Source organism: Schistocerca serialis, chromosome 1, assembly GCF_023864345.2.
Source record: "Schistocerca serialis cubense isolate TAMUIC-IGC-003099 chromosome 1, iqSchSeri2.2, whole genome shotgun sequence".
In the NCBI taxonomy this organism is placed as follows: Eukaryota; Metazoa; Arthropoda; class Insecta; order Orthoptera; family Acrididae; genus Schistocerca; species Schistocerca serialis.
The window spans coordinates 930285654-930357742 of record NC_064638.1 but is presented as its reverse complement, the minus strand read 5'-3'; the positions used below and the strand labels follow the sequence as shown (position 1 = coordinate 930357742).

The 72089-nt window shown below is 40.8% G+C and overlaps 2 protein-coding genes across 2 annotated transcripts; one reads left to right on the top strand and one right to left on the bottom strand.

Annotated features, from left to right (window-relative positions):
- Positions 1-49114: 49114 nt before the first annotated feature.
- On the bottom strand, positions 49115-51115 carry LOC126412453 (ferritin subunit). Its single transcript, XM_050082065.1, has 5 exons — positions 50835-51115; positions 50469-50587; positions 50151-50309; positions 49862-50050; positions 49115-49432 (listed from the first exon to the last, which is right to left on the bottom strand). The coding sequence occupies exons 1-5, from the start codon at positions 50917-50919 to the stop codon at positions 49265-49267; spliced, it is 720 nt and encodes a 239-aa protein (XP_049938022.1). The 5' UTR covers positions 50920-51115; the 3' UTR covers positions 49115-49264.
- Positions 51116-51191: 76 nt separating this feature from the next.
- Positions 51192-56668, top strand: LOC126412461 (ferritin heavy chain). The gene is made up of 6 exons (XM_050082075.1): positions 51192-51347; positions 51434-51528; positions 51865-51974; positions 52059-52217; positions 55541-55699; positions 56367-56668. The coding sequence occupies exons 2-6, from the start codon at positions 51441-51443 to the stop codon at positions 56529-56531; spliced, it is 681 nt and encodes a 226-aa protein (XP_049938032.1). The 5' UTR covers positions 51192-51347; positions 51434-51440; the 3' UTR covers positions 56532-56668.
- Positions 56669-72089: the final 15421 nt, after the last annotated feature.

The following is a 72089-nucleotide window of genomic DNA, read 5'->3' as shown; positions in this document are numbered from 1 at the left end:
CAGCATTAAATTAATGCACAGTGTTTCTAAGCTTATTACTCTTAATTCTTTTCCATCAGATCTAGTTTACGAAATCCCGTATAATTCATCACTTCCCTCTGTGAATGGATACAGAAGCTAGTTTCATAATAGCCTCTAAGGTTGTATCAGAAATGATTCAGCTTAAATCGGTACAAAGAAAAAATTTCCTGTTTTTTCAGCACACACCTACAAAATGTACGACCGAAATAGGTGGCGTAGTCTTTCGCACACTGGACTCCCGTTCAGTACTAAGGTGATAGATATATCCGTCTGCTCATCCGTATTTTAATTTTCTCTCTTAAGGCAAATTCCGGACCTGAGAAGGATAAGGCCCATTTCCTTCCCCACCCTTAAACTATCCGATCTTGTGCTCCATCTTATCTGACCTCGTCATCGACCGGACATTAAGCCCGAATCTTCCTTCCTTTAAAAACGAATACACTTCCCATAATTTTTACGTGTTTTTTCATTCTAAAGATTCCACGCTTCTCGCAGAACACAAATCACATATCATCCATGCCAAATGGGTTTTATCAGTTAATTATGCAAGTTAACTGATCCGTGAAGAACGTTGGGTGACGACTTTCACTAGTTTGCACTCTGGTTTGCAACTGGTAACTTGTGTTCGTTGTGACCACACGTGTTCAGTCACGCGTTATTTCTAGAATGTGGGCGTCTCGTCAGTTAGGTGCGTTGTCGCGCCGCTACAGTTACATGTAAACATGATAATTTATCTGTTCTGCGCAATGCGTTTCAGCCTAGTGCAACGTTCTTGGACATTTCTGAACGATAAAAAATTTATAATCTTCTTTTTCAAAACAACCAAATATTGATATAAACGCTTTTTTACGGTGTTTCGGTATTTATTTCTAGATCGGCAAACCACATCTGATATTTGTTTCGGCCCCACCTTCACTTTGTGGAACATATCTCCATCGACAGAGGTTAGGGTACAAGGGTTGGAACTTAAATAGTAGCAACTATTTATTCACAACCGATACAAAAGAGTTACGTGTTTGCACCTGCTACTGTCCTTCAAAGTAGTCAGCAGCGCTGTGTAGAACCCGTCGCCACGATGTGGACTACGTAGTATACCGTTAGCACAGCCTGTTCCGTTGATGGTAAGAATGGAGCAGTCTACTGCCTGTCGAGTCTCTGGAACAGTTCTGCAGCGAATGCCACGAAGTGGTTCCTTCATCTTCGGAAACAAATCAAAGTCACAAGGAATTAAGTCCGAAGAGTATGGTTGATGGTACAGTACTTCCCAGTCCCATCGGCCCAACAGAGCAGCCACAGCTTGCGCTCTATACGCCCGCGCATTGTCGTGCAAAATGATGGGTGGGATGCGCAGAAAGTGTCGCCGCTTCTTTCGCAAAGCTGGTCGCAGGTGATGCTCCAAAAACGAACAGTAATACTGTGCATTGACGGTCTGTCGTGGAGGAACGTAATGCGTTAGGACAACATCATCACAGTCGTACACGAGAATCACCATAACTTTAGATCGTCGCATTTAAACGGAGATTATGTAGAAAAATAGGGTTTCGCTGCCAAAAGAATGAGGAATAATATAGTGTATTGAAATCCTGAATAAGACCACCATGCTTTCAGAAAAAAATGCTTTCCGTTACTTACTGAACGTCCCTCGTAGTACATTGTGAAATTCAAACATCAAATTTCTCTCAGAATATTATACTCCAATATTAGATTGGTATGAATTATAACAACATCTGTAATGAACCAGGAATGGTGGCGGGACGATTCGAATCAGCGAACTTTCGTTTTATTGCTGTAACATTTTTACTAAATTTGCTGTTCATTAGAAGCTGAGCGTCGTGGTCTAGAGGTGCCTGGAAACCAACAGCGCGCGGAATCGCATCTCGCTCAGACAGCCGAAATTTTCGCTCTGCCTTTAATACAGCCATCGTCTTTTAATGGCGTGAAGAGTTGCCAGGAGCGAAACATGGTTCGAATTCCGCGTTAAACTGTAGATCCCATTCCTCTGGTTGGATAACTGGGGTAGATTAAGGACACGGGTCTCCGAAATGGCGTCCAATCGAAAAACGTACAATAGGGCTGTTCTGGCGGAACGAAGATAAAGAACACAAGAGAAGAGAAGGCGGTGAAACGACGTCTGCCAATGGTGCGCTGATTAGGACCGCACCACGACAGGAGCGGCCTCTACAAGAGGAGAATAGAAGCGCCGCTCCTGCGAGCCTCGGCCGGACATTAGCTGAGTATTCGCAGAGTATTAGGACAGTATACGGACAGGCCTAGCAGAGAACGCTACGATAGCATTTATTAGTGATCCACAAACTGTGCCAAACTTGCATGAACAATATATATAGCAAAGAACTCGGATTTATGTTGCAGCCGGCCGGTGTGGCCGAGCGGTTCTAGGCGCTACAGTCAGGAACCGCGCGACCGCTGCGGTCGCAGGGTCGAATCCTGCCTCGGGCATGGATGTGTGTGATGTCCTTAGGTTAGTTAGGTTTAAGTAGTTCTAAGTTCTAGGGGAGTGACGACCTCAGATGTTAAGTCCCATAGTGGTCAAAGCCATTTGAACCATTTTTATGTTGCATGTCGCCCATCGCTTGCGTCACCGTTGTTATTGCAAAGTTAACTATTGTCAATCTGCTTTATTGAAATAAAACTACTAATGTTATTTGCTTGAATTGTTGTATTCCGAGAACGCGGCATCCCTTGGGCACCCTATACGTGGCGAGTGGGCAAGACCCCGCAAGGGCACGGAACCACACGAAATTACTGCTATTATTAAAGCGAGTAGTGCTAGGTACGAGAGGAAACGCCCTCTGAAACACTTACAGCTGCAGTCTTAGTTCAAAAGTTAACCTTGAACGTTAGGTGATAGCTATCGTATGCCATTTCCTATTCCAGTGATTGTGTGAGAAGAAGGGATGACTGAATGACGACACATGCAGGATTATTCAAGAATCGTTCGGTGTCGGTCTTGACCCCGTCTCTTTGAGAGAATAAAACTTATACGGAATCTTTCCAAGTTAATTAAATTTATAAAGTTGGCGGTAGAGAATAAATTTTTTATGGATGTAAATTTTTGAAAAATATATGTTTCAAATATGTATTGTGAACATAAAAGATCGCGAGGGGAACAAGAGCGGGCACTGGATTCCTCCTGGAATGTAGATACAGGCTCTTTGTTCGTTACAGAATTCTCACACTTTTCTAGCAATAATTAACAGCGAATGTACTGAACAGCAGGCCGCTGAGAACAATTAGAAATAGCTAGATTTCAGTAATCTTGAATTTTCTTGTTTGTCACATTTTTCACGCGAAATTATGCCGATACCTAGATGAGGCAGCGATTTCGAAACTGTTCTGAAGTCAAGATTGACTTGAAACCTCTACGAACTGCGTGGAAACAGTGTCCTCAATCTTCCCTCTGTCACTTCCTCATACAGCTCCGTAGATTACGGAGCGATGCCAGTTCCCAGAATCACATAAAGATGGTAGCAGTGTACGTGCCCGTCATCCGCTCCCATTTCGCACAAGAATGTCCCTTCCCGTAGTAGCACAACGGAATGACGACAGATGTACATCGTTTCCTGTCGACAATGAAGACGTCTGATGGATTGCTAAACACACGTTCTACTATACAGGGTGTTACAAAATGGTACGGCCAAACTTTCAGGAAACATTCCTCACACACAAATAAAGAAAAGATGTTATGTGGACATGTGTCCGGAAACGCTTAATTTCCATGTTAGAGCTCATTTTAGTTTCGTTCTTCCACCTACGCTCAGTGGAGCACGTTATCATGATTTCATACGGGATACTCTACCTGTGCTGCTGGAACATGTGCCTTTACAAGTACGACACAACATGTGGTTCATGCACGATGGAGCTCCTGCACATTTCAAATGGTTAAAATGGCTCTGAGCACTATGGGACTTAACATCTGTGGTCATCAGTCCCCTAGAACTTAGAACTACTTAAACCTAACTAACCTAAGGACATCACACACATCCATGCCCGAGGCAGGATTCGAACCTGCGACCGGAGCGGTCACGCGGTTCCACTGCACATTTCAGTCGAAGTGTTCGTACGCTTCTCAACAACAGATTCGGTGACCGATGGATTGGTAGAGGCGGACCAATTCCATGGCCTCCACGCTCTCCTGACCTCCACCCTCTTGACTTTCATTTATGGGGGCATTTGAAAGCTCTTGTCTACGCAACCCCGGTACCAAATGTAGAGACTCTTCGTGCTCGTATTGTGGACGGCTGTGATACAATACACCATTCTCCAGGGCTGCATCAGCGCATCAGGGATTCCATGCGACGGAGGGTGGATGCATGTATCCTCGCTAACGGAGGACATTTTGAACAGTTCCTGTAACAAAGTGTTTGAAGTCACGCTGGTACGTTCTGTTGCTGTGTGTTTCCATTCCATGATTAATGTGATTTCAAGAGAAGTAATAAAAAGAGCTCTAACATGGAAAGTAAGCGTTTCCGGACACATGTCCACAAAAAATATTTTCTTTCTTTGTGTGTGAGGAATGTTTCCTGAAAGTTTGGCCGTACCTTTTTGTAACACCCTGTATACGCAAAGCTACTGCAACGCTCCCTGAAGAACATGGCCCTGCTATACCGTAGGTGTCGGCACCGTGGGTACCAATACACTTAATCTTAGGAACTAGGTAATACCGTTTTCTGCAATAGAAGAGAAGAAATAAAGTGCGAAACTTCAAGGTCTAAAAATATGTCCTCAGAGGGATTGGACCTTCCCAAACTCTGCAGAGTGCAACACAGCACGAAATGTAGTCATAGGGTTATGAATATTGCAGTCTAGTTGGCCTGACTGCTCAACAGCGTGACAAACGGAAGCTATCAGTCCTACTATAGCTGTTAGAAGTCGTTTCTACCGGCCACTTTGAGGGTGGTTTAGAGAGTTTCCCACATTCATCCGGTCTATTGCCAGCCCTGGTTAAGCTTTTTTTCTAACCAACGCAACGTAGGTTTCGAAACACATTTTATTCAACTTTGGTTATCAAGTCAATATAAAAAATAGAAAACATTGAGGTAAAGAAGTAGATCCATTAACGTGATCAGCTGTGAGGTATCGTAAGCAAAGTAAGTGTTATAGAGACCACCAAAGTTGAGTGGTTTTTTTTTTTAGTTTATTCACTGTCTTTGCTTTTCTGTAGAAGATTGAAAAGGCACTTTTAGTGGTTATTTTGTTGATATCCGAACGGAGTTTTCTCCATTGTTTTGAATTTTTATATTCAGGCTAGATAAAAAAAATTACCTATATTTCATAACTCATCGATTACCATGGATGTAATTTTATATCGTTGAACAATGATATCAAAAGAGTGCACACACTAATGAAATACGCATACTGTTTACGTATCAAAGTCATCTATCTAAAAAGACTAAATATATAGTTATCAATCTTTTGAGATACAGTTAGTTCCGTATAGGCCTACTTCCTGTCAAAATTAGTACTGGGGGAACAACACGTTTCCAACTCACAGAACAGTTACGTACAAAAGGAAAATTTAGAATTCTGCCCGCTGTTGGAAAAATTTCTGCAGTTGCCCATGATTGCTTACAAACTATAACTTGTATTAAGTAGCTATCGTCAACTGAGGGGGCCCCCAGCTCGTCAACTGAGAGGGCCCCGACATTTTTTTGTCAAAAACTGTGTTCTCTACACCCTTTATTTTCAGGGCGACATCGTTCTAATAACTGCCATTTAAAATTTCTGGTTCTCGATGAACACAGAGTGTATACCATTGCTGGCAGTAAGGTAGCGGGCGAATGTATGATGCAAAGTCATATAGTACCAGAGAGACAGACAAGTCATTTCACTGAGTACGGTTGATGCACACTCCAAAACCAAAAAAAAGGTACGATAAAAGAATTATCCGTATAGGACGGCAGTCAGCAAATATGCTGTACTTGTACAGACAAATTAATCTTTACAATTTCGGGCAAGCTGGTTGATTTATTCAAGAGAAAGAGCTTCACGAATTGAGCAAGTCAATAATAAGCTGGTCCACCTCTGGCCCTTATGCAAATAGTTATTCGGCATGGAATTGATCGATAGAGTTGTTTGATGTCCTTCTAAGGGACGTCGTACCAAATTCTGCCCACTTAGCGCATTAGATCGTGCAAATACCGCGACGGTTGGACGGTCCTGCCCATAATCCTTCAAAGGTTCTCAATTCGGGAAACACCACCGACTTTGCTGGTCAAGGTAGGTTTTGGCAAGCAAGCAAACAACAGAAACACATCTGTGTGCTGACAAGCATTATCTTGTTGCAATTTAAGCCCAGAATGGCTTGTCATGAAGGGTAACAAAACGGGGCGCAGATAACCGTCGATGTATCACTGTGCTGTAAGGGCGTCGGGGATGACAACCAAATGGGGTCCTGCTACGAAAAGAAATGGCACACGGAAACCATCGTCTTCAGTGATGAGTCCCACTTTGAACTGAGCCACGATGACTAGCGAAGATGTGTCTGGGGACGCCGCAGACAGTGATGGGGTACCAGCCTGACTGTCGCCCACCATACGACCCGACAACCAGGAGTAAATGGGCTGGGGTGCCACTGCTTTTCATAGCAGGACCACTTTGGTTGTCACCCGTGGCACCCTGACAACACAGCGGTACGTCGACAGTATCCCACACCCCATTTTGTTGACCTTCATGGCAATTCATTCTGGGATTGAATTTCAGCAAGACAATGCCCACCCACACACAGGAACATGTCTATTGGTTATCTTCGTCTTTGTCAAAACTCTCTGTGGCAGCATGGTCGCTGAATCTCTCTCCAATTGAGAGCGTTTGGAGCATTATGGGCAGGGCACTCCACCCATCTCGGGATTTTGATGATCTAAGCGCCAATTACACAGAATTTGGCACAATATCCCTCAAGATATGCACAGTTGTAAGGTGGCATGGTCTCCTGACCTTCATTCCTTACATATTCCGTCCTCACAATCGTATTCTGCACATCAAGACGCTTCATTTGAACCCAAACTCGATAAAGTAGAGCCAATTTTGCATGGATTCATGTAAGTGATATGCAAATCTAATACGTAAATCGCAAGTGTGCACCGAGGTCGAAAAAGTCGAGGCTGGCATACACAACATGGCGGCAACAGGAACTTTCGTTCTAGGGAGGCAGCCAGCCTGCTGGGAGGCCTGTCCCTTCAGAGGGGTGGGTTGGCGCAGACCTACTTCGGACGGAACGACCGCCCAGAGAGAGGACAGCTTTTGCCAGAGCGAAGGGATAACGACCCCCGTGTTCAACTTAAAAGCAAATTCCACTTCATTGTGTGGGAGTGCCCAGAAGACGCATTTTTTCACGAACCGACTGCGTTCTCACGGAGTTCTCACAGGAGGACAGTATACACCTAAAAGAGATGCTACATATTTCCGCATTGGTCGACTTAAACGAAACGCCATTAACCCGTTTAAAAGAGCAACACTGATTGGCGGAATATTTCTGATGCAAAGAGCCAGAGGAGTGAGGGAAGACAGCGAACAATATACCCTTGCAACTTTTCCAGTAAAAGGGGCCATTCCGTTGTCGCTCTTGGAGCGCGAACACGTAACAAGAGCGAGTGCGATCGTACTTGTACGCAAAGAGCGAGGAACAAAGTCTCTCCTCAGTACCTCACTGGGAGAGCACCTCTGTCATTAGCGAATCAGAGTGATACTCTAAATTGACTTTCTCGCAATTAAGCATTGTTCACTGTGTTGGCCGCCACATTTATTGTGCGGTGTGAACATGGACAGAGTACTAGTTAAACGCCTGCAAGTGAATATTGAGTGGCATCATTGCGGACTGGTTATCTGACCGATGTACCACGCCATTAGTTAGACTAGGGGCGGATAGGAGCCCTTAACTTCATCAAGGTGTAGGGAGAGTTTGATTGGCGAAGGTCAATCCAGATAGAAAGATATAGTTGTGTTATTTGTCAGCAGCGAACGACGCATGCAGCAGTCGTCGCAGCTCACAGTATTGTGCTCTACAGCGTATGCGAGCCCCATCTGTCCTCCATAACAGTACACTCCATTACATTTCTCATGCAATGGCCTTGACCATACCTAGAAAAGTTATTCAAATTGTGTAGTCGTGGCTCTCAGCCATTCTGACGAGTAAATAACATTCTTAAAGAAAAGGTAGAAAAGAACCTTTCCATAATTTGTAAAATAATAGCATTCCTATCCATAAGAGGCAATCTACTGTTACGAAAAGAACACAGAAATTTATTATTTTATAAGAAGTTTAACTTTATTTCTCAGATTTTTTTGTAATAAATGATATTTTTAGTTCATTTAATGTTTTTCTTACACTAGCTAGCAATACTCCAGTACCCAAGTATTCCACTAGTTACGTAAGAATATAGAATATTTTTGTGTCTTTTCCTTACAGCAGACGACTCCAGAAGATATTTGTTGCTGAATGTTTTTCAAGCAGTTCTTGTTGTTACATTAGGAGCGTCTGTCTGACTTCTGTAGTAGTGTGAGGTGGAAATTGTTTCTTGCAGGAGCCAAAGGGTACTTGTTGGATCAATCCATTGTGCAACTTGACAAAATAAAACCCACACACTCACACAGTGTACATTAACACTGATGGATCTCAAGCAAATTAAGAACCAAATTTATTTTTTTAATTGAGCACAGCAACCATAGAAGTAGCACAAACTATGTAAGTTGACATTAACACGACATTTATGAGCATTCAGGCCCTAATTAATCATTCTACAGTTCTTAATACGTCCCCCTGTCGTGTCTCTACAACAAACGCTGAATGCAGAAAACCGATTTTCAGCTTTGTTGTTCTTATTTGCTTCACCCTTAAGGACACGTGCACATTGCGACGGAGGCAACGCAGCGCAGGCGACAGCTGCGTGTAGGTGTAGGGCAGTGCAGTGCAACGGAAGAAACGCTACGCTACTCACAAACAGTATCAGCGCTTGTGGAGACATTCTCTTAGCTGGGTCGTGTGGTTCAAAAAATGGTTCGATTGGCTCTAAGCACTATGGGACTTAACATCTGAGGTCATCAGTCCCCTAGATCTGAGGGCATCAGTCCCCTAAACTTAGAACTGCTTTTTTTAATCTCATTTTGTTCTTTATTATTTGTTGAATTTGTTTGGGGCGGACGTCCGATGACACCCATTTAGGTTCTCCGTTTATCTGTTGACTCAGGTTTTTTGTTACAGAGGGTAGCTAGCCCTCTGACCGAACACGCTGAGCTACCGTGTCGGCATTTAAACCTAAGGACATCACACACATCCATGCCCGAGACAGGATTCGAACCTGCGACCATAGCAGCCACGTGGTTCTGGACTGAAGCGCCTAGAACCACTCGGCCACCGCGGCCAGCGGTCGTGTGGTATTTGCTTGTGAAGCAATGGATAAATTCTTAGATCTTACAATTAGTTCAGAGTCTGAGTCTGATGGGTAATGGACAAACCGGTGTTATTATATGTCCCTTCAAAACGGAAGAAATCAGCACTTGAACATGGATGCATTAACAAGAGAAAAACTCACATTGAATTCGGTCTGACATCTAACTTTTGTGATAAACAATTCACTAGCAACTTCTGTTTCGATCGGAGTCATTTACACGAGTTTCATATTGACAAAAAGCTTGGCATCATACAAAACCATGTCGACTCGAACTGCTCCAGTCGAAGTAGAATACGCATGTTTCTGTTTGTCATAAACGTCAATATTATACTACCAACCAACCAGTAATTGGAAGCTCCACCAGTTCCTAAAATTTCAGGCCGGTAGGAAGCTGATAATTTCCTTGGTATAATGAGCACCACCCATGATTCAGCTCCTTCCAACTTGCATCTGGTGGCCACCAAGTATAACTGTTCCTGTAATTTTCAGGAGGAAATTTTTTTGAAGCTGATCTATGTAGGGAGAAATGATCATCATACAAAAAAATGAAATTAGAGCTCGCACGGAAAGATATAGGTGTTCGCTTTTTTTTTCGCGCATTGTTGGAGAGTGCAATAATAATGTAGACGTATTTTGAAGGTGGTTCTATGAATCCTCTGCCAGTTAAATGTGATTTGCAGAATATCCATGTACATTTAGGCGTAAATATATATGAAGAAGAAGATGTAAACCTGTGAAACGCATAAACCATGTGTGCTGTCCTGCACTGGGCGTCAATTCGCTTGATTGTAGTACACAAAGAAATATGTGAATCACAAAGAATTCTTGCTACTGTAGGACAACCGGATTGGAAATCGGTGGGCGTGAAAGAACCATTAGGAAGATTTTAAGTAATAAGTCTTTTATTGGTCACTTTTGCCTTCTAAAGGGTCAAATAGTCATGCCTAGGGAGGCGAGAATGAGCCAGAGCGTCAGGGACGAGCCGTAGTATGCATAGTTAAGCAAAAGCATTGTATGGAAAGGCCAAGTCCGCGTGTGCCGCAGCACCGGGAAGGGCAGGAGATGACTGCTACAGGGCGCGCGATCGAGAGCGCGAGGCCTGGTGGCGGGCGGCCGGGTACATCCAACACGGCCACGCGCCTTCTTTTCCAGAGCGTGGCCTGGTCAGCGTCGCATAGACAGCGTTACTTCGTCAGCACACGAGGGAGGTGCGTGATCGAGATGCTTGCTGACTTGCTGTTGCCAGACCGTGGAATGGAAAAATTACAGGTAGCCGACGCTGCCGGCTACGGCTTGAGAAGAAAGTGACTTTTGAAAGTAAATAAAAAGTAAAATAAAACCCCCACTTTCGGGCAACTATCTGGCTCATCCTTACACTGCACTGCCGTATCCTGCTTCACCCGCGCCACAGTGTGCGCCTGGCCTTAGTGTCGTCTTTTCCGTATATCAGCATGAAACCAACTGAGCCACCCAGTCAGGACTCACCGCTCGCCCCCACAGCCTCACTTCCACTAGTACCTCTCTCCTCCAACTTTGTTCCAGCAGTGCTATTACCGCAAGGTACAAGGAACTGTTAAGTTTGGAAGATAGCTGAGGTGTACTGACAAAATTGAAGGCGGCTCGTGTGTTGTGTCTGAATAGTGCAATCAAAGAATGCGTAGAGAAGTGTATACAGGATGGTCAGAAACAGCCTGAAAAGCTTGTAAGGGTCTTGCAGGGTAGGTTATGCTGAGAAATTGTTGTTAAGAAAAAAAATGTTAGATACGTTGTGTTGTTCCGGAGTTAATTTGTACAAAGGTTAGCCAATCAGACCGTTGTATGCGCAAATTCAAGCCAAATACAAATTTTCTTAGGGTTAGCGTCAAAAATGCTTTCATAATGAAATTTTGTTACAATAACATTCATTACTTATTTCACCCCCTTCAGGTGTTGAATTTCCAAAAGCAGTGAAACACGTATTTTTTCTAATCGAGAAATCAGATAATTTTCAGAATGAGATTTTCGCTCTGCAACAGAGTGTGCGCTGATATAAAACTTCCTGGCAGATTAAAACTGTTTGCCAGACCGAGACTCGAACTCGGGACCTATGCAAGTGCTCTACCGACTGAGGAGTGCTAGTTCTGCAAATTTCGCAGAAGAGCTTCTGTGAAGTTTGAGAGGGAGGAGACAAGGTACTGGCAGAATTGAAGCTTAGCCAGTGGAAATTAAAACGTCCTGTCCACTGGCACGGTAGCTCAGCCTTTCGAGACTCGCTGAAAGCTAGATTTTCCCGGCACGGTAGCTCAGCGTGTTCGGTCAGAGGGTTAGCTGTCCTCTGTAATAAAAAAACTGAGTTAATCGAACAACAACGACTTAAACGGATGTCTCACGACGTCCGCCCCGAGCAGATGCAACGAACAAAAGCGAACAAAATGAGATTAAAACAAAACAAAAAAAAGCGTGTTCGGTCAGAGTGGTAGCTACCCTCTGTAATTAAAAAACTGAGTGAACGGATCAGCGAAGAACCTGAACGGGTGTCATCGGACGTCCGCCCCGAACAAATTCGACGAACAATACAGAACAAAATGAGATCAACTAAAAAAAAAGTCCGGCTCACAATTTTAATCTGCTGGAAGTTAAATATAATTTTTCACAGATATACCGTTTAAAAAGCTTTGGTAGTATTTCAGTAAAGATTTATTTTCCATAAGACATTCGCCCATCATTTTACTCCTTAGTTGTTGAATTTTCAAAAACGCTGAAACAAGTATTTTTTTTATTTCCGGCTGGGAAACCAAATATCAGTTGTATTAAATCTAGCTTAAAGCTGCCTTAACAGCGACATATTAAAAAAAAAATCTTTCAGCCCATACTTCACCCTCTTAGGGGCGTAATTTCGAACACTCCGTTACTAAACGATGCCTACAGTATAAGACAAACACCCTCTACAAATTTAAAGTTTCTGTTCTTAGCGGTTTGTCCTAGGCGATAATAAGTCAGTCAGTGAGTCAGCCAGTCAGGACATTTCCTTTTATGTACGGAGATGGAAACAGTGCTTTAAAATATTGGAAAATTGTTTTTCCTATATTATTATTTCTTCTTCTTCTGTAAAATTGCATAGCAAGTTATACAATTTAATGTCTCCTGTCGCTAAAAGAGTCTGAATGTTTCTTGGAAAAGTACTGCCAGAGCATTTCAGCCAGTTTCATAGTTTATTGATTCTGTCGTGTCGAAGAAAATGTGGTCAACATTTTTTTCTCATTGTCCCATTCAAATAAGGAGATGTGATCAAGCTGAGGCGATAGAGATGTTACTGGCAACTCCCGTGATTGAATCGATGCGGTATTTTTGACACTATAAAATTTCTGCTTTATTTCCAATTTTGATGCCAAGGACGTGATGAGAGATTAGGTACCATAGTAGCATAGTGTTTTCCATTAATTTCGTAAATCCGATGGAGGTTTTCGTCCCAGCTGGTCCAGACTGCACTGAGCTGAAAAAAGTCATGGTATAGCGATATGCACATATTACAGATGGGGGCAGTGCATTGGCGAAGCTGCCATTTTTATTCAGGTGAATCATTTGGAAAGGAACTGCAGTTGGAACAAGACGCATGGGACGCTCAATTTCGGAAATCATTACGGAATACAGTACTGTGAGATCCACAGTGTCAAAAGTGAGCCGAGAATACCAAATTTAAGGCAGTGCTAACAAACAAGCAACAGTTTTTGAATAACCGCAGAAATCATTGTGGGGCGTACGACGGACGTATCCGTTGGGACAGTGGGGCGAAATTCGGCGTTAATGGGCTACAGCAGTAGGCGTCCGACGCGAGTGCCTGTGCTAACAGCACGGCATCGCCTGCAGCGCCTTTCCTGAGCTAGTGACCATATCGGTTGGATCCTAGACGACCGGAAAACCGGGGACCAGTCAGATGAGTCCCGATCTCAGTTGGTAAGAGCTGACGGTAGGGTTCGAGGGGACCCCACGAAGCCATGGATCCAAGTTGACACCAAGGCACTGTGCAAACTGGTGGTGGATCCTTCATGGTGTGCGCTGCGTTACATGGAATAGACTGGGCCCTCTGTTCCAATTAAACCAATCGTTTACTGCAAATGGTGGTTTGGTTACACGAAGACCAGCTGCCGTCATTCATGGACTTAATGTTCCCGAATAACGAATGAATTTTTAAGGATGACTATGCGCCATGTCACCGGGCCACAATTGTTCACAATTGGTTTGAAAAACATTCTGGACGATTCGAGCAATTGGTTTGGCCACCCTGATAGTCTGACATGAATTCCATCGAATATTTGCGGGACATAAGCGAGAGGTTAGTTCGTGCGCAAAATCCTGCACCGGCAACACGTTCGCAATTATGGACGGTTGTAGAGGGAGCATGGCTCAATATTTTTGCAGAGAACTCCTCACGACTTGTTGAGTCCATTCCACGTCGAGTTGCTGCACTACGCTGGGCAAAAGCGGGTCCGACAAGATATCAGGAGGTATCCCATGACTTTTGCCACCTCAGTGTATAATCCTTATGGTATGCACGGGATGTCAGGTAGCACTTTATCATATTTCACTGAACCAGTGTACACAGCTTACTTGGCCCGAGAGTCTACTTCTTCATTTACCTTTATTCCGTTGTGCACTTTGGCCCGAAACATGATGGTAGTCTTATTAGGCAGGCAAGCTCCTGAACTAGTTCGTAATTGGTACACTAGATAATTTTTGTGATGCTGAGCTCGTAGCATTTTGACGGCGTAAGTTCTGAGCGTGAATCTGATAAAAAATGAGTGTTTTTTTTCTTGTACTTCTTTTGCGTATTTAAGTCCCTCTAAAATAGCTAAAAGTTCTACAGTGATTATGGACGCTACTTAAGAGAATTTGAATTTGTCCCTCAGTTCTTCTACCATGTACGTATGTACTTCCTGCTCCGTCTTTTTGTTGAGGCCTATCTGTGTAAATCTTTCTAGGTTGTCAGCTAAAAATTTCTGTCATTGTACCTTGAAAGATGCGTCTTAACATTCAGCTTCACTAAGCTGTTAGAGCACGACGTGCTGAAGCGGCTCACAATTGGGGAAGTGGCGACGTGTTAACGCAAAAGCAAAGCATCAAGTAAAAGTCTGCTAAGGATGGTGGTTTTTTGGTAAACCAATACCTGTCTGCATAGCTCTTACTAGGAAGTACTCTGATCTTTGCTAATAAACTGTCGTGTAAGAATTGGAACCACATCAATAGGATTTGACAGTTATTTATGTCCTGCGTCCTTATAATGGTATTTATTTGCTTCCGACAACATATCATTGGAGTTGATTTGAAAGGTCCAGTACAGACTCTGATGACTTTCTACTGACACTTATTTCGTTTCTCTAGGATATTCTGTGCTGCTGAAAGGTAGCAGATGCATTCGCAGTTCATACATGACCTCATTAGAGCGCTATATATGTTAATCCAGATTTTCGGGCCTGTTCCTCAACAAACGCGAAGAATACTTGTGGCACCTCCAAATTTTTGAATTGCTTGCTTAATATGATTTGACCATTTTAGATTACGATCGGTGTAAAGCCCCAAGTACTCGACCACCACGCTTTCGACCGGGAATATAAAGGGTATCAATCTTATGTTTCTTGTTTCGTTAAGCCTTTGTCTGGCATATATACAAACAGCTGATTTATGAGGTGATATGTTGAGGCAGTTTTCGTTCTACCGTTGTCTGAACTCCAACATAGCGTCATAAATCTGCAACTGACACTCAGTAAAACTATATCTAAGAGTATAAATACGTAAATGTAAAACACACGCAGGAAACCCGCCCTGGACGTTGTTGTATGCTGATGGTGTCCTAGTGGCCTCTAAAGATACGACTAACTTGTAATGTCGAGATCAAGCCTGGGACGACTGCACTGCAGACTTCGGTCTTCAACTCCACGTAAAGAGAAATGCAGTATCTCACCGGAGATCTAAATGACTCGGATACCTTCAGAATCAATAATGTTGGTCCCCAAAAACAAGGGCCTTTAAGTACCTAAGCTCGACAGTATTGCTGCTGATAGAAATCTCAGCGCAGAAATCTCTGACCGCCTGAGCAGCACGTGCTTCAATCGGCGTTCTGTGAATGGCGTACTCTGTGACCGGAAGATTCCAGACAGGCTCAGGTCGAAAGTATACCTATCTGTACTCAGTTCTCATGCACTGTATGGTGCTGAATGCTGCCCTTGTTGTGATGGAACAAATATGCTTAGGTGGACATCTAGATTAGTAGTGCACAATCATGTCACAAATGATGAAGTTCGTCCTTTATATGGAGTAACATCAATAATACTCCAGATGAGAGAAAGCCGCCTCCGACAGTGCAGGCATACTCTTGGATCAGATGCCACAATAGTGGCCAAGACTGATTTTGATTTGAAGATAAATGGTAAAGGGCCAGTCGGGCGACTTAGGCAGCGATGGCTTGACATCCGGCACAAAGATCTCAAGCCTAAACTCTGATCTGGCACAATATCTGATAGAAAGGCGACAGATAGTCAAAACAGCGGACCCTGTCAGCATGCGGTCTGGCGCTAAGGAAGAGGATCTGCATAATGCAATACTTGAACACTACGGTGATGTAAGTACACTACTGGCCATTAAAATTGCTACTCCAAGAAGAAATGCAGATGAGAAACGGGTATTCATTGGACAAATATATTATACTAGAACTGACATGTGATTACAGTTTCACGCAATGAGGGTGCATAGATCTTGAGAAATCAGTACCCAGAACAACCACCTCTGGCCGTAGTAACGGCCTTGATACGCCTGGGCATTGAGTCAAACAGAGCTTGGATGGCGTGTACAGGTACAGCTGCCCACGCAGCTTCAACACGATACCACAGTTCATCAAGAGTAGTGACTGGCGTATTGTGACGAGCCAGCTGCTCGGCCACCATCGACCAGACGGTTTCAATTGGTGAGAGATCTGGAGAACGTGCTGGCCAGGGCAGCAGTCGAACATTTTCTGTATCCAGAAAGGCCCGTACAGGACCTGCAACATGCGATCGTGCATTATCCTGCTGAAATGTAGGGTTTCGCAGGGATCGAATGAAGGGTAGAGCCACGGGTCGTAACACATCTGAAATGTAACGTCCACTGTTCAAGATGTCGTCAGTGCGAACAAGAGGTGAACGAGACGTGAAACGAATGGCACCCCCATACCATCACGCCGGATTATACCCCAGTATGGCGATGACGAATACACGCTTCCAATGTGCGTTCACCGCGATGTCGCCAAACACAGATACGACCATCATGATGCTGTAAACAGAACCTGGATTCACCCGAAAAAATAACGTTTTGCCATTCGTGCACCCAGGTTCGTCGTTGAGAACACCATCGCAGGCGCTCCTGTCCGTGATGCAGCGTCAAGGGTAACAGCAGCCATGGTCTCCCAGCTGATAGCCCATGCTGCTGCGAACGTCGTCGAACTGTTCGTGTAGATGGTTGTTGTCTTGCAAACGTCCGCATCTGTTGACTCAGGGATTGAGACGTGGCTGCACGATCCGTTACAGCCACGCGGATAAGATGCCTGTCATCTCGTCTGCTAGAGATACGAGGCTGTTGGGATCCAGCACGGCGTTCCGTATTACCCTCCTGAACCCACGGATTCCATATTCTGCGAACAGTCATTGGATCTCGACCAACGCGAGCAGCAATGTCGCGATACGATAAACCGCAATCGCGATAGGCTACAAGCCGACCTTTATCAAAGTCGGAAACGTGATGGTACACATTTCTCCTCCTTACACGAGGCATCACAACAGCGTTTCACCAGGCAACGCCGGTCAACTGCTGTTTGTGTATGAGAAATCGGTTGGAAACATTCCTCATGTCAGCACGTTGTAGGTGTCGCCACCGGCGCCAACCTTGTGTGAATGCTCTGAAAAGCTAATCATTTGCATATCACAGCATCTTCTTCCTGTCGATTAAATTTCGCGTCTGTAGCACGTCATCTTCGTGGTGTAGCAATTTTAATGGCCAGTAGTGTATATTGAACAGAAATGCTGACAACAATGAGCCTCCTGAATTGTGATAATGCGTTATTAGTCCTCAAATAACAAGTCTAATATTTCTCACGTAACTGACATGCTGCAGTCTGCCCAGACCTCGGGAGTTTTATTTTAAACAAAAGCGAGCCGTCTTTGCTGGAAACTATTTTAAATCAGAAAGTAGTTATTATTAAGATAATAATACACATATCGTAAAGAAACCGGGATCTTAAACTTTAGATTAAAGTCTATGACTGTCTGAAGAAAAACATTCTTTTTTTCGTTTCAAAGCACATTTTACACATTTTTCATGCACATTCAAGACATATTGCACGTCGACACTGTTGACAAGGATATTTAGTCTTCCCTTTCAGCCACGGAGGTCCAAAGTTAGACTTTCTACTTTTTTCATAAGTCTCTTCAAGAGCCTGAAATTGCGGATGTTCTTCATCTGGCATCTGCAGTATGCGTCTGATTGAAACAACAAGTTCCCTTGGAAGACTTTTTGTCTGCAGTCGGCGTGTCATAAGGGGATTTGTTAGCGCCTTTGCTAGCGATTTCATGAAGTGAAGAGGTGTTATATCTGGAGTCTTCTTGAAAGATTAGTATAGCCGATAAGTGCTTACTTCGCAGGCAGTATCTTCTTGTCCTTCAGTTTGCAGTATAAGCTGCACATTTTTGGCCCAGAGAATCCTTACCGCCTTTTCTTACACTATAGAAAGAGATAATAATCTCTGGTTTTCACTTTCTGGATCGAGGCTCTCGGAATGAAGCACACTGGAGACCAAGATTACAGCTTTCCCCTTCTTAGAACAGTGACATCTCTTCCTTGAAGCCTAAAACGCAGTCTTTCCCTTTGAAGAAGAAAGTTACTTGGGATCTCTGGTTTATCCTTCATTAGAGTACACACAAATATCAGTCCCTTCTTAACAAGTTTTTGAACCGGTTCTGTGGATCCAAACCAGTTATTTGCCGTCCTGTTTCTAAGTGTTTCTTCTGTCAGTTCCAACAGTCTCACCATAGCGTGAGTTTGTATTTTCAGTCCTTTATCCTTTTTTTTTCCTATGAATGCTTTCAGTTCGGTGATATCAAGGTCATGAACATAAGTCAATCTCTCATGGTCTTCATAATTTTTTCTCATTATTGTTATTTTTGCATTTGTCCATGTGATTACTTCTGACAGAGCATTTTCAGAAAATAGAAGTTCCCATACGGATTCTTGTTCTGGATTTTCTCTCAAACGTCTAGCCAGTGGTCGAAGACCAGGGACTTGAACAATTATGTTATGGCCCCTTGTGCTTACATTCAGTGGAGGTTGTTCCTTGTTCAACTTGATACACTTGTTTTTTCGTAAATGAGTGATCACTCATGTGTAAGAGTCATCACTCCTGCTAATACAGTATTTTCCTCATTGCTGCCATTACCGCTACCATCAGTAAACCTGTATTCCATCTCTGGCACGTTATGTAACTCTTGCTCAGAATCTGAACTATGTCTGCTACCGATTTCATAAGGCATAGTTCATATCAATTCAGGCAGGCTAGGAAAAAGTCCTACCTTAACAGTCTCAGATGTTATTGAATTTAGCACATGTTAAACTGAAGCACAAGTAAGGAACACGTATTTTTTTGTTTTCTCAAAAAAAAAATTCTGCTCCGAGGTACAGCCCTCCAAAGATGTCACTGCGCACACCATTTTGAAGATGCGAATTTTGGAAAAAATTTTTAAATGCTGCATCTCTGGAACAGATCTAGATATTTTGTTGAGGTTTTTTATTTTAAAGATAATTGCTTTATGGTTACAAAGAAATCCTCTATTTGGACTTAGCTGTCAAAGTTCTTTTACAATAGCGTTCTGAATTTTTTTATAATTTATGGAAAAAATGATTTTTGTTCAAAAATGACAATCCATAAAATTTTGCTTTTTTCTGTTGATTAGTACCATATCATTCTACATTCCCTGAAAAGGAGAGCTTCCACTTTTAGGTTGAACAGGTTTTATAAACAATTTAAATTTATGCCACACATAAAACCTGTTTTATTACCACATTATCACATCACAGGCTCATAAAGATCAAAACCTAGCCTTATTTAACAACATTTTAGTTTTTAAAGATCAGTAAGAAACTCGTTTTTCAAGCATTTTCAGTGGTTCCAAAATGTATTGAAAGGTCCAAAGACTTAAATGTTTCAATTTATACAAATTCTGTGCAGTGTTTTGTACTGAAATTAGATAGCCAATGAACTAAAAATGTGTTCCACTGCTTCAGTATCTTCCTTTGATATAGAGTGATGCCTTCCTGTGGAACCAAAGAAACTGGAGCACCTACAATCTTGAAAACATTGTAAACAGGAAGTGAGCACTGATGGCGTTGTTGCTGTTCTTCAGCTGGAAACCTATATCCAGCAGCTGGTCCATGTGGTAGCATAAAGTTCACTACAGTTTCATTTAACTCACAACTGGTGTCTATAAACTCTGCAACCTACCAGCTACAGTCATACACACATGCCACAAACATCCCCCCCCCCCTTCTCAGGTTGTGATTGTGCTTGCTGTTTCTGACGTGATGGCCGAACGAACGCAATTTCTTCTTTCTTCCTCTTTAAAGTGCGTGCAATATGAGTTCGCCCATCACTTTGAGTCCAAAAATGTGTCACCTAAAATCCTTTCACAGGAGTAGTTCATTTGGACCATTCTTTTTCTGCTCACGGAATTCTTCGATTTCGTCTTTGGACAAAAGAATGAGGGCTGTGGATGTGTAAGATTTCACGACTCTCGTAAAATCCTCATCATTCTAATCGCAGCTGTATTTGGTGTGGAAAGATTATGTTTTATAGCATGGTGTTTCAGCAGGCCTCCTACTACACCATCACAATGCCCCTTCCCATGACCAGTAGCACTGCATACCCAGTCTATTGGTACAAGCGACTTATTCGATTCAAGCAGCTGGCAACGATTTTTAAAATTACAGACCTCACATTTCTTGATTTGTCTACCATGTACTTTGATATTGATAGATCGTGGTTCAAAAACGTTTTCTTTGAAAACGTCTCTGGAATAATAATGAAATCTTGCACCTTTTCACTTTATGATGCGAATTATTCAACAGTTGACTTGATATTTGTTCAAAATTCCTGGCAAGATGTGCAAGAGTGCTATGGTTCATTTTCTTCTGAAGAAGGACTTTCTACTTTCAAGAGTGTGGTCAGTTTTGCTGTAGTGTATTCATCCATAGCTTTAGTAATTTCTCTGCGCTTTCTTGGTGCATAGAGCTTATGACTTGACTTGACTAACCACGGTTTCTTAACAGTTGACTGATTCAGAGTATTTAATTCTTCCTCTATTGATGCAAAATCTGCATCATCTGCACCATGGGAGGCTTCACCTTGTTCGTATATTATCATTGTTGTTATTCTGACAAAACATTTAAGACACAAAAAGTCATCTGTGGAAACATCTTCACTTTGAAACAGAGTCTTGAAATGAGAACACTTATTACCAACCTGAACATAGTCTCCTTTTTTGTTTGTCTTATATATCACTCTTTTAAGGATATGCAAATAGTCAGCACACTTCACTCTTCTATGGCCCCAGTCAGAAGACATTTCAAACAGTCATTTTCACTAAACACACTGCAGCTGTGTGAACTGGCAGATTCTTCAGGAAAACACAGAACTCAATGGATGGTCTCAGATTTCTTAGAACCGTCTTCAGTAAATAAATTACCACTGAACAACTACAATACAGAGACCTGCAATGAACAACGACGACAAAGAAAGTGACAAGAAACTACAATAAAGTGTAAGAAATATCTGCAACAATGAAAATGAAAAGAAATAATTGCAACAAGGAAAGTGATAAGAAATAACTGCAACAAAGACAATAGAACTAAACATTGTAACGAAGAAATTAGTAAAAAACTTCAGTGAAGACATACATTACCCTTGAAAGATAAAAAACAATTCTTAAAAATAAAACCTGTCCAACTTAAAATTGGAAGCTCTCCTTTACAGAGAATATAGTACTACATGGTACTACTCAACAGAAAAAAATCTAACTTTTCTGGATTGGCATTTTTGAAAAAAAAAAAAAATTTCTGTAAATTATAAAAAAAATTTCAAAAGGCGACAGTAATAGAACTTAGAAAGATATGCCCGAATGGAGGATACCATTGTAATCATAAAGCAATTATCTTTCAAATAAAAAAACTTTAACAAAATGTCTAGAACTGTTACAGTTAAAAAAACTTCCGAAAGTCGCATCTTCAAAATGGTGTTCGCAGTGTCGTCTTCGGAGGCCTGTATCTCGGGGCAGGAAATTTTTTGGAGAAAACAAAAAAATACGTGTTTCTTATTTACTCCTGAATTTTATCATATGCTAAATATAATAACATTCGAGTCTATGAAGCTAACCCCCTTGCCTGAAGTGATACGGATTATACCATAAGGTGCTTCCACGTCATTATTACTGTCTAGACACTCGGCAAGCCAAGCCTGACGACAGATCTCAAAATTAGGTCATTTCCCCTTAAAATCCTCGATAGAGATCGTCTTGCTGCCGACTTTTCTGTGAAGAATAAACCTGGAGCTAATTTTCCTTATTACACCAAATTTGATACTAAAAAAATAAAAACAGATTTAAATATGTAGAAAACAAATCACCTAAGAAATGTTGCGTTCCCTACAACAATGAGGAAACTAACAATGGAAGAAACTCAAGCTCTTCACTGCACGACCTCCAGACTGAAACTGAAAGGCAGGTAGACGGTAGAGGTGGTAGCCTGAATACTTCAGCACGTGGAGACGATAACAAAATGATGCCGGTCCACGAGACCGCTGCATGTCAGTTAAGGACTAGTAACAGTCACTTTTGAAAGGTAACGGTTGGCAGCAGCATTGTTATTTCCATAAAGTACATTTAACTATAACTATGGTCTGATCCACGAACGATGGCTGTTCTCGCATGTCGAGGCACGGACGCGTCCCCTGTACGCGATTCCGTATAGATTGGAGAAGCGGACCCATTCACTATGCTGGAATCCGGCTGTTTTATTCTGTAACATACTGCTCTTTAGCTGTGTTTTATTCTGACGGCTAACAAATGTTGGATAAAAAGGTTTCAAGCTTTTGCGCTATAATGTTTTAGTCATATGTTCACCTTAAGATGTGGCTTTTAGTGCCACAAAACCGGTAGTGATTTTACAATAAAGGACTAAATACAGCTGAAGCGGTTATTAATACCCAAGGTAACTGTAAAAGTAGCTGTGATCATACCTGTAACTGATACAGTTACTTTTCATGTAGAATAACTATAACCGCAACTAAGTTACTTTTCATGGGAAGTAACGTAAAATGGGGTGAACAGAAATAAATAAGAAGTTTGGCTTGAAATTTAGTTATTATTTGTCAAGTTAAAACAAAACTTTATCCAAAACTCTGATATGTATTGCCCTTATCAGCTTGTGGTAGCATTATTAAATTATATTATTTCAATAAAATTTTAAAAATATTCATGGTGTTTCTTATCACCCTGCAGATAGAAGTGAATATAACAGTATTATAAAACCATTGTCGTTTCTTTCAAAAGCAAAGAGAGATAGAAACTATGAAATGTATATTTTAATGTTAGGAAATAAATAGATAAACATTCATTTAACGAGACAATAGTTTATTAGTGTAAAAAGTAAATAATCTATACAAAAATATTTATGTCAAAGGGTTAATGTATTAAACTTAAGGTGAACAAACAAAACACAACTCTTTACCACAACCCAGGTATTACATCATTAATAAACTGGTAAATCAGACAGATTATCCCCGAAACATAGCACGTCTTTGACACGAGCACTTGAACTGACAACTGGCGACGACAGTCTTAGGACGACATTGTTTCTCGAGACAAAAGATTCTGCTATAGTTATTGTGAACTTTTTGGTTTGACGAACTCTGTTTAAAAACGTTCCAACAAAATCATCGTCAGTAACGTACCTAACTTTGCAAACATAACATCCAGCAGATATTATTGTTTTTATATACTTTGGCTTATGGAGATACCAGTATTTTCATCTTGATGAGAAGAATCTAAAGAGGACAAAATCAGGTCTTGATTGCTCTCCTGCACTGAGTACGCACCAACGTACTCCGACGAGTCAAGACGTTTTCTGTTCTGCTTGGCAGTTTTGTTTTTTCGCTGGCTTGGCCTGTCTAGATGTACAAGGGCATGGGTCACTGTAAAGTGAAGTGTGAAGGGTTACATCCTCGCCAACGACACCCTCAGTCATCAGCATTAACACTTCTGCCGGGGTGGACATTTACTTTTGTCCTTTTTTATTGGTTTAGGAGTCTGGTCTTGCCTAAGACGTTGAAGGAGATCTTTAAAGCTGTTGTCAACAGCATTAGTGGATTCTTCAAGGTTGTTGATATCCTGGCTCTTGTCGACTGGTATACCAGTACCTGGAAGCACTGAAAAAACATCATTGAGCTTTAGAGGTGTAGTCCTGCATTTCCTAAACCTGCAATAACATTTTCTTCCTCCATCGGGTCACACAACTTTTTCACAACCAGAGGAAATTTGTCCTTAGGAACTGTTGCCTCATTTCTTCCTGAGCTTTTCTTCCATTCCTCAAATGTTTGGCGCCAAGTAGTTTCAAGAGGCCGAAAAAATGTCACGTCCAGCGGTTGTGTCTGGTGCGTTTTGCATTTGCTGGTAGGAATATTAATCTTATGTCGTTATCTTGACACGGCTTAACTGATTTACGAACAGGTGCGAATATAAATTGTCTCCATTAAGAAATTTCTTCCGTCCCAGCTTTTTCAGAAATGGAACAGTAACTGAAAGAATCCAATCGTCAAAGCAGAACGAATCGAACCATGCAATTTTCGTCCGATTGTATATTGCATATTTTTGTCCGTCTTCGGTCTAGCTTTCATATAAATGCAAAGCCTTATACAAAACATAAGGGGATAGTATAGTGCCAACTGCAGCGGCTGCAAACAAGGTTGGTACCTTTGAGGACTCATGAGCCGTTCAGAATATTTGGTTCTCCCCCCTGTGATAACCTTTCGTTTTCCTGGATCATTTCTTACAGTTTGTCTCGTCATAATTTATTACATTAAACGGCGCACACTTTCTTTATTTCTTTTGACTGTTAATCGATGCAACTTTTGACGGTTCCTGGTGGTACACCGGCTCTAGTGTGTTTCGTGTTTTGGCAAATTCACACTGTCCATTGATCTTTGTGTCGTCTCATAAATGATTCCACAAAATGACGGCCGGGGAGATTATCCTTAAGTCTTTTCACTTACTTTCCCCTTCTGTTCAGAAGTATTTTACTAAAAGTCTTAAGGTTGTAGAGTCGATAGGATAGCCCCATTCGCTGCTTATTTTCAATCTACCTACAGTTTCTCTTCTTCAAGAAACAAGGCAGTTTGTCTACCCTGTTGTCTAATGTTGGAGCCTCTGTTTAGGCGTCTGTGCAGTACACTACCAGCACTCCCATGTTTCTCGGGTGCTTTCCGCAGGCTAACGCTACATTCGGTGTCAGAGAGCGCATTTTTTTATATGATCAAAACTGTGTTTTTTGTAACCACCTCCAACGATGGGTTTGTATTTCCGTGGCATATTTGAACAGCAACTCTCAACAGGAAAGATATGTTCGTTATGCGTGTAACATAACTAGAGAATGGATAATAGGTATTTACATAATATTAATGTGGCATACTAGATTTTTTAAAATCTTGCTGTTGTGAAGTGAATAGAAATATCAGAGTTGTTATGTTTCTACACAAACTTTAAAAATGAACCCTAAAAATATGAGAATTCTCAGAGGTGACTTCGTGAAAAGTAACACAAAAACTAACCCTTACTGTTTTCTATTGATATTATATACAGTACTTAGTATGCCATTAACTATCACATATAAAATATATGTTTACTTACCAGAGAAGTTCAAAGTATGTAGGAAAACGTCTTCACTTTTGAGACAGGCACTAGGATAAACGTTAACCTGCAGTGCTGCCAAACAAACAAAACATAATTTCCTTTTTGATCTAAAGTGTTGCCAACCCAAAAACAATAATAGTTAAGAATAATGACTAGTGCAAAACTTATTGTTTTCAAAGTAATTATGTATGTATATGAAGTTTTGTCTCTCTTCAACCAACTGTTTGTATTTACCCCGTTTTAAGATAACTTTAACTGTAGGTTAGTTACTTTCAGAACGTAAGTTTCCCTAATCTAACCTTTATTAATTCTGCTTTGCCCTAGTGTTTGTTCGCTCACAATTTGTTTTCTTCCTAACGAGGATGTTTTAGGCTTAATGACAGTACAGAAGAGGATGCGTATCACGAAATGGAAAGAGAGACGAATATGAAATAATTCCTGGGATTCTCATTCCGGAACACGTTGCGCAAGATTGGAACTGAAGACGACGCCTTGAAAGTGTTGCGTCATGTGGCGCGCGGCAACTGTGACGCGTGTTAGTGACGCAGCTACCCCAGGACTGCCCAGTCACGTCTCGCCACAACTGACGCAACTAGCGCTTTGTCGGCGGTCAGGGAGAGCGAGCGGAAAAGACGCCGACGATGTGGATAGCTGGTTAGCTGCACTGTTCGGCGCTGTGTCGTTGGTGACTTGGTGTGTGTTCAACATTATTATTGTTGCACCATTTCGAACAGTTCTTCAACACGCAGAAGACTGCTGCAACTAGTAACGATTTCAATTATGTGATTTCTTCTGTGGATGACGCATTTCGTTAAATATTTGCAAATTTTCAAGCTTCTTTTTAAGTCATTATGGAATTTTAGAAATAAATGTTGCTTATGTGAGTTACAGCGTCGTTTTCCTGACTCCCCATTAGGTGTTGTGCCTAAAATATATTCTAGTTGCTATTTGTGAGTGACAAATCTCTTAAATTTATCCACGTTGTATTGAAATTGTTAAAGTCAGCGACCGTATTATACATTTATGAAATAATATTTTCTGCTTCAGTCACTTTTTACTAATATTTATTAGCGCGATGCATTTCGACATCGTCATGTGCATTCTGATTACATGTACTTTAATATGAAGTGTGATTACGTTTATTTGCTGGGTGTGCAAGTGAGGCTGAATACTTAAATTTAACCCTGTGAAGAAATATTTATTTAATTCAGTGTATACCTTAAGTGATTTGTATGTTTACACCATCTTAATGATGTCGTTACTTACATTCTTGCCTGACAAACACACATCCAGCAAAAATGTAAGCAAGGACATCAATAATATGATTTAATCATTGGTAGTCAACAGTTTAGGGATAGATACCTTACCGTGTAACTCAACGTCGGCGTGTTCTAAAGCTCTAAAACAAAGTGCTAAATAGAATAGACCACTAGGGTGGATGAACTGGAATAGCGATCTCCCAGACCAAAAGAAAATCAGGGATAAAGCAAGGAATGAAGTTGAAAATAGGGAAGGAAAAATCACGAGATGAAACGAAGTAATTTATTATCACAAGGCGACAGGAAAGTGCAAAAATGAAACAGATAGCAGGACTGTAAAACTGGTAGCAAGAAAGTGTATCGCATAAGTAACGTCTTAATAAGGAGACAAAGAAGAAGGACAATCTATGAAGATTGGAAATAAAGAAGTTACGTATAACAAAATAATACCTGAAGAGTTTAACAAAAATTAACTTATACTCTCAGCAAAAAGCGAAAGAACGATATAGGAATTTTCGACAAGAGAAACTAAAGAGATAGTCGAACTAAATTCTCTTCTTGATGTCAACTTCGGCGAGGAAAAATTAAACGATTCTATAAATAGATTACAAACGAAAAAACAAGCAGGGCAGGACAATTTCCCGGAGTTCTTAAAACATTTAGGAGGTAAATCGAGATCAGTTCTCTTGTCCATTGTTGATGTTGTGATCTTCAGTCCAAAGACTGATATGATGCAACTATCCACGCTACCCTATCCTGTGCAAGCCTCTTCATCTCCTAATAACTAAACTATATCCTTTTGAACCTGCTCACTGTATTCATCTCTTGATACCCTCTGCAAGTTTTACCCCTCACTTCCCTCCCCACATCTCCACACACGTACACACACACACACACAGACTCACACACTTCCTTCCAATACTAAACTGGTGATCGCTTGACGCTTCAGAATGTGCCCCATCAACCGATCCCTTCTTTTAATCACGTTATTTCTTTTCCCTCCAGTTCTACTCACTTGTCTGTCCTCATTGGTTACAAGGTTTAGCCATCCAGTCTTCAGCATTCTTGTGCAGCACCACATTTCAAAAGCTTCTATTCTCTTCTAGTTTGAACTGTTTATTGCCCTCGTTTCAAATCCATGCAAGGCTACACATCAGACAAATCCCTTCAGAAAAGACTCCCTAACATTTAAATCTGGAAGTGTATTCAGTGTTAATAGACGGTTGTCCTTCAGGAACGTTTTCCCCATTGCCAGTCTACATTTTATATCTTTACTACTTCGACCATCGTCAGTTATTTTGCTGTCCAAATAGAAAAACTAATCTATTACTTTAAGTGTCTCATTTCCCAATCTAATTCCCAATCAAATTAACTCGACTACATTCCATTACCTTTGTTTTGCTTTTATTGCTGTTCATCTTATATCCTCCTTTCGGGTTATTGTCCATTCCATTACATTGCTCTTCCAAGTCCTTGGCTGTCTCTTACAGAATTGCAATGAAAAAAGTTTTTATGCCCTCTCCCTGAACTTTAATTCCTTCTCTAATTTTTTCTTGGTTCTCGTTACTGCTTGTTCACCATGCAGTTTGAATAACGTCGGCAATAGGCTACAACGCGGTCTCACAACCGTCTCAACCGCTGTTTCCCTGCCCTTCGACTCGTAACTGCCGTCTGGTTCCTGTACGAGTTGTAATTAGCCTTTCACTCCCTGAATGTTACCCCGGCTACCTTCAGAATATCATAGACAGTACACCAGTGAGCATCGTCAAAAACTTTCTCTAACTCTACAAGTGCTAGATTTACCTTTCCTTACTTAATATATCTTCAGAGAAGTCGTAGATCAGTATTACCTCACGTGTTCCTACATCTCTCCGGAAACCAAAGTGATCTACCCTGAGGTCGGCTTCTACCAGTTCTTTTCATTCTTCTGTAAATAATTCGTATTAATATTTTGCGAACATGACTTATTAAACTGATGTGCCAATCTTACATACGATAACGTGTTCACTGTGCTGTTCATAGCGGCTCAATTGCATTCGTATTTTCTCATTCATTATTAGACCTACTTCTGCATTCCCTTATTTGGTTTTGTATTTATAACGATGTACTTACCTGACCAGAAGTGCTTTTCATCCTGCCATCGAACTTCTCTAACCCTCACTATATCTAACTTCAACCTATCCATTTCTGTTTTTAAGTTTTCTAACCTACCTGCCCGATTATATCTATATTCTGTATATTAAATTACGAAGAGAAAACATAAGCCTACCAACTGAATGGATAACAGCTACACTACACTAATTCTCAAACAAGGGAAAGCAAGTGAAGACACCATGACTTACCGACCAGTCTCACTGACATCAGTAATAGCGAAAATCTTTGGAAACATTGTAGGTCCAAGACTCAATTATTTCCTTGAATCTCAAAAAATCGTAGAAGGAAAACAAGCAAGTTTAGGGGATAACACGTCCACATGCACCTCAGTTCTAAAGATAATAGAAAAGATCAAATCAGTATTCAATAAAAAGGAAACCTTATTAACAATGTCTGGTGATGTCCAAGGAGCGTATCACACGATGTGTAGCAGCATGCTTATAACTAAACTGAAAATGTACGGAATTGAAGAAAGCATGTTAAGCTGGATAAAAACCTTCCTAGCTCTAAGGTGGACAAAACCACGCCGGAAGGAGGTACAATCAAGTTACAGACAAAGCTAAGTTGAACTGCCACAGGGATTAGTCGATAGATGACCTCTTTCCAGCATCCACATAGATGACCTGATGAAAGTGGGAATGTTTGCAGACGACGTCATAATATGGACCACTGGGAAAAACTGTCAAAACTAAAACCACAAACTGTAAGAAACAGTGAACAAGGCATTAGATATACTGTAAACATGGTCTTTAGATAATGACATGTTCATCAATAAATCAAAAACTGTATATTACTTCTTTTCCCTACGGAACAAAAATTAAAACTTCAGTCAAAAGGCCGACAAGAAAATCATTTAAAAGAGCACCTGCACCAAATATCTGCTGTAATCAGATAACAAATTAAGCTTTGACAACCATGTAGCCTTTATTACAGAAAAATACAAAAAGGATACCAATCCTTAAGAGACTAGCTGGAGCAAATGGGGATGCACTCAGAAAACCTTAAACAAAATAATCACTATATATTGGGTGTCCCTCCAAAAAGCCATCAGGCACATTTCCTCTTATGTTTCGGCAGATATTTGCAATTTCGTTTTTGCAATGTGTAGCTGGAGTCAGCCCAGACAAGTACGTTTCATCACATCCTTCATAAGACGCCAATGTTGTTGTTGTGGTCTTCAGTCCTGAAACTGGTTTGATGCAGCTCTCCATGCTACTCTATCCTGTGAAAGCTTCGTAGTGTATTCATCTCTTGGTCTCCCTCTACGATTTTTACCCTCCACGCTGCCCCCCAAGGGATTTGTGATCCCTTGATGTCCCAAAACATGTCCTGCCAACCGGTCCCCTCTTCTTGGGAAGTTCTGCCACAAACTCCTTTCTCCCCAATTCTATTCACTACCTCCTCATTAGTTATGTGATTTACCCATCTAATCTTCAGCATTCTTCTGCAGCACCACATTTCGAAAACTTCTATTCTCTTCTTGACCAAACTATTTATCGTCCATGTTTCACTTTCATACATGGCTACACTCCATATAAATAAATTCAGAAACGACTTCCTGACACTTAAATCGATACTCAATGTTAGCAAATTTCTCTTCTTCAAAAACGCTTTCCTTGCCATTGCCAGTCTACATTTCATATCCTCTCTACTTCGATCATCATCAGTTATTTTGCTCCCCAAATAGCAAAACTCCTTTACCACTTTAAGTGTCTCATTTCCTAATCTAATTCCCTCAGCATCACCCGACTTAATTCGACTACATTCCATTATCCTAGTTTTGCTTTTGTTGATGTTCATCTTATATCCTCATTTCAAGACACTGTCAATTCCTTTCCACTGCTCTTTCAAGTGTAAACAGAAAGAGTCGGTTTGTTTCCCTTTGTAAATAATATTATTTTTAAATTGAATTTTAGGTGCCCATTCAATAGAGCGCTCCCAAATTAGTGTAGAGCGATACTCATTTTATCGATATGTATTAATAGGAGCAGCAAAACACGAAGAATAACCAGAGCTACAGCAGCGACTGAGCGGCACTGCTGCATGGCATCATCTAGGATACGCGACGTTGAGGTGATTTCGCACATCGACATCAAAGCTCCATCGTCTTACAGCCAATCTGGCTGTCCATCTGAACATTTAGTGGCATTACATCCAATAGGGTAGGCAAAACATCTCTAATAAATAGGAGATAGACCGGTCCTGATAGCCTGCTAGTTATCAGATATGGCCCAAGGATATGGTCATCAATTATCCCAGCCCAGATTGTTAAAACTGACCCTGTGTTGGTGATTTTGAGTCACCTACGCACACGGATTTTCATCGCCCAATCATGTATGTTGTGCAAATTTAATATGCCACCTCCAGTAAACATACACTCGTCCGTGAACAACTCCAAGTTCGAGAATTGTGGGTGTTTATCTGTAAACATGTCGCACTGCTGCCATCAACGTTACTGCACTGGCAGAACACACAAGGTCCACGGTAGGATGCGCCCAAGGGCTGTGTGATCCGTACATGTTGCACTGCTGTCAACAACGTTACTGCACTGGCTGAACACACAAGGTCCATGGTAGGATGCGCCCAAGGGCTGTGTGATCCGTACATGTTGCACTGCTGCCATCAACGTTACTGCACTGGCAGAACACACAAGGTCCACAGTAGGATGCGCCCAAGGGCTGTGTGATCCGTACATGTTGCACTGCTGCCATCAACGTTACTGCACTGGCAGAACACACAAGGTCCACGGTAGGATGCGCCCAAGGGCTGTGTGATCCGTACATGTTGCACTGCTGCCATCAACGTTACTGCACTGGCAGAACACACAAGGTCCACGGTAGGATGTGCCCAAGGGCTGTGTGATCCGTACATGTTGCACTGCTGTCAACAACGTTACTGCACTGGCTGAACACACATGGTCCATGGTAGGATGCGCCCAAGGGCTGTGTGATCCGTACATGTTGCACTGCTGCCATCAACGTTACTGCACTGGCAGAACACACAAGGTCCACAGTAGGATGCGCCCAAGGGCTGTGTGATCCGTACATGTTGCACTGCTGCCATCAACGTTACTGCACTGGCAGAACACACAAGGTCCACGGTAGGATGCGCCCAAGGGCTGTGTGATCCGTACATGTTGCACTGCTGCCATCAACGTTACTGTACTGGCAGAACACACAAGGTCCACGGTAGGATGCGCCCAAGGGCTGTGTGATCCGTACATGTTGCACTGCTGCCATCAACGTTACTGCACTGGCAGAACACACAAGGTCCACGGTAGGATGCGCCCAAGGGCTGTGTGATCCGTACATGTTGCACTGCTGCCATCAACGTTACTGCACTGGCAGAACACACAAGGTCCACGGTAGGATGCGCCCAAGGGCTGTGTGATCCGTACATGTTGCACTGCTGCCATCAACGTTACTGCACTGGCAGAACACACAAGGTCCACGGTAGGATGCGCCCAAGGGCTGTGTGATCCGTACATGTTGCACTGCTGCCATCAACGTTAATGCACTGGCTGAACACACAAGGTCCACGGTAGGTTGCGCCCAAGGGCTGTGTGGAGTAAGATAGCGCATGCGCAGGAATGATACTACGCTCAGGTCGTCCATCTGCAGTATACAGATGGTTAAAGGTTTGCGTACCTTCTGTAGTCAGACATCAAAACGAAATGGAACAAACTGTCACAACCGTTCGTTCTCAGACTTCGATGTTGTCCAGTGCCCAAACTGTGCATTTCCGGATATGGGTTCCTACTTGAAAACTGATCAGGTTTCCTTCCTGCACAACATACTTAGCGTTGTCAACCTCTTTTTGGGACGCCCTAAATATATAAACTGTTACGAAATATCGAAGTGAAAATTTGATTTAGTCAACACAAAAACAGATAAACGCTTTAGAGAAAATGCAGTACCAAGCACTTCACCTCATAACCGGAGCAGTCGAAACCACATCCACTGTTGCCGTGGAGCTATATACAAGAACCCCTCCGGTAACAACAGAAATCAAGAAGCAAGCTGTAAGTACATTCATCAAAATGAAACCCTCGCAGAAAGCAAATTGGACCGACATCTGCCCTCCGAGCTCTTCAAAAACACAAACAACACCAATAGAAACATGTAAAGAGACACTGAACAGCTTAGGTATATCTACTGAGGATCCCAAAAAACTTTCAGTCATTTACCTTAATTAAATGGTCATAAAACAAACTGTGGAACCATAGATCGCGCCCTCACCAGCGTGTCACAGTTGCAACGAAAACGCAGGCTTTCGACAGATGCCGGTAGCGGTCACGTGTGGACCGACAGGTGCTAACACGCGCGCCTGCTGAACTACGCCTCGAGTGGCTCCGACCATGAGCACCCTCTGCTGCCATGGTATACGCTAGGAGGGCTGGCGGCACCTGCGTGGCTCAGTCTCAGTCGCAGCCTTTGACAGTGCTGAATCTTAGTCAGTCTTTGACGGTTCGCTAGTGTATTAGTAGTGGGAGCCTCTCACTGCACGACACTATTTAGTTTTGTAATAGCTGTGCTGTATTGCGTTTTGTTCCTTTGTAAAGTTTCTTTACAACGCTCGCAGCAAGCTACAAGTTAAGCAAAACCTCTGTCTGTTGTTTTTATGTGTTCACGAATCATTTATGTTCCTGTTCAAATCTCTTACGATGACAGCTGCTGCACCACTCAGTGGCCCATCTCTCCTTACTGTTGCATGCAATATAGTACACATCAAAGAGCAGTATTTGTTTGTAATACATCGTGAGAGAGAGATGCGGTAGAAATCTTATCGAGTTCTCTATCGGATGAAGTTAGCGGAGCTCTTATTGTTCGTAATTTTTCTCTGTTTAATGTTACAGAATAACGGTGATAGAACGTTGTAGTGATAGACGTGAATGGACCCTGAGGAATGCGGAGATGCTTCGGACTGCAGTATCTGTATGATGTTGAGTCTTCCTGATTTTCCCGATAAGAAACAACACAGTAACTGTTCGTACTGTCTTTTTACTACCTCGTGTTGCGGGAGCAGGCTTCGCTTGGCGCTCACCTTACACGTTGTACACGGTTGGCAGAGCTGCGACAGCATGTTCCCATTTCCACTTAATTGTCAAAACACGGTCCTGTCGCACTAACTCAGCTTAGCCTGTTTATACACGGGGTTGTAGAATGTGAGAGAGACAGCTCTCTCCGACTTCTGCTCAGTTATTGTTTAAATTAGAACGATCCCATGCGCAAAGCTGCAGGGATGGCAGGGCAGAGTCTGAGGAGCTGTTACAAGATCCATAAGGGCTATCTAAAACCACAGCGGAATTTTACTGTACCACACAGGTTCGAAGAAGGTGACTCGTTTCGAGATATGAGAGTGCCACGAATATGATTCACTACTGGCTGTAATCATTAAAGGACTTCTCCGTAGGACCCAACGCAGATATGTGGTTGATTGGAAAGACTTGATTCCAAATCGCAGACAGCATTTCTACGAGAAAGCGTAATACTAGTGTATATTTCTTACGACCTCAACCAGCACACCATCTACTATATGTGTTCATTCTCAATCAACCATTGCCTATAACCCAGTGGATATGTCGCAGAACCTCTGACGTGGTATCAAGACAGAATGCGTTATCATCACTTTCTACATTCAGTGATTTTATGTAAAGGTTACACTGTCGGTGACGTGCACCCTGGTTCCACTAATATTTACAGTTTCTTCTATTGCACGGTTCATCGATGCTTTAGACACAACCGTCAAGGCACCTAAAAGTATTTTTATGTACTTGGGATGGTCCATCAAATCACAAAACGTTTGAGCAGCCTTTTTTCCTTTTCCTATTGCACGCATTGCATACACTAACTTCAAATTCACATCTTATGAACTATGCACAACGTTCGAAGTCATTTTCGAGGTAGATTTATTGCATGATCTGCAGAGAAGAACTAATTTTGACGCTAAACCCTTCCTGTTACTTTGTTGTTCAGTTATTTCCAGACAGCCAACACTATCACATTGTTTGCATTTCACCACTTCCTTTATCAAAGAAGATAAGATGCCCACACCAACAACAACAAATCCACTACAAACAGCGTCATTGTTAACACAAAAATTTGAATCACCAGGAGACGTGCCATGTGGGAGTTTCTTCCCTGAAGAACGGATGGTCCGCAGCTCGCGGTCGTGCGGTAGCGTTCTCACTTCCCACGCCCGGGTTTCCGGGTTCGATTCCCGGCGGGGTCAGGGATTTTCTCTTCCTCGTGATGACTGGGTGTTGTGTGATGTACTTAGGTTAGTTAGGTTTAAGTAGTTCTAAGTTCTAGGGGACTGATGACCATACATGTTAAGTCCCATAGTATTAAAAAAAAAAAAAAAAAAGAACGGATACTTAGGTTACTTTCAACAGTGTGGCTTACTTTGTTTCCTTTTATCGAATTTCTTGATGTCTGACATTGTTCGTATTTATTGCACACTAAAGGATATGTACTTCCAGAAATATATGTAGCACTTGGGCAACAAACATTCAGTAATACATGAACAAACGGCATCAGCGAAACAAAAGTAAATACTAGCAAAGATAAATCATTTACAGACACTAGAAACCTGCACTGTTATCAACATATGCAATGTATCATACGTATAATCGCTGGAAACAGAAAGTTCACAGTTCTTTTCGAAATAATACTGGTTTCTGTAACAGAAATAAAGGGGGCATGGCGGCATACGTGCCCGTAACTTTAAAATTTGGTATATATAGGTCATTTGAAACCCAAAAAGCATATATCAATGTAATCAGGAAAGGCTATAGAATTTAATAAAGTCATAATAAAATTTATATTTTTCCACCATTGATAAGTACCCTGTATCCTTAAAAAGGTTGTGTCCACTGCACCACAGCAATTGTCTGTGTGACGTCGGAAGGCGAGAACAGCTGATACAGTTTTGCGAGGACGTAAAGTATAATTTTTCTCAAAACGACGATTGTGTAACGACAAGATCATCGAAAATAGTTACAATAATTGCCATTTATTGCGATCTGAACTATATTATAAGCAAAAATGTAATGCATAACAAAATAAACTTCAAACTCAAACCGATATCATTATATTTGTTTGACACCTGCTTCTACGCCATACAATTTTTTAAATTTGTATAATGCGCGTGTTTGGGTGTGTTTTACTGCAGTTCAGTGTAAATCACTATGCGTAAAAATGAATCACTGGTAGCAAACACTAGTGCAGAAGACTATCGTAAAAATTGTCAGTCATATTTTTCGGTGTCAGCAGGCATACGAGTTTAAACTAATTCGTTCGACATTACAGTGGGAGAACGCATTTATGATCCACTGAAGAAGCTATGTAGCAATTAATCATCTTCTGTGAATAGCTCGGTGGAATGCTGTCTGATAACGTCGAAAACCACCGGTACATCGACAGGTAACCATCCCTTTCATTTTTAAGGCGTTGTCCAATTCGTGCCATGAAAACTACAGGTGTTTAGGTGTCTAAATATTGGAGCTTTTGACGAATTTATCCAGCCCCATTCTCGCGAGTAGTGCAACAGGCTGGGAAAAGCTTAACTTCCCCTTGCGCAATGTGTTGAACGCAATAGTCTGAATACTTCACAGGCTACATATTCCTAATCAATAAAAGCTACGAAGTTCTCATGTACAGTGCATGCAATTGGTGTAGACAACAACGTTTTTAATCCATGAGTCCTTAAAACCAAGAAAGATCGTTACTTTACTTTGTTTCAAAGTCTACATCGTAATACCATCTACTGTCTGAGTCTATGTCCGAACCATCTGATTGCAAATTAAGATGATACGTTCAAGGCTTTTATCCATCTTCACTTCCCTGTGAAAGTCTTATTTCCGAAAATTTTCACCCTGATACACAGTGTACTCATGCTGCAGGGGAATGCTGTCTATTGCTTCATGCACAAGCATGTCAGTGTTAACTTGAGTGTTTTATTTTTTTCCCCACATAACTTGTAACCTGTGCGCAAATTAGTTCTATCGGATTATACTGACAGTAATATATGAGTAAAAGCAAAACTTTGTGACCATATTCACATGCAAGGAAGTCAAATTTGTTCATTCTGTCGTGTGACTTTTGTAAATTACGAGCTCCAGGAGTTCAACATGAGTCTCGTTTATATTGTCCGGAATATTTTTATTTTCCAGCCAGACCACAATATCCCCTTTCCTGGTGCTCGTGCTTGGTAATTTTTCTGCAACAGCTGAATGATAATTGGCGCGGTAATTACAATGACCGACTTCGAAGCTAGGTATGGCAAGAATTGTTCAGTGAATCACCTATCCGAGAACCTTTTGCTAAGGGAACTTAAAAATCGCCAGTACCATCACTCATTTTCCAGCAGGTATTCATGGAATGATTCTGATTCACCCATGTTTCCTATACGCTGTAGAACCACCTCCTCCTGTTATATCGCGCGTCTTTGTAACGGACATGTTTCATGCTGCTTCTATGAGACTTCTTTCAATTAAAACTCTCTTCTTAACATATTAGAAACGAATGTACATTAAAATTATTTGCATTGACGAAGCGCTACCTTTGAAGCCAATTTGCTCAGGCATAATTGTAACAAGTTTTTGTGATGTTGGGTATTCCCTTCTTGTATACATTTCAAATACGGAGCGCTTTCAAACATCATCGTCAAAACCACCTATTTGTGTTACAGGTTTCTTGCGATTTCGATAATCTTCAGGCGACACGAAAATAAATTTTCCTGAGGTTTTTACATCTCCGACACTTTTATTTACCATTTTCTATATAGTTCTCTTGCCGACACGTGCTTCTGCAGTTCGTTCTTGAGTCTTCAAAATGTCAAAAATAGAAGTATCGCTTTCAGATTCACATTTGAAAAAGTTATAAATCCGGGACATAAACCTTCTTGACTGCTTGTGAAGCATCTACATCAACATGATTACTCTGCAATTCACAATTAAGTGCCTGGCAGTGTTCATAGAACCACCTTCAAGTGATATCTCTGCCATTCAACTCTCGAACGGCGTCAGGAAAAACGAACGCTTAAATATTTCCGTGCGAGCTCTCATGTCTCCTAGTTTATTGCGATGATCATTCTTCCCTCTCCTCTCCCGAGCAGAAAGCTGGCGACTGAAATTTCATGAGGAAATCCTGACGCAACGAAAAAAGCCTTTGTTTTGATGATTGCCACCCCAATTTGCGTGTCATATCTGTGGTAGTCTCTCCCCTATTTAGCGAAAATCCAAATACGCTGCCCTTCTTTGAACTTTATCGATCAATCCTATCTGCTGTGGATCCCATACCTGACAGCAATACTCCAGAAGGGGGTGAAAAAGCGTAGTGTAACTAGTCTCTTTAGTAGACCTGTTGCACTTTCTAATTGTTCTACCAAAAAATCGTTATCCACGTGATAGCTGCATTTTAAGTTATTCGTAATTGTTGTTTTTGTTGTGGTCTTCAGTCCTGAGACTGGTTTGATGCAACTCTCCATGCTACTCTATCCTGTGCAAGCTTCTTCATCTCCCAGTACCTACTACAACCTACATCCTTCTGAATCTGTTTAGTGTATTCATCTCTTGGTCTCCCTCTACGATTGTTACTCTCCACGCTGCCCTCCAGTACTAAATTGGTGATCCCTTGATGCCTCAGAACATGTCCTACCAACCGATCCCTTCTTCTAGTCAAGTTGTGCCACAGACTCCTCTTCTCCCCAATTCTATTCAATACCTCATCATTAATTATGTGGTCTACCCATCTAATCTTCAGCATTCTTCTGTAGCCCACATTTCGAAAGCTTCTATTCTCTTCTTGTCTAAACTATTTATCGTCTATTTTTCGCTTCCATACATGGCTACACTCCATACAAATACTTTCAGAAACGACTTCCTGACACTTAAATCAATACTCGATGTTAACAAATTTCTCTTCTTCAGAAACGCTTTCCCTGCCATTGCCAGTCTACATTTTATATCCTCTCTACTTCGACCATCATCAGTTATTTTGCTCCCCTTTCACGCCCCTCGACTCTAATAACTGCCATCTGGTTTCTGTACAAAAGTAAATTGCCTTTCGCTCCCTGTATTTTACCCCTGCCACCTTTAGAATTTGAAAGAGAGTATTCCAGTCAACATTGTCAAAAGCTTTCTCCAAGTCTACAAATGGCTTATTAAACTGATAGTTCGATACCGTGATAGTCGTGCAGTGGTTAACGCAGAGGCCTAGTACGCAGGAAATTGCAGGTTCGAGTCCCGATCCAATACACATTTTTCCGCACGAAGTCCCATTGCAGCTGATATCATTAGTTCCTTCCCTTTCATTTCCTTTCCCCGCCTTCTCGCTTTAGTTTACAAAACTAAACAAATATACTGTAAATACTGTGCTAAAGGAAGTAGTTACATGAGGCGATAAGCTGATGATAATCCACAGGATCGTCGATGAGGTACCTTATCCTCGAAGAAATACTTGAATATTTTTAGGGTGTAAGACCCAATTCGAACCAGCCATTTACATACTTTTTGACTGAAAGTATTAGGCATACTGTATTAACTTTATTAACTGTATTAAAGCATTGACTTTGAGATATTGTTTTTATTTAATGAACCCTGACCCTTATTCAAAGTAAGCTTAAATTAGCTATTTCACTTATTAATCAAAGCGCTATTACTGTGCGACAGCAATATTTTATGTTTTTTTTCCTTTAATGATAGTTTAGGATTTATTTAAATATAATTTAACTCTTTTCAGAGCTATATATTCACTGTTCTGTGATAGTCTATAGGCATGATTATTACTGTAAATTAAATTAGCTTCTTGCGAAAATACCGTGCGTGTTTATGTTTTGTTTCTTTCTTCAAAGACAAAAAACGTGTCAGGCTTGTCGAGTTTCCCAGAGTGTCGAGTTATCGAGAGTCCAGTTTTCAGGGTTCTAATGTTGATCATATTACTCTAAAATCCTTAAAAAACTTTAAAACTCGCTATTTTTCATGTAAAGTTTAGAAAATTTCCCGGGACAAGACCCCCAGTATGCCCCCCCCCCCCCCCCAAGATTTTCTCGTAAGTCGGCGCCCCTGTATCTTCGCGAAATTTGTAGATTTTTTCTAAGCACATTTCCGCCAACACTTTCAATACCTTGAAGTTTTTGTTCTTCTCATTAACGCACAGAAATGTGTCTTTGCAAAATCGGAGATTTCTTTTCTGGGGATCAGGGTCTCCTGCAGTAGATTGGCACCACTGAAAGAAAATCTCTCAGCTATTCAAAATACGTCGTGCCAAAAAATGTTCAAATGTGTGTGAATTCCTAAGGGACCAAACTGCTAAGGTCATCGATCCCTAGGCTTACACACTACTTAAGCTAACCTATGCTAAGAACAACACACACACCCATGCCCGAGGCTTTTATCGTCTTTATTTACCGCACATTGTGGTGGTGCAACAGCCTCTCAGTCTGCTCCTCACTGGTAAAAACAGTTCCGGTAGCAGAGAAACTGAGTGGTCTGCGGAAGTGTGTAAGGCGTTCGAAGATTTGAAGGTAACGCTGTCTAAGGCAACATTGCTAAGACATCGCATGTTCGTTGTACCGATTGGAGTGTTTGTAGATGTTATCCATGTGGCAGTGGCATTGCATTACCGCAACAGATTCATGGATCTTAGCAACCCCTTGGCATGTTTCTCCAGGCTTCTCACAGAGGTGCAATCTAAATGGATCTCTAAAGACAGAGGACTTCTCGCTGTGTACCTCGCTATTAGACACTTCTGACCCGTCTAAGAGGGCCATCAGTTTGTTGTGTTTACGGACCATTGGCCTTTTACTTCTGTTGTACAGTGACCAATTGAACTTATTTCGCTATGTCAGTGCTGACCTGCAGAATTTGTGGCACAGTTTACAACAGACATTCGACACAACAAAGACAAAGATAACACCGTGGCTGACAGCCTTTCGAGAAACGTAGGTAGCCAGCATAGCAATGTAGATTTGGCGAAGATTGAAGATAGCCATACAACAATAGGTCCTTGACAGAGCACCTACACCGCTTCACCTGACTCATGTACTGGTCGATGGATCTACAAATAAAATGTGGTGTGACTGAAGTGGCGATAATTCCCGGCCTCTAATCCCACAAAACGCCGCCGAGAGCTCTTCAGCGCTATTCACATCTCACACAGTGGCACCAAAGCAATGGCCAAACTTGTGCAAGCAAAGTGATCCGGTCAAGTGCAAAGAAAGACAGGCACATGTGGCTCGCTCCTGTGTATCGTGCCAGAAGAACAAAGTTTCAAGGCATGCAACCATTCAGAATTTTCCTCTTCCGACGACACGTTTTGTACATATCCACCCGGACCTTGTTAGCCTGTTACCATGTATAGACGATCCCCATTACCTGCTAACAATCGTGTCGACCGTAATACCAGGTGGTGTAGCAGCCCTTTTTCTGTTTTCACTTTTTCGTCTAATAGGTGAAAGTTTGATTTTATTTTTTACACATTGACTGTCATTGAAGGGTTTTACTTTTATTTAATACTGTCCCGGCTAAGTATCAGTTTGATTACTTTTAAAACCCAACTCTGAGAGAAAAAATCTTTAGTAGCTTTACTACCAATGTTTACAGACGACGATACTTTAACCTTTCGTTCAATTGTTTTAGTTACGAATCGCTAGTTTGTTCTTGGCATAGATCACGTAACCTTAACGTTTATTAATCTAAGTTAAATTAATGTTCAAGACTTGTATTATGTTTCAAATTATCAACGTCAGTTTATTGACAAGAATTATTAATAAAAAGGTTCACTCATACAATCTCATTCAAAGAAGTTCTTTAATTAGATGTCTAAGTAGGATTCCGCTAGCATCAGAGATGTTAGATAATACTTGTCACTTTCGGTAAATAAGTTATTTCTATTCAATATCCGCAAACTGTCATTAACTATGATCACTAGTCGCCTGAAGTTTCCCACTATGACAATTCAAAGTCCGAATCCGGTTAAAATTCTCAACTCAGTAAAGCGTTTAAATATTCACACGAATTGACATTAAAGCCAAAGAGATTACTATTCACCATCCCGTTTATCTAATCTGATAAATGTCCGGTTGACAATCCTCAAAAACAATCTCGTCACGATCTATTCTTGATCCCTGTTTAATAAAGTCCCAATTGTTGTTCTCTAAAGCTGTACGTCCTAAATAACTTCCGAACTAGAATAGACTAGAGACTGGAGTATCGTAATTATAACATATGGCTATTTATACTTTAATAAACACTATCTTTGGTGTCCCAGACCTACGTTCTATGAATATAATATTGATTTTCTTACGTATTGTAATAACTAATATTTTCTACTGTTTTCCCCCTTCCCATGTTTCTAAAATTTATAATTAAATTTTCCTTTTCTTTTCTTTTGCTTTCTATACTAGATGTTTCCCTCTATTTGTTTTTTATTTATTTTTCGTAATTACTACTTGTGGAGGGACTTGGGTCATTTTGTGAATTGATATTTTAAGGACATGGGAGCTATTTTTGTTTTTTCAACACCGAGAGGCGCTGTAGGTGTTACAGTGGCCAGAAGCCATATCACTAGCAGACATCATAGCTAAATCCATCGCCAAGGCACTTGTGAATGTCTGGTTTTCTTGCCCTAGGACTCCTCTCACAATTACCAAGGAATTGTAACACTGTGCGACAGAATTAAAGGATCACGTTCCGAATAATGGCTGTCATTGCGAAGCATAAGTGTGAAATTTGGTGCCTGCAAACTTCCTGTGTAGTGGCGCAAGAGCGTGGCGCCCTGTGACGTCCCCCCTCGGGCTCGGCGATGCTTCAAATAGCAAGGTGTCGACACCTGCGGAAAAAAAAGGCTACAGCGCGGAAGTTAATGTGACCTATAAGGTGGCTTAATGACGTGACGTTGGCACCAAATTTCACGGCGATTCTGCCCAACGCTACTGTGGACGTGTCGTCACAGTCTATCTCACCCAAATTTCAGGCCTTCTTTTGACGTATCTGCGATGGAGGTGAGGATCGATACATCCAGCATTGAAATCATGTGGTGGCCGTGGAAGACATTTCAGATACACAGCCTTTCAGAATCAACAACAAAAGACCTCAGGGGGTGGCATAAAGGGGATCAATGAAACCACCCCTTTCCCCAGAGCGTTGATTCCTACACATTCGTGGTCGAAAACGAGTTTGCAGTGCGATAAGCAACAGTAAGATGTTCTTGACAACCTTTGACATCCTCGGATGTTTCAACACTTCTCTAGAGGCATTGTGGGGTTGCACCCCTTTGGAGCGCAGCACAGTCACAATTTTTGCTCTTGTGTACAGGCTGGAGCTACTAGCAACGTTTCAAGACCATTCGATGAAATCGGAACGTAATACGAAACAGCAAAGGATACTGATGCCATTTCAGCCGTCCTGTGACGTTATCTCGAGGGAGTGCAACATTAACAAGTAAGTGAATAAAGCGCCAAAAGATCCCTCTAAGATCCCCCAGTTCGGTAACACCCTCGGTGTCATTCACGCACCTTTGTTGGCCGTGTAGCAAACGTACCTGTCAGACATCAATTCAGCCTGGCAGCTGCTCTAGCGTCTCAGGCAGTTCTTTCGACACCCCTTGGGTACAGTTTGCTTGCTTGCATTGAAGTGCTAGAGCAGCCGTCACGCTGAATTGGTGTCGGAGTTTCCAATGGATACATTTGTAATATATTTAACAAAGTTTGGTGGATGGTTGGAGGCTGCTACATAAATAGATGATCTCAGAGGGACCGCTCTCCGTTTTATTCATGCACATGTTAATGTTACACTCCCCAGCGATCACGCCACAGGAGGGTGGAAAACAGTAGGGCTGAAAAAGCATAAGTACCCTTTGCTGCTTCGGATCATGTTCGAATTTCGCCAAATGGTTTTGAATGGTCCCTAGTGGTTCCAACCTGTAAGCAAAAGCAGAGACTGCGATCTCTCTGCACTCCAAAGGCGTGCAACCACATTTTGTGGGCGGTGCGGTTCTAAAACGTCCTTGGATATGGGTTCAAACATCCGAGGGTGTCACGAGTTTTAAAGGTTATCAAGAACATTTTCTTATTGCCCATCACACTGCGAACTGCCACTTTAGACTGCGAAATGAGTGGAAATTAGCGCCTGAAGGGAAGGGGTGGTTTCATTGACGCACTTTATGTCAACCCCTGCGACCTTTTCGTGTGAATTATGAGCGGCAGCGTATCTGAAATGTTTTCTCCAGCCACCTATAGATTTCAATGCTGGGTGTCGCGGTTCTGATTTCCATCAAACACACGTCAAATGAAGAAGTAAAATGTGAGTAAGAGAGGCTGTGACGACCCTCTCATCGCGTGACACATCCATGGTGGCGTTGGGCGGAATTGGGGTGGGATATGATACCAATGTGACATCATTAACCCACCTTACAGCTCACGTCAACTTCTGAGCTGTGGCCTTTTTTCGCTTGTGTCGACACCCGCTGTTTGAAGTGTTGTCGAGTCCTCAGGGGAAGTCACAAGCCGCCACGTATTTGCACCATTACAGAACAAGATTGTAGGCACTTGTGGGCAAAATTACAAACTTACGCGTCACAATAACATACAATTACGGGGTGTCGAAAAAGTGATCCTTTAATATAGTTGCATAGCATATTTAATGAGTTACTTAACCTTTATGGCAGCCACCATATTCGCACTAAGATCTTCAGCCCAGTTAATGAAAGTATGGATGAGGACATGCATCGCTCACTGAAAATTATTCACATGTGCCACAAAGAATCTAGGATTGATACATTGCTGTGGGCTATGCTCGTTCTTCAGATGATTGTGAAATAAGAGTTGTCCTGTTCTCCAGTACACCTAGTATTCGGCAAACAGCTGTGAGTACCTGACGATTTTATTGCACCATTTCTACCAGCAGCATACCTGTGCAGTGGCCAATCTGCTTTTCTCCAAAGCCAGAGTTACACATCCGAGAACTATGCCCTCAATACCTGGAATGCCATGAACACTGCCCTGAGTTCAATTTCAAAGAGTTGACCACATCAGCACCTGCCTGGCTGTGTGGTGATGCTGTACATCCACCTTTCACTTCTCCGTATTCTGGCCCATACAAAGTTATATCAAGACGAACAAACACTTGCATCGCCCAAAAGGGTGGCATGAATAAGACTGTTTCAGCTGAGTAACTTAATCCTCTTTCATTGACAATTCAACAAATGAACGGATATGCACAGCAACCACTTCTGTCGCAGCTTGTAACACCTGCGTTGAAGACACAGCTACTTCCTACCTGAATCCTGCTATGCCTTTGGCGACACACGTGAGTAGACACATCAAATACAAGTCCTCAGATGACCCCAATGCACCAGGTTATTGCATAGATGGAAAGCAGGAGGATAGCATTGACCGAGTGACTGATAATCAAAACACTGCCAACATACCTACATACGGGCATGTGCTTGCTATCAGTCGCTTGCTTCTTCCATGCATGATTTCTTCGAGAAAGGCACCGAATTAAGTCCCTGCTCCAGCAGCCTACCAAGGGCAGGAGTTAGTGGCATGAATTGGTCGTCACCCCCAGAGTCGTCAGGGAAGTCAGAAGAAAGATGAAGCACAATGCACTGTTGGTCCAAGCTTTTCGAGGGAGTGCTTATTCTTGTTGTCTTGTAAAGTCATATGTTACTAGCAATCTATCTAAAGTGTATAAATCTTCAGCATATCATTATCATATTTTACCATACATCATTCCTCATTTGCTGTTAGGAAAACGGTAAAGCTTAAACCCTACATGGTCATCTAACTCTAATACACCCTTTTATTTCCTTTTGAGGGGTCAAGGAGGGTTGCCAGTGCTGCACAAGCATTGGGCATTGGGTTTTGTGTTCAGCTGTCATCCAGTACCATCATGAACAATACAGACACTACATGGCACTGAAATATACTTATCGCACTGGCATTTAACGTTGCTATTAGGACATATGCAATTAACTGCGGGCCCAGTTTTGTTTGAAAGCAGAGTTCAGTAACTCACCAACCCTCTACTGTTCCTCCATCATCAGCACCACCATATTGCCTTACAGTATGTACCGGGAAGAGTAGTTATAATTGCAAAGTATTTTTGTTCTTCCATGATATTGTACTGAACCCAATTCACCATCTGCATACCTTTCTAGATGACATCTTAGGTGCGCTGTATTCTTGCACTCAGCCTCATGATGTCAACTGAGGAGCTGCTTGACTGATTAGGTGTGGGTACCACAATATTGTGTTATGTCAGTGCATAAACCAACTGACACATAATTATCTTTTCTGAAAGCCTGCAAATTTCAGCTATAATTTTGTGAAGGGTGGTTTAATTTCCAATAGACAATATGAGGCTATGTGAACAGGAATGACAGTTCTACAACAAATTAGGGATAGGCCAATTCATAGTAGCAAGCTGTCATCTTCAGCAGTAGACCTCAGGTATAGCCCCAACATTTCTAGCTCTTCAAATAAATTCTTGGGTAATGGTTAAATGTTTAAGGGTTCTCATCAGATTCATGTGCATTGAGAATTACTAGGAATTCACATTATAGCCAGCCAATATTTAAGTGTTTCACACAAAATTAGGAAATTTCTGAATGCTTGTGAAAAGTTTTTGAGTAAGTTTATAGGCTCAATAGAATGACATACTACAATATGGTGACTTGTGAACTGTGTAATACTGAAGGAGGAAAAAAATGGAGGCTATGAAGATATAACAATAAAGAGGCTTCAAAGTGTCAAGTAATTGTGGGAAAAATTTGCCACCTTACCTGAACTTTTTTTTAATGTACTTCAATTCTCATGGTCTCAGATTAACAGGCACATGTGCAGAGCTGCTGTGTTCATGGACCAAAGGTGAAGGCTGTGGCTCAACAGCATCTCTATGAAGTGAGCAGTAATCCATCCTATCCATACTGTTGTTAAATATTAAAGTAAAAATACTTAATTAAGAAACTGTATGCCAATGGCTGAACACTTACAGCAATTCTGGTATCGTCTACCCTAGTTTCTAGGTTATTTAAAGTCCTCCCAATATGCCATGTAACAAATGTTTTTGACAGACCAACTTGGAGCAGAGAGACAACATGATCCAGTGGCACAAGTTTGGGATGATGACTTAAAGAGTGATAGTAAGGGTATTAGTCTAATACATTTTAACTGGGGTAGGTCATATATATGTTCCCAGACATTTCACAACACATTTGAAGCACAAAATAAAATACTGTTTCTCGATATTCTGTTAAGTAAATTTTCATGAAATTAATCATTTCATCTCTCTAAAGCAAAAATTGCCTAGTGCATCTGCAATTCTCTTATCTTTAACACACTGATTGCTGTGCACATATTGATGGATATTTCACTTCCTTTGCCATGAGGCTTTACTACAGATGCTGGTGCACACATGGTGTCGGGCTCTGCTGTGGTCTCATATCAGTCAACAAAAACACACCTGGTTTGAAGCCAAGTCTGTTTTGAGTAGTTGTCCACTAAAATTTAAAATCTGCTGTTTTCTGCAGTTTAACTGCCCATGTACCACATTTGTATTCACCAGTGCTTAATACAAAGTACAGTCTCCTAGCAAAGTAGTTATTAGTATCCGGAGGAGATATGTACAAAGTACAGTATTAAAAATAAGGTAAGATGTTTGCTTAGCCATACATTCAGACAACACAGGCACAGGTCATTATGAATTTTGTGTCTAATAAGAGCACAATTTCAATTTGATATACTCAAAAATCATCTAACAATGGAAAATGGATATGAGGTATCTAGCACATTGATAATTTCTCAAGCATTAAGTGTGGATATAGTTTACAAGCAGCAATGAGCCACTACTCTTGCCACAGGCTGCCACTTACAATTGATCTGCACCTCCTCGACATTACTGACTTATGTTATATGCAGGGCTTGACTGGAGATATAAGTTACAGGAATGGGAGCGTGAGGTGGCCATCCATTAAGGAGAGGCATTTTTGGTGCTGATCTGGTGAGACAAGTCATTTACATTATCAGAGTTTCCAGACAGGGGCTGGAGCCACAAAAAGAATACAGAGTGGTAATCAGACAATCAACAGGTTGTGTCCCTATGTAGCAACTTTTATTTTTAATTTTCAGTTTTTATGTTACCTACAATGCATACAAATCAAAATAATGCTCAGTATATCATAAACCATGTGAAAAAGGCACAAAGAAATTTCAAATCACAAGTAACTTTTCAGAACAGAATTGTAATTTAAGTGTTAAGGACTTTGTTATGCATGGTTTGCTACCAAACTGTCCATCGAGAGTGTATGTTTTATAAATACAAACCATGTGTTTCTATATGAACCTTAACAGAAGATAAAAATAACTGTAAAAACACAGAGTTTATAACATCTGCAAGATGCCAAGAAAACTGCTTCAGCTGTTTTTATGATGAATACCACCTTAACACATGTAAATCATCTGTAAAATAATGAAAGTAATTTTATGTACGAAATTCTTACGTGCCCTCTACATTCCCATCCACGAAATTTGCAAACCCAAATTTTCCTTTGCCTTTCCTAGTAGTCTCCTACAGAAGTGTAAACGCAGTATACTGAGCTTTATTTCAGCTTATTTGTAGGCCTAGTTGAAGTAACAAAAATTGAAAATTAAGTTTCGACACAGAAATTCAATCTCACAACCTTCGCATTACCATTCTGTGCCCACTCCACTGCACTGCACCAACCACTTCCTGGAAACCATACTAACAAATGGCCAATTTATCATTCAACCTGTGTAAAAATTGCTCTGTTCCTAAATGCCTGGACACCCGAGCATCTGCTTTCAGTTTCATTTCTGACCAAACCCTATGTATACCAAAAATTATGATGAAACCTATGACAAGTGGGTGCAATTCCTTTGTTAGTACAATCATGTGATAGGGTCTAGACACAAACATTAAGATTTCAACTTTGTGATTGGCTGTTAATTTTATGTTTTTGCTGCTGGAGTGGATTTCTTGTATTTCACACATTTTTTGTATTGTTGAAAATTAACATATTAGAGTTCTTGTATTATATTGCACAACGGTGTTGGCACCAATTAAATTCAGTTCTAATACCACTATAACAGGTCATTGAGTTGCATTTTTTGTGTTACAGATGAAACAATGCAATTACCTCGACTGAGTAACAAGTAATGGCACTTTGCTATTTCACACCTGCACCACACTGAAAATTCATTGGGGTGGGGGGGTAGGGGCATTCCAAAATGTAAATTTTACCCAAAAGACATAATACAGCTTTGCATTATAGGTGTGATTAAAAATATATACACAGTGCAACTTTAAGAAAACTTTATTGTTTTTAATGTTATTTACATTACTACTAGGACTCTCAGATGCAGCTAAAACATTACCAGTAACTTTACAATAAGGTGACAAAACTGTTCACATCTGCAGGTATAAAAATTTGTTCTTAATTGCAGCAACTTAACCAAAAGCAGGCACCTCCCCACTCAATAATTTCTTATCAAACAAAAATTCTCCAAGAGGGCCATGATTTTCTATCATTTTTCCAAGTGTGTACAATTTTCCAGCAAGGTCACGTTGACTGTGATACTGCTCTTCAAGATAAACCCCAGTGAGGTAATCCACCAGCTGGAAAAGAACCAAAGAGCATGCTATAATATCCAATGTCTTACGATTTTTGTGTAGCTCGGGAATGAACAATCACATGGTAGGAAACTTTGTTAATATATACATTTACAGCTCTAAGAATTTGAATAAATTTTTGAATGCATAAATCAACTTAAAAAAATGCTGAAGGTATGTTCAGAATACATGGAGAACAATGGTTTTTATCTTCCACATAAATTAAAGAAATATTTCATCTACACTGCTTAATATTTCCGAAAGAATAAAGTCAAGACTGGCAATTCCAAACGTTCATGAATTTGAAAATAAATGTACTATGCACATTTTTTAATTATTTGCTTACACAATATAGCACTGCCAAAATATTCTACAACAGCTTTTAACCCACAATTTCTGTTCATGAAGTAGGTAGTTTAAACAAACAATACATACATGATAATCGTTGAATGACTCTTTTGCTTTACGACCTGGCTTATTGCCAATACCAGGTTTCTGACCCTTGGTCTTGGGGGACTCGCATTCCTTAATCACTGATGTTATGGCAACAGTTACATTTCCCTCAAGTTCAAGTGCGTCCTTCAAGGCTTTGACACCATCCCTCCACTCCAGCTTTTTTGGTGGCTGTAAATTTTTTCTTGTATAGTAAACTTACAAAAAAAATTCCGTACAAAATCTCTCAAAAACATGAGATATTATAGCACAAAGTAGTTTATGTACTTACAGATACTACTATAAGACTCTTTATATCCTCCAGCGTTTCACCACGCATTAGCAAATAATCTATCAGCTTGATGGCATGATCACGTTCCTCTTTTGCGCTATCGAAAAACATCTTGGCAAATCCTGGCCTGTTGACGGTATCTCTTGAAAAATATGCGCCCTGAAAATAAAATGAAAAACCATTACTCTTTTCGGTTACAGAAGCGATACCTTATAAACATGAACATTTATTTCATGGCTGCTGAATATGAAACAACAGTCCGATACGAGCAGTGTATCCCAAATGTTTTATATTTCCATTCATGATGCTTCAACTCACCATTGCTACGTACGCCATGGACGCATTGACTTCCCTTTGTATTTGTTCTTTCACCATGAACACACACGGTTCCACCATGTCAACCCACTGCGTTGACCCATCACTGAATACAGCAGAGCCTGCAAACCGAACGTTTTTCGTAAACCCATACCTAACAACATTAACTAGGCCTACAAGAAAATTATGGACCAACACAGTAAGTACAACAACATTTCACGGGGTTTACATTCGACAACACTGACAAAATTTCTCAGTAATGATTAATATTTTGTAACTACATAAATTCAACAAAAAGCCACAGTCGCAAAACACGAAATACACTTGTTAAAGAGCACTTCGAGTCACGTTGTTTTATGTTATACTCACATGACAACGGAGATTGCGAAGTGACGAAACCGAAAAAACCGAGCAGTGCCACACCAACACTGACCACTTTCATACCACTCGCCATTGCCAAAATATTTGATAGTTTCACAATTATAAGACGAAATGAACTCCAAGCTAATTCACACGCTGGGTTTTTCGTTGAGCTCGCTAGTCTACCTTTACACACACTGGCATAGAAGGCGACTACGCACACTACCTAAAATGTTCTTTAGTTATAGTCACATTCGACCACAGCGCACAAGCTCCATTGCACGATAACAACTGTGGTGGGGGAAAACAGAGGGCAGTCGTTATCTGCTGTACTGCGCAATGCGCAGAGTGTCTACTGCGCATTGGTTGAAAATCAAGTGTTGCTACGCCAGCATTGGTTAAATGAAGACGAGCGAGTTGGGAGATCTGTAGTTAGTGGAAAGAACGCAAGTTGTAACCAAGTAAAGTGTAATTTCGTGGTGAACGGGACAATAAATCAGGTTGAAGGCCTACTTATTGTTGGTAAAGTGTTGTTCAGTTATATGATACTTGCAGTATTATTTAAAGCTAACACGTTGTCTGTGATCTTGGTAATATTCATATTTTAGGTTCATCATGAAGGTATTTGGCGTGTTCATCTGCCTTCTTTCAGCTGCATTTGCTTCGCAGTTCTGTTATGATAGTAAGATCTGTAGCGGAAGAGGTAAGAGGATATTTATTACATATGAATAATTCTCACTCTGGACTTGTGTATCGTTCTTACCAAACGCATTGGTATGCATTTTATTCAGTGAATCATTTGTGGTTTAGAAAATTTATACCTTGTTACAATTTTGCTACTATAAAATGAGTAAGAGAATTTTAACGAATTTTTTGGGTGTTTATAGTGGTGACACGCTACGGTAAACATTGAATTGTTAATATTTTGTGCTGTAATAGTGCACTATGAATTATAAACTTTAATTACAGATGGTAGTTTCTATTTTTATACGTCTACATTACTTATTCGTAATTTAACACTGTTTCTTTCATTTCCAAGATGACTTCACCACCTGCACAGCAAAATATGGAGAGTTTCCTGCAATTGAGTCAGAACTTTCACGCTACATGAACATACATTTCAATCACAGTTACCAATATCTTCTGCTGGTGAGTGTTATTGTGTATAATCTGTCTTTAAAATTAAGGCAATGCGTCTAACAAATTCTTCGTCTAACAAATTCTTCTTTGCAGTCTTCGTACTTCAAGAATTTCGAGAAAAACAGACATGGTTTTGAGAACTTGTACCGCAAGTTGTCTGATGAAATGTGGGAACAATCTATTGATTTGATAAAATATATTACCAAGAGAGGTGGCGCAGTGAAATTCGACCCGATACCACGGAAACTTGATGTAAGTTACGTGTAAGATCTCTTTGTTTACATAGGGGGAATCTTTATTTAAATGGTGATCCTTCTTCGCCACCAGTCATAATTTGACCCATATGCCTGTTTCGTAAGATTTATGAAACTGGTCAGTTTCCTTTAATCTCGACTGTCACATAAGCGTTACAAAATGTTCAATAGCTATACTTAACATACTACGCTGTACCGTAGTTTTATGAATTCGAATTTGTAACACAGTGAAAGTTGAAAATACCGTGTAAATGGTTGTATTGGCTACATGTTAACATGGTTCATAATGCTTACTGCTCCATAGTGAGGGAATATTTTGGATACATAAGTTTCCTAGGATCCTTAAAAGTGGAAGCAAATTATTTTTTTTCTCTAGGAATAAATTTTGTTAATGTCACTTAGGGGTCTGGTGTAAACCTTTCAGTTGGACACCACTCTGGTGAAGGGGACTAAAATCAAATAAGGGGACTAAACAATGTATCTTCTCTTCAGTATTCAAAGGTGAAGGCTGAGGATGCGGCAAGGCTGTCACATTTCGGCCTTTTGCGAGATAGGTGTGTAGTTTTAATGCAGTTATGGCCATGTAAACATTAAATACTATAATACAGTCATATCTCCAACCAATTGGAACTTCATTGAAATGCTCACAAAACTTAAGGAACTTAAGACTTTTTTTACGACATTCTCTGGACACAAAGGTTTACATAAAAAACCACTAGGCATATCTGCACGAGTAGAAGCATTACCTTGAGTTACCATAAATGGCATATCGAAGAGTATCTTGAGGATTAAACGTTAAAAACTATTAGCTAGCTAACATAGAGCAGAACCAGCAAGAACAGTCTACTAGCCATTAGTAGAAGACATTGTATACATAATGGACTTGGTTCAAACTCAGTTATAGCAACAGCAATTTCAGATAGCTTTAATTCTTTTTAAATGATGGAATTTGGCAATCCATTCTGTGTTCAAACTACTTCAAAAAGTATCCATATACTTAAGCTTTAATTTAAATACATTAACTTAGCATTTCAAATAATGCCTAAATGCTGTATGTGTTCCGCTTACCATTTTCCACTTAGCAAATGCTCCCTCACAAATTAGCATTGACTGCACAATCGACATCACTTAACATGGACATGCCAATAACAAAATGAAAGAAAATAGCTGGTAGTTAAGTCACACAAATGTGCACATGGAGCTGTTAAATGTGTAATGTTGGTGGCATTTATTGTATGTCAGAAATTGAAGGCTCATACTTCCTACTGAATTAATGTCCGGGATACCATAAACAAATTGCTCTGGTGGTTATGAATTTAGTTACTGACTGACCTCTACAGTGCATGTAATGTCAGCTCTAATTCTTGACTGACATTACAAAAGCTGGCTTTACTGCTACATGTTTCGTTAAATTTCGCAGTAGAGGCATAGTGTGCTGATGGTGGCAACAACCATTGATGCTGGCATCTGCAATGTTCTTATCAACTCAATTTTACAAGGGTAATTAAATGTACCGAGTGGACAAAGGTATAGACAAGAACCCGTCAGTCGTAAAGTAGGAACAGCACTAATTATTTACTTCATGGCTGGTTGTCGCCAACATCAGTGCACTACACTACCACTGATAAAAGTAAAATTTTACTGCCTGTTTGTATGAACTCTTTACAAAGGTATTTAGCAAATATTTTTCACTTACACAAATTTAAGTAAATGTTTCTATCCATATAGAAATGGATCTTGTGTAGTAGGTACATGTTTCAGGATTTGTGGAAAATTTAAAAACCTTCCTAAAACCCTATAAATGATCCACTGCCTAACTTCATAAAAATTAGGATAAATTGTAGAAGGGGGCTTCAGTTCATTAAGAAATTCAAATTGAAAGGACTCTGTTCAATGATACAGATGCATAGTTGGTAGCAGATTCTCATCATAAATGGTGATAAAAACTGCAAGAAACTTTATGTAAAAAGTTTCTGCACTTGACAGTGGCAGTTATTTGTTATTCAGAAGTTCTTAATAGTGCTTTCAACTTGCCATTACCTCCGTACCCACTCAAGAAACTAGACAGCCAGTCCCCTAGTGGGTATTAGTTTCAAAACTTGTTGCATGATTAAAACACACACATTTTTCTTAATTTATTTGCCACTTAGTACAAGGGTGAGTCACACGAAAACCTTCAATTTGTGAGAAATCAAAATTTCACACTGTTATCCTGTAAGTTGGTAAGTGTGCTACAAATTGTGCTGAATGGCCTGTAGGTAGCAGCATAGAGCAGATGCGCGCGCGCACACACACTGTTGCAGTATTTAAGTATAAAGATAGCCACCCCACTTTCAACTTGCAACAGCGAAGAACAACATTCTGTTATTCGGTTTTTGTGTAGAGAAAGTGTCAAACCTATTGAAACTCATTGACAGATGAAGGTTCATTACAGTGATGCACATTTACAGATTAGTCGTGGGTCAGCACACCACATTGTGCATGATGTGCTCCAGTTTCAGAAAGTGTCTACAAGATGGGTGCCACGTCAGCTGACTCTCTGAAATGAGAGAACGACGTGTTGATGCTTGTGAAGAACTTCTTTGACACTTTGAATGAGAAGGTGATGGCTTCCTTGCGAGAATCGTTACTGGGACGAACCCTGGGTTCACTTCCACCAACAGGAAATGAAGGTAACGAGCAAGGAATGGTGCCATTCCTCATCACCAAACCAAAGATGTTTCAAACAGAACCATCAGTGGGGAAGGTTATGCTGACTTTTTTGGGACAAAGTGTCATTTTGGAGCATTACATGCCTAGAGGGACAACTGTCACCAGTGCATCATACACAGATCTAAAAAAAAAAAAAAAAATCTGTGGCCTGCAATAAAATCAAAGCGACGTAGATTGCTGTCAGCAGGTGTCCTTATGCAAGCAACATGACAATGCAAGGCCCCACACTGCCCGTGCAACAGTTGCACCAATCACAGACCTGCATTTTGAGTGTCTTCCTCATCCACCATACTCACCAGACCTTGCCCCCAAGTGATTTCCGTATGTTTGGACCATGCAAAGACACAATGGGAGGAAAGAAGTTCCATTCTGATGAAGAGGTATGCCAAGCGGTGCATGAGTGGTTGTGCAGACTACCAAAAGAATTTTTTTCTAGAGGAATCTATGAACTTCGTAAGCACGGGAGGACTTGCATTGAGCGCGGGGGAGATTATGTTCAAAAGTGATACAGCTTTTTACCATTTCTGCACAATAAATATTGAAAAAATATTTAAGGTTTTCATTTGACTCTCTCGTAATCTCAGTTTTCTATTAATTGGAATTTTCTAGTTCCCAAGTGACAACTTGAATCTGAATGAAATGGAGAGCCTTGCAGTTGCCTTGGATGGCCAGAAACTACTCGCAAATGAAGCAAATGAAATACACCGAAGAGTCACAAAGAATGTTGTACACCACAGTGAACCTAGTCTTGCTGCTCATGATGCTGAGGTAAGTGGTTTGGTTAAAATCTGTTGACAGTATTTTTAATTCAGAATAAAATTAATAATTAAATAGGACTACATCTGGTTGACATGTACAGCTCCATTGCAGTATTTTACTTCTAAAATGTTGTGCTAAATTGTTGCCAAAAATATTGTAAGGGCATTGCTTAATCTGTATACAAAGTATTCTTGGTAATTCAATGTGGTTATATTGAAATGTCATACAGTGCATCTTTCTTTACATAGGCAAACTGGAAATTAAGAATAGTTTTCATGGTGGGTGCTTTTAGTTGACTATATCCTTACTCTGCAAACCATATTTGTATGTGGCAGTGAGTCTGCTGTAGACAGTTGATAGAGCAACATTTAGAGTAGTGTGAATTTTTGTATGGCATAAAATCTTGTGCTTTATGCTTCTGTGTTTCATGTGAAACTCCAAAGTTGGAAACAGGTTGCAATGGCTCCCTTTTCTTTACTCATTTCTTAGTGATTCAGTGACAAATACTGTTGCTGGTACTAAGTTTAATTTGGCAGCTTTATTAATGTTACTTTATAATTTTCATCAATTCTTTTCTCAGAAAAAGATGACAAGACTTAACAGATCTCCAATGCAGAAAACATTCTACAAGAATATTGTCATGCTTAATATTTATAGAATGTTCTTCCTGTTACAGGTTGGCTCCTACCTAGAGAATGAATTTGTCCATAAACTTGCAGAGCGCATTAGGGATCTATCAGGCTATGCTAACGATCTGATAAAATTACTTGCAGAGGACAAACAGCCAGAGCGCAGTCTGTCCCTTTATCTCTTTGATGAATATTTGCAGAAAGCTTTGTGAATGGTTTGAAGTATCTGCACGACTTCAGTTTATCATAAAATTGTATATTCCTATTGTACTGTATAGCATAGTTAGCATTTGGTCAAATTGTAAGTGTAAAGTGAGTTATGGACATAATAAATTTTAATTGAACCATAGGTGTACTGAATTCAGTTATACAAACTGGTGAATGTAAAGTGTTCATATGTTCCAAAACTAGTTATTAGCTGGTTAAATTAAGATTTGCTGAGAAGAGTAAAACATTTGTCAGTTGCATTCATCCAAGCAGTGAATGAAAGTATTAAACTCTAGTCAGATGATAATGGTCACTCCTAAACAATTTAAAGTGTAAGTAATAATGCCAGGGTTGCCACAAATTCGGAGAAATCAGGGAATTTCAAATGTCTGCGAAATTTGAAAAGAAAAACTGGCAATCATGTCTTAGGAGATGAAATGGTTTCTTTACTGTGTGTGTGTGTGTGTGTGTGTGTGTGTGTGTGTGTGTGTGTGTGTGTGTGTGTGTGTGTGTGTGTGTGTGTGTGTGTGTGTTTGCTTGCTACGTTCACTTGTGTTTACGTGCCACAGCAATGCCTCTGCCCCGTGGTTACCGTCATTGCTGGCGGTGCAGTGTACCTGTGTATCGGAGCTTAAAAGCAATTGATATTGACTTGACTGGGCAGTTTAATAAACAGCAATTGATTGGAGGTCCAAATGTTTTTCGTGGACTGCATCTGAGCTTCACTTGTGATGTACAAGCAGTGTTTGGAGGTAGTACATGGCTGACACTGGCTGTTGTATGGCGCGCGTGATAGCTCTGCCTGTTGGATCTAGTCTCTCCGATCTGCGCTGATGCTAGGCCTGTTTGTGTGTGGCGCAATTTCGTGGTTTATCAAAGGACCCAGCACTGTGGTGCTCCTCGGCAGGTCAGACGTCACAGGCAGTGCATTTCAAGAATTGCGACTGCCTCACCAGAAGTAGACCATACAGTGCGACTTTACATTCTATTTACTTTAGTACATTTTGGCACTTTGAAAGCAATTTATATGTTGGGCAGAATGGATGATAAAAAAAACTGTGGCAGTCACTGGTGGTTTGTATGCTACATACTCATATTTCTTGAAAAGAAAATCGCACAATATCTGTAAAATAAGACCTAACACAGTGGGTAATAACGAACAAAGTAGAACCAACATTTTACTGGTGGTCACTTATAGTGCTGGTTTACACAACTCTTCCCTGCCTCATACAATTCAGGCCTACTTTTTTCTGAGGTTATTTCTGAAATCAGTGAAGGTTCCTTAAATGTCTTGAGACTCCAAGGAAATGCGGAGTTTTGTCACCAAATGTTTTGCTTTAGTGGGCTTAATGAAATACACATACCATTTGGCTTGTTTCCTCCATTTTGAAACTGGTATTGCAAAACATGTTGATAGTACTAGGATTTTCACTCATATGGGAGAGAAATACGAAAGTCTCTACTTTTTACTTATGCCTTAACTTACCATTGAGATCTCAATTTGTCAGGGAAAAATGCTAAAACTTGCCTGGAAATTGGGGAAATAACAAGGAATCATGTGGGAAACTTGTTGCAACCCTAAATACTCTGAAGGTGCAGAGTAAGAGATACAAAGCTTTAAAAAAAACACTGGTTTTGAGACATGGAGTATTTAAGTATAGGATAGTGTAAAAGATAAAATTAAGCAGGAAATCTAAATTATTTTAAATGGTGTTTTATACATGGACAAAAATGAGGCAACTAGTTTACAAACCATGCTGCAGGTTCCCAGCAAGTGTGTTGCAATAACTGCTGTTTTTGCCCGAGGGTAATTTCCCTTAACTTACTTCAGGTATGTGGCTGAAACAATTGTATAAATTGCAGTTGTTAAATGATTCCTCTAAGTGCATTCTCGCATGGCAATTAAAACGGAAATGATCTGGATTAAACATTGATATGATCCTATGTGCTGTTTTGGACAGCAGATGTTGAGTGTAGATTCCTGTGCCGCCAAATGCGTGGGTACTGACATGAATCAAAATATTTGTATCATTGATATATCAAATGGAACAGGATGACTATTAGAGGAGTTTCAAACAATAGAAACAGTGTAGAACAAACTGTTCAACATTTACTGCTGTTGGGGCGGAAAGCTAACTTGCAGTTAACTGTCTGAGAGTAAAGGTAGGCAGTCAACACTTAGTGCACACAATACCAGCTAATGAGGAGAGAGTATTAACAGGATGTTATGGAGAAATTTGTCCTTAAAAAAACCAAAATTTTATTCTTATGAATTGCAAGTGCTGAAATGTCAGACCTGGAGCTGCTGAAAAATGCCCTTCAGTGTTGGATCTTGAAGTTTGGTGTGGTATGCAGTTTTGTTTTTCATGGTAATTCATTCACAACAAAATTTCAGCCACATTTCTGTGTAGTTGAGAAATCACTTCTACATATCATGACCCCTTTAGCAGTTTGTGCTGTTGTTCTCAAGCAGAGTGCAGTTTTGTATATCAATATTTTCTATTTAACAGTGCAGCCTGTGCTGTTGGAGTTGGTGTGCTGCTGGAGTTTGCGGTCGTGTGTGTGAGGTGTGCTTGTTTGTGTGTTTGAACCGCATGTATGTTTCCCTGTTGCTGTTGAAAGCTGTGGCCGAAAGCTGTTGGGTATGTCTTTTATTTGTGCCGGTTTGAAAATTAAGGCATCTTCTTTACGGTAAGTAGCAATTTAAGTATGATTACATCAATGCAAATGACTCTGTGTATGTGACAGAACGAAGCTCGAGCACTGTGAAATATTGTCACCTGGCAGTCAGCTTATCCCAGCCGGATAAACTAGATGCATGCTTGACTGTCATGAAGCAGAGCTGGAGCAGAATATTGTACAATATGCTGAACTAAACAAAGAAGAAGGGATCGGTTGGTAGGACATGTTCTGAGGCATCAAGGGATCACCAATTTAGTATTGGAGGGCAGCGTGGAGGATAAAAATCGTAGAGGGAGACCAAGAGATGAATACACTAAGCAGATTCAGAAGGATGTAGGTTGCAGTAGGTACTGGGAGATGAAAAAGCTTGCACAGGATAGAGTAGCATGGAGAGCTGCATCAGGCCAGTCTCAGGACTGAAGACCACAACAACAACAACAACAACAAACAAAACTGTCCATAAACATCTACAGTAAAGTAGAATATGTGATAAAAGGAAAAACTGAAAATAGGAGTAATAAGATTATAAACTAATTTGTTGGAGAAACACCGAAAAACTGTGTAAAGGCATTTCAGGTCGAAGAAAGGGAAGGCACCTGGAGATGTTTCTATAGACATGTAGCTGGCACCAATGTAATACAGGGAAAAGTGGCCCAAAATTCCAAAACCAACTTAATGATACATTTTTTGAATGTGTGGATTGATTGAGTGGTAAGTTATAGTTTATTTGAACGCTTTGTGAGAGCTACACTTCACCTACCAATCACTTAATTTTGTCTGCATGCTTTTGGCGGAGTGAGAACTGTGAATACAATGAAGTGAATATTCCTGCTCAGAAACATTTGAAACTGTGTAGTGTTAATTATTTCCCTGCATGATTTCGTGTTAGTTGAAATTCTTATAAATGTAGCTTTATTTCTCTAGCTTTTTGTTGTGTTGGTGGGGTTATTACCAAATATTACATTTGCGTTGCAAAAGGTAGAATGACATAAACTATTGTTTTACTCTGCTCAGTTACATGCCACATGACTGTTAAATGTAGTATTTGTGCTTATACATTTGCTAATTAAAACCTGTAATTAGCAACTGCACCACAATTTTTTTGTCTTCCTGAAGTATAATTTTGAGCCAGTGGCGAATAAATACCATTATCAAATTTATTATTACGGAATGCACATAATGTGAAATCTGCCGTGACTACCTCTGGTGGCTTATACCCTTTTCACATATAAAGTGCTTTAGGTGATACTAAGAGCATTGATATGTGCCATGCAGAACAACAGATCAGCCACTTCTACCTCATGAACATGAGCGTGGAACTTGTAACAACAATTCATCAATAGGAGCAGTGACAGTCTTTCAAGAACGTCTGCAAATCCATCGTATGCAGAGATAACCAAGAGATATAGACCTGCCGAGATAGTAAGGAGGTTATTTCAATACTACAAATCTTCAAGCAGTGAACAAGAAAAAGCTTCAGATAAAAAGATGACCTAAGAAGTGATGTTTGGTCATGTGTCATTAAAGGGTTAAGAAGAAATAGCAGCTATAAATATTTTTTCGGATGATTGAAGATTCAGTTTATTTTTACTGCTGCAATTTATTTGGCTGATCAGAGGGAACAGAAGTATGTTTGAAATGCATACACAGTCAAAATGGAGCCCTGCAGATTGTGCTGGAGTTTACAAGCAGACAAAAAACCATGAGTTTTGTAAATAATGAGGGATGTTGAATAATCCTCAATAGTTTCATATTCCACTGAATAGTGGCTCTATTCGTAGCCTTCAAAATGGTGTCTGTAACGGAGGTGTGTTCCAAACTGAGAGCTGTCACTGACGGAGAACCGCAGTTATTCATATGCACTTGCAGAATGTCTACAGAGACCTGGCACTGAACAAAAGTTGTTGGACAAGGAGTCCTCCACCACCACCACCACCACCACCACCACCACCACATTAAGGTTGCACAGACCTGTTACAGCCCCAGTGATGGCCTGCCACATTCAACTGTGACTCTTGAACTGTTGGTACAATTTTGTGTGGGACTGCATACATGGTTGCCGGAGTCAGTCAGCCCTTAGGCCGGTATTACGCTATCAAATTTCTTTGTCAAAGATTTGATCAAAGATGTGATCCAATATTCCGTCCAATATATTTGACAAAGATCTTTGACGTAGTGTTAGAAGGGGTATTACACTGTCATCAAATTTTTCGTCAAAGTTCAAAATGGCTGACAACAACTATTTATTTAACCGCAGCAGTTCTACGTACTCCAATTGCATTGTGTGCACATGCGGAAAAGAAGTGGGGGGAAAAAATGGAACCATACATACGAGGTTGACAGTTTTAAAAGTCCTGGGATTACAACTTGATAATAAATTCAGTTGGGAGGAGCACACCACAGAACTTCAGAAAGGCTGTAACAAATCTGTATTTGCAATTCGAGTGTTAGCAGACATAGGCAACATAAAAATGAAAATGCTTGCATACTTTCATTCCATAATGTCATATGGGATAATATTTTGGGGGTAAATCTTGAAGTCAAACAAATGTTTTCAAGGTCCAAAAGCGTGTAATACGTATTATTTGCGGAGTAAATTCATGGACCTCCGGCAGAAACCTCTTCAAAGAACTGGGTATACTAACTACTGCCTCTCAGTATATTTACTTCTTAATGAAATTTGTCGTAAATAATATATATCTCTTTTTCCAACAAACAACTCAGTTCATACATACAATACCAGGAACAAAAATGATCTGCACAAGGACTTAAAAGCACTTACTTTAGTTGAAAAAGGGGTCCACTACTCAGGAACACTCATCTTCAATAATTTGCCAGCAAACATAAAAAATTTAGTTAGAAATAAAGATCAGTTTAAAAGGAGCCTGAAAGACTTACTACTGGCCAACTCCTTCTACTCCATTGGCGAAATTTTTAATAGAAACAAATGATGTATTGTATTTATTCATACTATTAGAATTGTTATTTCAGCTTAAAAAAATCGACATGTTCCACATCCACGAGGATCTCCTCAGCACGGATCTATGGAACGAAAAACTAATCTAATCTGGGTGAAGCCGTGGGTTTTACGACGACATGATAAAAGCATTCAACAAAACTTGTTATGTGAGCTTACAGTGGAAGACGTCAAGTCGTACATCAATTACTTAAGAATGGATGAGCATACATTTCTGTATGTGCTCAATGAAGTGTATCCTCATATCACAAACCACAATATTCACTTAAGAACTGCTACATCTTCAGAAGACAGGCTCACTATAACACTCTGATTCCTTGCTACAGGAGAGGGTTATGTTAGGTTGGGTTAGGTCAGGTCAGGTTAGGTCTCTAATCTTCTTAATCTATTTTTGTATTCAGCGTGCCTCATGTTGTAAATCGCCTCATCAGCTTCAGACAGCTCTATTAATTTTGTAGTTGTCGGCACACACCAATTGTATTTACCGGCAATGGTTATAAAAACACTACAGACGACAGAACGCTGCAGCGATGCTAGCGCTCCACGTGGTAACTTGTCACATTGCAGTGAACAGAAGATAAGTGGTTTCTTTGGTCAAATATACAGCGAGGCCCTAGATTTGATCAAATATTGGACGACATTTGACAAAGTCCCTATTACACTATCAAATATCTTTGACAAAGATATTGGACAAAGAAATTTGATAGTGTAATACCGGCCTTAGGTATAAATTGCTCTATTTAAACATGACAAAATAATTATCTTTCCAAATAATTCTCCTAATTTCTGCAGCCTCCATTATAACCCATAAATCAACTGCTTTTGGTGTGCAGGTACTCATGTGATCAATAATCAAAGGTATTTGCCTAAAGCAACATTTGACAGTCAGTTTTGTTCGATGTGGAGGAATGCTGAATATCTCTTAGTGTTGACTAGATGTTTGTTCTCATGTTGGATGGGAATCATCTATTATCTCTGTTGCTGAAGACAGAACAAAAAGATTTCTATACTATAAACATAATAGGAATAGTAAAGCTTTTTAAGAACGGTGATGGTCCCAGTGAAAACAGACATGATCAGGTGGTACATTGTAATGTGGATGACGAGAAGTGTGATTGTGGTGTTGTGCAAGATGTGGAACACCACCTGGCCTGTCCAAATTGTCCGCATGGATACAACCTCAATCGTTTGTGCGGGACAAGAAAGAAGTCCTGTATGTGGCACAATACTGGAGTGAAAGACTGTGATTGGTTTCCAAACATGAAAAAGTAAAGTAAGTTCTTTGTTCTGATTCTGTAGGTATTGGAATAGAGGTTTACCTTTGAGAGCACTATTTGTCTTACACATATAATTGACACATTGTTTTAAAGGCATTATACTCCGTGTTTCAGGAACTCGGTGATGAGCAGTGTCAGACAATAGATCATGCATAGAGAATAATTGTTTCCCCGAACTATGAAGGACAGTAGGTCTTGCACAGGGAATAATTGTTTCCCCGAACTATGAAGGACAGTAGATCATGCACAGAGAATAATTGTATCCCGAGGGAACATTTTGTCATTGACCTGTTGTTTATGTGCTGTGCATATGGAGGAGGCATTTCGCTGGATAGTTACGTTATTTAAGGAAACAGGAAGTGTTCAACCACATGTGAAACGTCAACCACGACCTGCAACAAATGATGATGCCCAAGTAGGTGTTTTAGCTGCTGTCGCGGTTAATCCGCACATCAGTAGCAGACAAATTGCGTGAGAATTGGGAATCTCAAAAACGTCGTTGAGAATGCTACATCAATATCGATTGCACCTGTACCATAATCCTATGCACCAGGAATTGCATGGTGAGGACTTTGAACGTTGTGTACAGTTCTGCCACTGGGCACAAGGGAAATTACGGGACAATGGCAGATTTTTTGCACGCAATATATTTAGCGACGAAGCATCATTCACCAACAGTGGTAACGTAAACCAGCGTAATATGCACTATTGGGTAATGGAAAATCCACAATGGCTGCGACAAGAGGAACATCAGCGACCTTGGTGGGTTAATGTATGGTGCGGCATTATGGGAGGAAGGATAATTGGCCTCCATTTTATCGATGGCAATCTAAATGGTGCAATGTATGCTGATTTCCTGTGTAATGTTCTACCGATGTTACTACAAGATGTTTCACTGCATGACAGGATGGTGATGTACTTTCAACAAGATGGATGTCCGGCACATAGCTTGCGTGCTGTTGAAGCGGTATTGAATAGCATGTTTCATGACAGGTGGATTGGTCATCAAAGCACCATACCATGGGCCGCACGTTCATCAGATCTGACGTCCCCGGATTTCTTTCTGTGGGGAAGGTTGAATGATATTTGCTATCGTGATCCACCAACAATGCCTGACAACATGTGGAAGGCGAACTACTCGCTGCTGAGAGGAATGTCGTTACACATATTGCCAAATGCATTGAGGTTGATGGACATCATTTTTAGCATTTATTGCATTAATGTGGTATTTACAGGTAGTCACACTAACAGCACGCATTCTCAGAAATGATAAGTTCACAAAGGTACGTGTATCACATTGGAAGAACCGAAATAAAATGTTGAAACATACCTACATTCTGTATTTTAATTAAAAAAAAAAACTACCTATTACCAACAGTTCGTCTAAAACTTTGAGCCATATGTTTGTGACTATTGCAGCGCCATCTATCACTAAGTGAAAAAAGTGGTCCAACTAAAACATTAATATTTCGTTACGTACTACACGAATATGTAATAAAAAATGGGGGTTTCTATTTTAAAAAATACAGTTGATATCCGTTTGACCTATGGCACCACCATCTAGCGGGCCAACCATAGCGCCATCTGGTTTCCCCCTTCAAGCTAGACAAGTTTCGTTCTTTGTAGGTTTTTCGTTTGACGCTTATTTCGTGAGACATGTGGCCTGGTCACGATCAATGGACCAACCTGAATAATTGTCGGTCAGAGAAAGAGAGAGCTGAAATGGCATTTGATAACTTTTTAAAGAAATACACAGAATTATGACATTCTTGATCATCAATAACAAAAGTTAGATATCCAAGTGCACCAAACAATGAAAGGCGGAACTGGTTTCCTGAAGAACTTAAGGAAGTCAGAATAAACATCTTCATACTGTACCTCATGCATATGCAAGCATGTACCCAATGGACAGAACAGAGAGAGAGCATTTATAGGTTCTATCTCAAATGCACAAATTCTACAAAACTAAGCTGCTCCTGGTGAAAAAATTAAAACTAATCGCCGCTCGAACAGGCCATGAAGGCCCAACGGTACTGACCAACCACCGTGTCATCCTCAGCCCACAGGCATCACCGGATGAAGATATGGAGGGTATGTGGTCAGCTTACCACACTCCCAGCCGTATGTCAGTTTACGAGACTGGAGCCGCTACTTCTCAATCAAGTAGCTCCTCAGTTTGCCTCACAAGGACTGAGTGCACCCCACTTACCAACATTACTTGGCAGACCAGATGGTCAACCATCCAAGCGCTAGCCCAGCCCGACAGCACTGAACTTTGATGATCTGACAGGATACGGTGTTTCCACTGTGGGAAGGCCATTTGCAGTGAAAAAACTGGCAGTGAAAACTGCATAGAAAGAGCTCCCAAAAATGCAAGGCAGTGTGGCTAGTAATAAAACAAGGGGACACTCCAATATGCATACAAGCAGCTCTGATCAATCCTGAGGAATTAAGTGACTATTTTTTAAACTCAGTTAAAGAAATAGGAAACAATATTAAAGCAACAGTTTTGTCAGTAATGGACCTGACTGGAACCCAACTGCCAGGTGACCAGGTATTTCAATAGAGGACTATCATATCTGCTGACATTATAAAAGCTGTATCTAAATTTTCGAATTCTATAAGTGTGGACTGCTGCTGATTGTCGAATTAGATCATTAAAAAGACAACACACTCAGTCTCTCCATCATAGCTTTTATTTTTAACAAATGTGTAGAATTTGGAGTATTTCCGAAATCACTCAAGGTATCAAAAGTTATAACTCTTTTCAAGAAAGGGGACAAACAATTTCCCCAAAGCTACAGAACAGTTTCAATTCTGCCAAAATTTTCAAAGATATTTGAGACACTGCTACACACACAAATAAGGAACTGCTTTGAGAAACACATTCTTCTATGTAACAATCAGTTTCGTTTTCGCAAGGGGAGAAACACAACAATGGCCATTTTGGAAAGTGTTGATCAAACTTTAACAGCTCTTGAAGACAAAAAAATTTGGTATCACTGCTACTACGTGATCGAAGCAAAACATCCGGTTGCATTCCTGTTGACATATTACTAAGGGAGTTGGAGTTTTAAGAGATGCCTTGGATCATTTTAACTGTGATGCACTCTTATTTAAGCAACAGGAAATAATCCGACTCAGTCAGAAATGTAAATTCTTCCTTAATGGGAATCAGCACAGGTGTTCCACAAGGAACTATTCTTGGACCATTATTCTTCATTACACCAAGCTATGATTTAATTAATAACATAGCTCACTCTCTCTTATGGTATTCTGACGAAACAACACTACTTGCCACACATCAGAGAATTTCAGATGTGAATAGGATAACAAAAGGAACTCTTGATACAGCCTTCGACTGGTTTGCAGCTAATATATTCCTGTGTAATCCTGATAAAACTCAACCACTGCTAATGGGAATGTCAAATGAAGTAGAAGTCAGTAAAATTTTAGGTATTTACAGTAACTCCACACTTCACTAGAGGAACATATCAATTATGTATGTGAAGAAATATCTGTGATGTCATACCTCATTTTGAAACTTAGGGATTTAGTGAGCTTGGATTACCTTAGGATGACATTCTATGGATGATTCCAGTCACTTACACTGATCAGCCAGAACATTATGACCTGTCCAAGCAATAGCAGTGTTACCTGGCAAGCAGTGACTGCTAGTCAGACACATGCATGGTGCCTGTAGTATCAATGTGTGTGCTGTCTGTGTGTAGGATGAGGAAGGCGCATGATCTACCTAAGTATGACTGAGGGCAGATTGTGATGCCCTGTAGGCTTGGCACAAGAAGAGATGTGGTGAGTATCTTCAACATGTTGAACATCGTAGGCTGGGCAGACTGGTAAAACAAGACAGGCAGTGAACTGTGGTGGAACAAACATCAGACCTTAATGCTGGGCAGGGGACAAGTATGTCTGAACACACAGAGCAATGAACACTACTATTGATGGATCTCAGCAGCCAATGACCCATGTGTGTGCCGATATTAACACTGCATTGGCACCTATGGGTGAAATAGGTATGTGACCATTGGCACTGGATGTTGGTGCAGTAGCAGCGCATTGTATGGTCTGATGAATCCCAATAGCTTCTCCATCATACCAATGGGAGGGTGCGAATCCATTGTCTTCTAGGGAAACAGCTTCTTGACAGCCGTATTATTTGAAGGAGAAATGCTGGCAGCAGCTGCATCCACGGGTCCAATGGAGCTCATGCAAGGTGCCACGACACCCAATGAGTATCATACACTGATTGCAGACAATGTACACCCCTCCATGATGAACATATTTCCCAACAGCAGTGGCTTTTTTCAACAAGATAATACCCCATGTCATAAGGTTATGAGTTCGATGGAGAGGTTTGCAGAATACAGTGGCGAGTTCCAGTTGATGTAATGGAGCCCCCACTCACCAGATCTGAAGTCAATCAAAAACATCTGGGATGTGATTGAATGTGGCATCAGAACTCCTTGCCCCCTCCCCAGAATTTACGGGAATTATATGACTGGTGTGTGCTGATGTGGTGTCATCTCCCTCTAGTAACCTACCAGGGACTCAGTGCTTCCATGCCAAAATGCATCGCCACTGTCCAGTAATTGGAAAGAAGCATATGTCACATCCATCTACAATAAGGGTAGCAGAAGTGATACACAAAACTACAGTTCAGTATCCTTCATATAAATTTGTTGTATCTTGGAACACCTTCTGAGCTCAAACGTAATGAGGTGTCTTGAAAAGTACGACCTCCTCCATGCCAACCAGCACCCAGCACTGATCGTGAAACCTAACTCCCACTTTTCCCACATGACGTGCTGAAAGCCATAAATAAAGATAGATGTAGTTTTTCTCGATTTCCGAAAACATTTAACTCAGTACCACACCCATTATTATAATCAAAAGGACGATTGTGTGGGGTATACAGTGAAATTTGTGACTAGATTGAAGAGTATTTGTTAGCGAAGATGCAGCCAAGCTATCTTGGATGGAGAGTCATCAAGAGATGTTGACGTTAATTTGGGCATACACCAGGAAGTGTGTTCGGACCCTTGCTGTTCATGTTGTATATTTATGCCCTTACGAAAACTAGCCTCAGATTTTTGCAAGTCATGTAATTGTGCTAGTGTACGAAAATGGCTCTGAGCACTATGGGACTTAACATCTGAGGTCATCAGTCCCCTAGAATTTAGAACTACTTAAACCTAACTAAGCTGAGGAGATCACACACATCCATGCTCGAGGCAGGATTTGAACCTGCGACCGAAGCAGTCGCGTGGTTCCGGACTGAGCTAGCGTACACCTTCGCCAGCACACCGGTCGGCTCTAGCAAACATTGTATAACAGGCGCTGAACTAAAAGCGCCTATGACAAGAGAAGACAAAGGACGCACCCTGGCTATGCGCCGATAACGCCCTCTGGGCAGCGTTCATATGTATATAAGAATTAGTACATGTTATTTGATTGCTGTCAACCACAGAACTTCAGACTGGACATCGTTGAAGTTAAGTATTCAGTTTTTTCCTGTAGTAAGTGTATTTTAAACATGTGTAAACTTTGGGTTGTAGTGAGAGGAAACCGGCCACCCACCTATCATACCACCTTCTCCTCATCCAGCCAGGAGCCAAAAACATTACAAGAGGGCACAGTCACAACGAGTGGCGACGAGTCTGATCAAGTTTTGTTTGCTTTTTATATATTCTAGGTTGCTGCAGGGGAGCTATCGTTACTGTGATTCTATTTGCTCATTTCTTCTTGTTGTTGCAGAACTAATCTATTTCCCTTTTAAGAGCCTCTGCACATTGATTTTCTATTCGTCTTTTCATATTTTGCTGTAATTTGTTAGCGTTAGAATGGCTACCCCGCCCTCTCTATCCCCTGCCCCTGCGCCTCAGCTGTAGACTGCTCCTGCTCTGGAACTAATATTTTTCAGTTTCAGAACCAGAAAATCGCCACATTGCTGTCTACTGTACAGCAATTGCTTGCCGCACAAGCTGCGTCCACTGCCCAACTGACCAGCCAACCGATCCAACAAGTGCCACCAACCAACATTACACCATTTCATCACTTCGACGAAAAAGAAGAGGTTCAAATGGTTCAATTGGCTCTGAGCACTACGGAACTTAACTGCTGAGGTCATCAGTCTCCTAGAACTTAGAACTACTTAAACCTAACTAACCTAAGGACATCACACACATCCATGCCCGAGGCAGGACTCGAACCTGCGACCGTAGCGGTCGCGCGGTTCCAGACTGTAGTGCCTAGAACCGCTCGGCCACTTCGGCCGACTAAAAAGAAAAGGATGGCTCGAATACACCCCGTTCCAGATCCATCGAATTCAAGGTACTGTTAAATCTCATTATGTCCTGCCCATTGCGGGGACCGTTGTGCTGTGCTTAATTCAAAAACTCTTCCCTACATCGTCTCATGACGCACTGTCCTATGATGAAGTAGTAGGTGCATTAAGTCAGTATTATGAACAGCAGATTCGGGTCGCGGAAGCCAGATTTCAGTTCTTTCGCCTTAAAAGTCAGAACAGACGTAATGTCAGTGGTGCACCGACTTACAGGGTTTCACTTGGAAGTGTAAATTCAAGTATAGTTGTGGCGACTTTTATAGTGACATGATGATCCGTGATGCGATCATATACAGTGTCCTAGATAGCAGAATTAGAGAACAGATTCTCAAGTACTCAGATGCTTCGTTCCAACAAGTGTTCCAAATATTAGAACAATTCGATTCCGGTGCCGTAGCCGGCGATAAATTTGATCAGGTCCCGATTTGTCGCTTCTTGCCCGCGACCGGACCACTCAGCCGCAACAAGACACGCAGACGGCCTAGTAAACAAGCAGCCAGGCCTGTAAATCTAGTGAAGGCTTGCCCTCTCTGTTTTGTTCATCATAAGCGGCAAGATTGCCCATCGCGCAACGCGATCTGTGGAAAGCAAGGCCATGCCCAGGCCCTGTGGAAAGAAAGGCCATGTCCAGGCAATTTGCTTACAACGACAAAAGAACGCCAATTCTGCCCGCTCTCGCAACAAGAGGTCTCATGCACATTCTGTGAATGCAGTGTTTTCAAAACCGGCTACAGGCTGGAGTAATTCAAGTAAAGTTATGCCCTCGTCTCGCCCCAGTGCAGTGCGACGCCATTCCAGCAAACTATTTGTAACACTACAAATTGCTAATCGTCGTGTTGACTTTCAACTGAACACAGGTTGTTCTGTAACTTTGCTGAACCGTGCCAAGTGCGAACAGTAGGGCTCACCACGCCTCTCAAAATCTAGCATGCACCTCACTGCATGCAATGAAAAAAATAAAGAAATAAATAAAAAAAACGTGACGATCATTCCACTTTGGACCTGTAGAAGGTACGTTAGCTTATTTATTTTAGTTGTAAATATCTGTTATGTATTATTGTTTTTCTGACATGTTCTACATACAGGAGGACCTCCTCACTACGTATCAATTTGAACGAAAGTAAATCTAACCTAATCTAACCCCAGTACTTGCACAGTATAGTTTGCCTGCCACTTATAAATCTCACACTAGGGCAGTGAAATTTACTGTGTTGCAATCAAGAGGCAGTGAAAATATTTTTGGCTTAGATTTGATTGACTTGTAGATCCTTAACATCCAAGACAATGTATTTTTAGTGACTGCTTTTAATCCAAAAGACAGTGTAGCTAGTTTGCTTAAGGAATTCCCTGAACTCTTTTCTGATGTACTTGGAAAAGCTAATAATTTTGTAGCTCACATTACCCTGAAAGACAATGTACAGCCTAAGTTTTTCAGGGCTCGACCAGTTCCCATTGCTTTACGAGACAAAGTAGCCAGTGAATTAAAAGAGTTGCAAGACAATGGTGTCATTGCTCGAATACAAGCTAGTCAGTGGGCAAGTCCTTTGGTTTTGATGCCCAAGGCTTCTGGTCGCATTTGCATTTGTGTTGACCTCAAACTACAGTCAATCCACAGACAATAATTGACACTTATCCATTGCTTTGCCCCGAGGAACTTATGGACAGGCTTGGCGCAGGCCGTTACTTTTCTAAGATAGATTTGTGTGATGCTTATTTGCAAATACCGCTAGATGAAGAACCACAGGAAGTGTTTGTTGTTAAGACATAGTTAGGCCTGTTCAAGTACTTGTGTTTGCCCTTCGGCAGTGTCTCCGCACCCGCCATTTTTCAATGTTACTTGGAATAGCTGATTGCTCAATTGCTGTTCTGTTCGCAGTACCTTGATGATATTGTCGTCTTAGGTCGTACAACAGAGTAACATATTTGCCAATTTGCGCACTCCTTTTTGAGTGTTGTCAGTTGCAGGACTCAACTTTCGTGTCGAAAAGCGTGACTTTTTTCAGACAGAAATACAGTACTTAGGTCAGTGTTAACCAGTCAGGATGTGCACCCCCTCCAATCTCATTTCTTTGCAATCCATGACCTGCCTGTTCTTCGCAATGTACAGTGCTAGGCAAGTTGACATATTACATTCGTTTCATTCCGAACGCTTCACAGATCACAGCCTCATTGCATCGCTTGCGTCGGAAAAATGTGCCTTTCGTGTGGACCAAAGAGCGTCACAGCGCATTTCAGGAACTCAAAAATGCCTTGCTCAGTGACA

What these genes read in the sequence shown, in the direction of transcription:
- LOC126412453 (XM_050082065.1), bottom strand. Translation starts at nt 50,919, where the DNA reads ATGGCGAGTGGTATGAAAGTGGTCAGTGTTGGTGTGGCACTGCTCGGT. An exon ending in TTCGCAATCTCCGTTGTCAT is followed by an intron (nt 50,588 to 50,834) that starts GTGAGTATAACA and finishes TTCGGTTTGCAG; the next exon opens with GCTCTGCTGTATTCAGTGAT. An exon ending in AGAGTCTTATAGTAGTATCT is followed by an intron (nt 50,051 to 50,150) that starts GTAAGTACATAA and finishes AAAAATTTACAG; the next exon opens with CCACCAAAAAAGCTGGAGTG.
- LOC126412461 (XM_050082075.1), top strand. Translation starts at nt 51,441, where the DNA reads ATGAAGGTATTTGGCGTGTTCATCTGCCTTCTTTCAGCTGCATTTGCT. An exon ending in TAAGATCTGTAGCGGAAGAG is followed by an intron (nt 51,529 to 51,864) that starts GTAAGAGGATAT and finishes TTCATTTCCAAG; the next exon opens with ATGACTTCACCACCTGCACA. An exon ending in GTTACCAATATCTTCTGCTG is followed by an intron (nt 51,975 to 52,058) that starts GTGAGTGTTATT and finishes TCTTCTTTGCAG; the next exon opens with TCTTCGTACTTCAAGAATTT.